At 37.3% G+C, this 72,089-nt stretch overlaps 1 protein-coding gene across 1 annotated transcript; it reads left to right on the top strand.

Moving 5' to 3' along the window:
- The first annotated feature begins 26,780 nt into the window (after window positions 1-26,780).
- On the top strand, window positions 26,781-57,627 carry LOC117990104 (zinc finger protein basonuclin-2-like). Its single transcript, XM_034977549.2, has 2 exons — window positions 26,781-26,937; window positions 51,940-57,627. Exons 1-2 carry the CDS (start codon window positions 26,929-26,931, stop codon window positions 55,114-55,116), a joined length of 3,186 nt encoding a protein of 1,061 aa, XP_034833440.1. The 5' UTR covers window positions 26,781-26,928; the 3' UTR covers window positions 55,117-57,627.
- The last annotated feature ends 14,462 nt before the right edge of the window (window positions 57,628-72,089 follow it).

The following is a 72,089-nucleotide window of genomic DNA, read 5'->3' as shown; positions in this document are numbered from 1 at the left end:
GCAAAAAAGTGACGCGTCCATTGCGCCTCCGATCGCACCGATAATTTTTCAACACACCATCTACTTATTACGATCATAGGCAGAGCATTAACTAACGCGTTGTCTTTCAATCTGGAAACCATGCTACACAAAAATCTACCCTACTTATAATACAAATAAAGTTGCAATTTTATCGGTGGCGTCAATAATTTCGTTGAGACGTGATTAAAGGAAATTGTAATCAGAGTTGAAGGTGGTAAGGTGTAATTTAGGTTGTTGGAACGCGGGAATGGAGCCTAGCATTTCAACTCGACATCGGTCAAAGAATCGTGACCGGCCCAACCCCGCCACCTGACGACCACTTGTTCGGTGTAACCTCGATGTAACTATACAGCAACCTTACGTTTGAGACTGTTTTAAATACAGGTTCCGACGACGTTCCCACTTGGACGTGACTTTCACGATAGAATTATGGATGGTGGCAGAGCATTAGCGCAAAGTCGTGTTTGATAAAATATTTAGGTACTAATATAGACGTCAACACATTTTTTGAAAATTGTAATAAGTACGATGATTTTTGTACCTACATGAGAAAATTTGGAGAAGAAAATTATGGAGAAAATTGTGTCTGCTGAAAATTTTAAAATTATGTTATATTTAAATTAAATTAACGATTTCTCTTGCACATTGCTACCATTATGTTTAAAAGAAAAAATATTATACCTACTTAGGTTGAAATACAGATGTGTGCCTTTTAGAAATACCTACCTATAACTTAATGTAAATTAATTTACGATAAAAAAAATAACGCACTCACTAAATCTGTACGTATTTCATGTAGCTAATCCCACTCGAAATTAAATAAATAAATTTAATCAGGCATCCGCTAAGAAATATTTTTTGCAAATACAACCTCTTAGGGGGTGAAATAGGGGTTTGAAATTTTTATAGTCCACGCGGACGAAGTCGCGGACATAAGCTAGTACAATAACTACAATATAAGTACCTAGGTATATTTTCTGGTTTATATCAGGTAGAGAATACAAAACGAACATAGTAGATACCTACGCAGTTCTCATGATTAGCCCGAATGTCTATCGGTTTTCCGAACTATGTGCCCTGACCATTGCCACTTCAGCTTCGGAACCCTATGCTATGCTATGCTATGCTAGCTATGCTGGTTACTTTAGTTCTCCACCGGATCTCCTCATTTCACATTTGATCACGTATAGAAACTCCAAGCATAGCTCTCTCCATCACTCTTAAATCCTAGTAGGCAATTATAGAATTACGTAATATTCAGAGAATGCAATACTTTCAGCCTATTTCCATCTGCAGCCCTAGTAATATGTAATTACAAAGCATACTAATTTCAAAACAATTTGTCCCGCACGGTCTCACGAACTAAACACCGATCGCACATCCATAATAGTCCACATGCAATTCATAATAGTCCACATGTTCTTCATAGCGCACGTCGCGTCGTCGTGACTGCCCTGACAGCTACTTTTTATGCTCCCCTAGTACTTAGATACCTTGCGTGCTCTCTTTGTCTACTCGCATTTACCTCCCGTCTGTTTCGCTTGCGATTATTGTTAAGACTAGTTAAAAGACAGATGTGTAGCAGCAGAACGTAATCGACCAAATACCTACTAGATGCTTACCTTTTTTCAATTTCCACCAAGTGTATTAGTATAGTCCAGAAGGTAATAACGCCCACCAGTCTGCATTCAACAAGCACGTCATGTCCCGTCGTTGTTTCTGAGTTCTGACACCTATTTTGTCTGCTCTCCTAATAACTAGACAAAAGCCATAAAGAAAGCACGCAAAGTATTTACGTAGACCTTGTCTGCGTTGTAGAAAATGCACGCAGAGTAATTAATGTTGACGCGCATTTTCGACTCTACTGTTTCGCGTCTGTTTAAATAATTGAAGATAGGCTATGCATAATATGCAAATATTCTAATTATTGTATGGATTACGTTTAATATACTAAGTGTATTATTTTTTCAACTAAAGGGCGTGCTAGTCGTGCAAGTGTTGTGTGCAGGCCGGTAAAGTTAGCTGCAGGTGGATCATCGCAAGAAAGCGATTTTATGAAGCTGAAACGCGCGTTGCGTCACACAAAATCGGGGTAAAGCTAGCGTATCAATCAAAACATTGACATCATAATTTTTTCATGCCTTCCCAAAGGCCAAAACAAATTAAAATTGTTTACTTACACAGTAAACCATCACACTAGAGTATTCTGGAACATGGTATAGGTATCTATTCCGTTTTCTTTTTCAATTTTCAATCTGATAGGAATTTCTAACATTTTTTATTCAGATACGTAAGTTAAGTTAGTCCAGTCCTTAACTGCAATCTCACCTGGTGGTAAGTGATGATGTCGTCAAAGATAGAATAGAATAGAATAGAATATAATGTTTTTTTTATTCATGTAAACTTTTTAAAAGTGCTTATGAATAGTCAGGTAGTTTTAATTTACCACATTACCAGTTTTTAGATAGAAGTGAAACCTGATGAGGACTGCATTAGCTAGGGTAAGTAATTAGGTACATCAGACAAATAAGTAAGTATTACTTCTGTTGCATACTTACTCTTTGTCAATAACAAGCTCTTGTCCCAGCTCTGCGGAATGCCATGGGAACGAGTAGCTGCAATAATGCGTATTATTGAGCTATTACCTATACACAACAGGGATTGTGGCGTATGACTGAAAATAACTTTTTAATGTGTTTAAATTACCTAATTTTTAAAAAAACCTTCTTCTTAGTTTAGACCTATTTTGTCCCGAGATTTATCTCCAAAATGCTATAACATGTGTTTTTCGTGCAATTCTAGACATACCTAATGCTTAATGTCCTTTTCAGAGGTGATAGCCTAGTGGCGTCGGCCTCCTAATCGAAGGTCGGGGGGTCGTAACTCGGCCATTCGGACGAGTTTCTTTCGGTCGAGATGTCACCCAAGTCTATCTCGAGCACGCACCTCGTTTATACCTAATCATTTGCTTTAAAACTGTGAAGGAAAATATCGCGAGGAAACCTGCATGCCTAAGAATTCTGCATAATGTTCTCAAAGGTGTGTGAAGTCTGTCAACCCATTGGCCAGCATGGTAGACTTCGGCTAAGCCCTTCTCATTCTGAGAGGAGATCCGTACTCAGTAGTTAATTGGCAATGGGTTGATGATGATGATGATGATGATGATGAATTATATTAATATACTGCAAGGCAGATCAAGATGAGCAGACAGTGAGGAAGTGCAGGTCGGATGGCACAAGGGACAGCGCACGTGAAAGTGATTAGTGCAACACAGAGATGCGTTGTCGCGGACAAGGGCCCCTTGTGCTGGGAGAGGAGGCGCGGGATAAATGGGACACAACAAAAATGTGCTGCGGGAAAAAATATTTTGTACGAGAAAGTAAAAGTTATATTTATATTTTAAAATATGTAACTGTAAGTCGTATTATTAAACTCATCATCATCAGTTAACAGACTTTATTTGCTGAACATAGGCCACTTAAATAGATATTTCCGCTCGCCACAGTCTTGCCCCGCCGCCGGCTGCCTGGATCCAGCGATGATCGCTCCCTGCGATGCAATCTAGTGGGGGGTCTGCCAACGCTGCACTTACCTGTGCAAAGTCGCTATACTATTACCATAGACTCCCAAAGTCTATCTGTTCCTCGAACTAAAGTAGCTTATAGCTACTTAAACTAACTAGTAGATTAATAGTAGACTAGGTGTAGTACAAATATATTACAAAACTCCAAATGGACAAAGCTTATAGATTCGTATTTTGCAAAGTAAAGACAAATTCATATGTTTGTGTGTGTAACACATATGCCTATGCGCATATTTCACCTACAGATTTCACCTACTTTCGCGATGTTACTTGTTGCAGTAGGTAAGCGTGCTTCAAAAAATTACGGATGGCCTGTTTCCACGTAGGTACCTATAAAAAATTAAAGGATAGCCCAATGTACATTTGGTCCCCTATCTCCCCAAGGCAGTGCGATGTCGCGTGCGATCGAATTTCACCACCTACAACGGCTCCTTTGTCTGTCCATAAAACCAACACAACCGACAGAGAACAAAAAGCGTAATGTGTTAGCGGCACTTCGCGATGCAATTCCATCGCACAACGCTAATTATGTGATACCCGTGATACCAAGATGTTTGTGGTTAATTGTAAGAATTAGTGTCTTGAGTCTTTTGTCTACACTTTGAGGTAGGTACCTATTGGTACCAGCTGCAGACTCACATTATACACTCACTAGACTCACAGTATACATCTGTGACTCATCTGTGACTCTCGATGATCGACCAATCAATGGACCCCAGCCCCCAGGATACTACAACAGACCAGTGTATACGTTTATACATCTTAACAGAGATCGCTATCTGTCGCACGACCATGCATGCTGCACCTGAACGTCCTGAAGTCTTGCAGTGCGGTCCAAGCATATTTTAAACATGTTTTTAATTTAATAAAACAGTTTCGAAGCTGTTTCTAATCTTGTTATATTTTTTAAACTGGTTTTTTCCAACCCTGGTGCAGCAATACAATATTTTGCCGCCACCGACATTTGCGTTGACAAAATATTGCGAGAAAGTGTTGTCATTGTCATACTGATTATGCTTAGGGTGCTGACTGCTGGTCAGACACAAGGTGCGACAATACACGACAAACGATTCTACCGTGCGTTATTGTGCGTTCCAAGCTTTATACGTCAAACGCGAGGTCACGCATAAAGACGGGTCTATACCGCCGGTCGTTGCGCAGTGCCAAATTTTGTAAAACCGTCGTAATTGCAAGACAAAGCGTTACGTCTCATGAGCACTTGACGCCATTGTCGGCATACAAGGAGGTCACAGTGTTACAGTCTTAGGATGTTAACATTGGATGTTAATCATTTGTTATGGAAATCGAGAGCGATTTCTTAACACGTGTTTGTGAAAACTTTGCTAATTTGTAGGCTCATTATCAAAAATGTGGATGTTACTAGTCTTGTAGTTTTTAGCTATTTACCAACTTCTCTGTAATGGAATGTAAAAAACTAGCTGATGCCTAAAAGCCTCAATAGCTCAACGGTTAACGGAGCGAACTGAAATCCAAAAGGTCGGTGCGCGGTTCTAATCCCACCCGTTGCACTATCGTCATACATACTCCTAGCACAAGCATTAGGTAGGTATATACGCTTAGTTGCAGGAGAATGGGGAGTATTAGTAATGATAAATATGGCTAAAAGTCTTAAAAAAAAGTAGGTATGTGTATGATAAATACTTACTAGTCCAATAGGCATAGACTTCGAATAGTAAGTAGGTAATAGACGGAAGAAGATTTATTCATGTTAGTTCATAAATTCATTAGATGTTATGTACTTACATATTATAAATGTTGACTTACAGTCTAGAGATCAGAAAATCGCCTAAAATAGACAAAAACAATAAATGGCACACACGAAAAAAAAGCTTTATGAAAGTTTATCTAATAGAAATTGATATAAAAATATTTTATTATTTTCATAAATAACCGCAAATTGAACTAATTGTGTTTATTATAATATTTTATAATACAGTGAAAAGATAATTATTTATAAGCAGTAGGTATCTACTCAATAACCCAACCAGTGTACAAAGACGGCTTTAAAAAGACAGCTAAGTAGGTAGCTACCTACCCTTACGAGTACAGCGAAAATAATTTTGAGTACAGGAAGCGTGCAATATTTATTAAAGCACTCGATAAACCATCGATATTGTAAGAGAGATAACTCGAAAATTCCGGCAATTTTCCAAACAACCCTCGAAAAAAACGGGCAAACAAAAATTTGGGACTACTCAAACTGAGCGTGAAATATGGAAAAAAATGCACTAACGCAAGTGAACAACGGCCCTTTTCAATGCCGTCATAAAAATATGATTGACATGTTTCTTAATATGACATCTTTTCGAGCGGTGATATTTTTTTGTCGCACGCCTGTACCAAGGGTTACTATTAGGAACTATTCACATTTTCTTACACTCTAAATTGATATCTATTTTTTGGGTAATAAAAGCGATTATCAAATTGTTCGTTGTAAATCATAAGGTCTAAAATTTTCAGCAAAAAATTATAGAAAAGATATATTAAGTGCTGTGTAATCCAATTTCATGTTCTTTGTCAAATTTCGGATGTGGATTATGTTTCCATTGAGCCACCATGTTTTCGCTGCGATATGTGACTATGTACAAAAGGGATGTCTGTGGGTCTTTTTGTCCCTTTGTATTGTATGTATCATCCATAGATTGTAATGACATGGTTGATGATACCGACAAAAGTTGGTAGGTAGGTAGGTACCTACGTAATATTTGTGCAATGATCGCACTCATTATAGGCACACGAGTAGATATTATATAGACCAGAGGGGAAGCTTCATACTAGAGGCTGGCTGTAGGTTCACTCACTCTAGCGCAGCTCACGCACACCACGACGTGTCACGACGCGCACAGAGCGTCCGTGGCACGTCGTGGTGTGCGTGAGCTAGTGTAAAGCTTCCCCTCTGGTTTATAATATCTACGTTTATAATATCTACTCGTGTGTTATAGGTACGTTATTTGTTATATTACTATCGCAAATTAGTTGATGTCCATGGCTTCATTTACTTACGTGGATTTAAGTTTTTTAAATATTCATTTATCTTAAAAACTCTTTTATTTTCCAAAATAAAAAGAATCCAATGTCCCTGTCATCAACTTTATGCCTCTCGTCAAGATCGGTTCGATGACAGACAGATAATAAATGTTCTAATTTTTTATATTCGTAGATATGGAAGTTTGTTTAGAAAGAAATTTTTTACAAGTAGGTACCTACCTACCACGCACTGGTTCAGAATACCTTTCCTATATTATGAGAAATTAGAAGTATTTCTAGGCGTACTTATCTAAATCATCTTAGAAAAGTAGAGAGGATTCGAATTAAAACAGTTTGTTTTTCTCAAGTAAAAGTCGTGCACTATTATAGCTATAGGTAGTAGGTATTTTGAAACCTAACATTTACTTTCAGTGCTCTAAAACACCGAGAATATGTTTACTTTTATAAAGTCCTTTATATAATAGGTATATCTTCCTATATCAATAACCATTTGCCTCATTTTGTAGTTTTAATGATTTAGTATTTTTCTAACTCGCAATGTATAGCGAGCAAAACTGGGGACAATGCCCCCACTACGACGCGGCATTGACTCCGAGTGACGTACAACAATCGTTGGTCGGTTCGCGATAGTCTTTGTAAAGTCTACCTATATTGTACGTATACATTTCTGCTTTGTAGAGCGTTGTCTCAACGACAGAGACAATGCTCTAAAAATCTCCTATCTCCTTCTAAAGGTCGATGTACATTACTTTCTGCCGCGTACTGTACCTACATACTGTACTATATTCTTACAATACCTACCTACTTGTTTACGAATTTTGGCCCAATGTCCATAACAGACCGACAAAAGACAAACTAATTGACAGATATGTGTCACATTACTTATTGCACATTATATCTAGTTCTGTGAAGTGGCAGCTTGATAATTTATCGGCAAAGATAAAGGACGTCGGTCCCTCGGGCCCGCAGTGTGTCTGTGGGTTAACATTTCTAGCTCACACCGACAGGGTTATCGGTTTATCACTATTTGTGTCATAGGCGACACTGTTACGCATGTTATTGCGAATTTATAACATTTTCATTGTATGTATCTGATATTACGAGCCTACCACCCTAGTCGAGAGATTCTGTTGCATACGATCATATCTACTATACTTGCGTACTAAATAATTTTATAATACTTAAACGATTAGAGGCCGATTCTCTTGAACTTAAATTAACATGTCTAAATCTAGTGCTATTCTTTTCCGCAAGCGACATTATGAAAGGGATAGCAACTGTGGCTAATTCGTTTGTACACAATCTCTAAATTAAACTAAAATGGCACGTCTAAATCTATTGCTATCCCTTTCATAGTGTTGCTCGCGGAAAAGGATAGCACTAGATTTAGACCTGTTAATTTAGTTTAGCTCAGACACACTGTACAAGAGAATCGGCCCCAATGTCTCTTATTTAATTTACACCGACTTAAATGCATTTATTTGTTGTTGGCGTCACAGATAAAGTAGCCTTTCCACGAATCTCCTCATACCCCGATTGCCACCTCGACCTCTCGCAAACTGTACTTACCTACATAGCTCGAAAAACCGGTAGACATTGAGGTCCCAAATTGCTTAAATGGCGACCTCTCACTGGAAAATCAAGACCCTCACTCCTCAAGAGAGGTCTAAAATCAAATCTAACATCGATAAAACAAGTAATCAATACTGTAATCAAACCTCAAACAAGTCAATCCGTTGGTAGTTGTAAATTACATTTAGTAATAAAGTTTATTACGTTAATTAAATCTTTTGGGGAATAAATTAAATGTCATTGGTACAACATCGAATGGCAATAACATAATAATTAGCTAATTGGTCACAGAGTAGTTTACGACTGGGAATGGTTGAAACCACGTTGAAACATAATAAAATACGTCAAGCGGGAGCGGTCTTTACCTTGCCAAGGTTCCGTAGATAGCACGTTTTCTACTTTGTGGTAGATAGAGTCAAATATTATGCTTAGGACGTAGTATTACTATATATTCTCTGGCTTAGGTAGGTATTTTTACAACGGATCGCCGTGATTTTTTGCATGAATGAATTTGGTTAAAGTCCTGGGAAGTGGGTGGCATTAGCTACTTTTTATTTCGGAAATTCAAAGAGTTTCAACGGGATTTTAAAAACCTAATTCCATGTGAACGAAGTCGCAGGCATCAGCTAGTAAAAATATTGATAAATATAGGTGTTTACGCGCCTTTGGGTAAAACAACACTTTCGACTTTCGAGCATGTTTCAAAACAAGTAGACCCGTTGGCCGTTACAGTCGTAGAAGTTGTTGATATCACAAAATAAAATTAAACAGAATCCAGATATACCTAGTGCGTGACAGGTCGAGATGGCAATCGGGGTATGAGATGGGGCATGCCTCGCACACCCGCACATCACCCGCGGTCCCCCGCACCGGGTTAACGCGAGGGCTAGCGGGGCGTCCCCACCCCGATTTCTATCTCGACCTTGTATATACATACAAGCAGACACTTAGGTAAATATCCTAACTCTAAATACAGAACTCTAATTATAATTAGTCATAAATCGGACCGTGGCGACCGTCGATCGAATCTCGATACCGCTTCTCGAGTATCGATTATTATTGATGCGAGTGTGTCTGTGTATGTGTGTTTGTGTGAGTGTACGAACAACAGATTTATTGTTAATGGTGTCCCGAACATAATTAAAATGGTTGATGTTTTGCCCGGCCCGCCGCGGCCAGCGTCCTCTTCCTTTGCACAGAGTAGATTCCTCACAGAGACTCTAGTTTAAGGTTAACTTTCAAGTTAACGTTAACTGTACATGGATCTGTCATGTAGTATGCGGGTGTCAAATCATGACGAGACCTTAGATAGAACTCTAAATATGACTTACATATTATATATTCAATGTGGCTTATTCTATAGTATAGGTACAATCTCTTAGGTCTTAAACTAGATGCAGCACTACCCTTTAGCTTTTAGCAGAAAAGAAACACACTAGATCTGGACCTGACAATTTAGTTTAGTTTAGAAATTGTGTACAACAGAACAATAATATGAATTCCTTGTATAGATCTCGATATAATAATTCATTCACCAATTTTGATTATTTAGTGAATTTTAGTGTATATCAATTGACAGCTTGATTTCTTCTCTTCTATATTTTGGGATAAATAATATTATTTTCTGGGTATTTTGAGTTATTTCTACATTTTGACAAGTTGCCGAAGGATCTTAAAGCTTATCCAGTCCACACATGCCACCGGCTTGTTCTATGATTTATATAGGATACGTAGATTACCTGTGGCTTAATCAGGTCAGTGAGAAACGGCGGGTGGACTTGCTGGCGGCTTTTTTGCCACGTGTAGGTAGATAAATGGATACACAGATGGGCAGTACCAATAAAGATTACAAATCGAGTTTTAGAAAGCAGTTTAAGTTATGCTCTGTTACTCATACGTACCTGTGACCTTTAGTCACTGATATGTCAGTCTCAACGACAGAGCCGACGCTCTACGAAACCGAAGCTACCGATTATCACTTTTGATTAAAGCTCGATGTGTAAGCGGACGACATCAGACGAGTCGCAGGGAGCCGGTGAATTCTGGCGGTGCAAGACCGTGGTGTGTGGAAGTCCATAGAAGAGACCTATGGGCGTCTATCGGTTGATGATGATGATGTGTAAACTTTATTGCCGGGTAGGCTCAGCTACACAAAATTCAAATCAAATCAAATCAAATCAAATATTCTTTATTGCACATGTGGGTATGTATATACAGATGTTACAGTTATTAAAGTTTCACCACAAATAGCCATATTATGGCATGCAAGAAAAAAAAAATCGAGTGAACTCTCTGTGTAACATCTGCTCTACGGCCATAGTGTTATAGATGATGAGCGATAAGCCTCGACTCTCTTCGTGCTGGAGATGGTCTCACCTCGTACAATATATTGAACGTGCAATATGGCGCCACGGGGCCACATATTGCACGATCGATAAAATATGTAATGGAAATTGGATTATCGAATTTAAAATTATATTCTTCTACTATCACTTCAGGCGGCGAAAGAGCGTGGCATGTGGAAATTGTTACAAGAGACCTATGTCCAGCTGTGGACATCTATCGGTTGTTGTTGATGACGATGATGATTGTGATAGTCATCATCATCATCATCATCATATCACAACCGTGATAGCCTAGTGAACAAGACGTCCACCTACTATTTGGGAGGTCGGGGGTTCGATCCCTGGTACATACATCTAATTTTTAGCGATAGGTATATAAGGAAAGCATCGTGAGGAAACATACATGCCTCAGAGTTCACCATAATGTAAGTAAAGGTGATGTTATCTATTATCTAGGTATAATTATGCCTACGGATGTCGCCTTAGAGCGTCAACCAAATGTGTTACAATATTTTTATCGGTTAAGGTCTAAAGTTGTACCTACAGTAGGTACGCGGCCGAAAGTAATGTACATCGACCTTTAGCAGGAGACCGACCTGTCGTTGAGACCGACAAAACGTCATATAGGTATGAGTGACAGAGACAACGCTCTACAGACTTCAAAGCCGAAATGTCAGTCTAAAAGTCGATGTACATTACTTTTGGCCGCGTACTCTAAGTAGTTTAGAAAGAGCATTTGTTTTGCCACATACGGTAACAAAAACTATGTCTAAGAAACTACATCATTATGTTTCAAACTACAAAGTTTCTGTGGCGTCATTCGAGGCTTATTTAGAGACTTTGTTGACTATTTGATTTCTACTCATTCTCAAGCAGTGGTACTAAACCGTTTGTTGATACGGTTATACCGGTAGAGCTTTATCAAAAGAAAAGAAACGAAAATCTAATAACGTTATTTCACAGCGCCATTAATCAAAACTAACCGAACCGAAGTTAATTATTAGACAGGAGTTTATTTAATTTATTTTCACGTGGAATATGTCGGGGGACGTCCCGATATATCGGTGTTACGCCCCGCCATTATAGCGGACGGGTCGCAAGGAATTAGGGCTGCCAAAAACGATTTATTTTTTATTAAAACTTTACATTGTGTGTCTGTAACTAGCATTTTCAATGCAATAGTGAACTCCAGAATCTATCGAGTTCAGTGATTTGAACTTATGAAGTACTAGAAAATGCCCGTGACTTCACGCGCGTGGATTGTGGTTTTTCAAAAATCCCATGGGAACTCTTTGGTTTGGTTAGGTTATTTATCGGGATAAAAAGTTGTCTATGTAAATTTCCGGCACGTAGGCTACCTCTGTACCAAATTTCATGTAAGTACATCGGTTAAACGGATAGGCCTATAAAAATCCCGTGGGAACTCTTTGGTTTTCCTGGATAAAAAGTAGCGTATGTCCGTCCCCGGGATGTAAGCTAACTTTGTAGCTATTTTCATCGAAATCAGTTAATCTGTTGGGCCGTGAAAAGCTAGCAGACAGACCGACAGACATACAGATAGACAGACAGACACACTTTCGCATTTATAATATTAGTATGGATTAGTATGGATGGATAATATCTACTTATTTTACAATGTCTAGGGATATTCATGAATTAGAACTCGGAAGGGCTTTAAAGTGTAAAGGCAATTTTAATGAAATCTCCAATTTGACAGCCCTATTCAGTCATACATCTTGTGGACAAAATTACTATTTCTCTACTATACCTCCGTCCTCCGTGTTCAAATTTAACAAAAGGTGAAGTTCAAAAATTTAATAATACGTAATAGGTAGGTAGGTGCCGATTTATAATAAACATACCTATAGGTATATACCTACTGTATCCTGAGTGTAAGTTTTCAAGAAAAAACGCGCGAAAAACCAAAAAATGTAGCTACTTAAGTATTTGCACTCGGTGCCTCGACTACATTGGGAGACTAGACCTTTCCTATCTACGAGAACAATGTTATACCTACACTTCGAATTAGGCAATAACAGTATAATGCACGTACGTACTTAGTACCTACCTTTTAAACTGCTGCCTCGCTTAGTTTCCACTTGAATCCAGGAATTTTTGATGAGATGATGTTGAATTTCGATAGAAAGATAGAAATGGTTTTCGCAGCTGCGTTCTTTTCCGACTGCTGATCAAGAAAAGCGTCCCACTGGAGCTATTTTATTCATGCATTCAAAATTGTAATAAGCTTTGTCAAATCCCGACGATTGTCTGATCATATTATAATGATAAGTATAATATAAATTAGTGATAATCACTTTCATAGCTTAAATATATCTGATGTTTGAGAAATAGGTCTGTGAGAGTTAAAACAATATTGTAAAATCAGATTAGTAACACAAAAATAATAATAAATCGTATGTTTCATCACATGTACCTACAAACATAGTAAACTCGTACATCCCAGGTGTAAAGGCTGCTTTTTATTCTCCCTATAGCACACTCCCTGACTGACCCTGTCTCTTGATATGAAAGTAGGTACCACTATGATAAATGATTGTAAAACAAATCGCATAATGAAACAAATGTTAATAGATACCGACCATTGACGGCTATCAACTAGCCATGTGTTCCGCCCAACCGGCGTTTTGTAACAGAAAGTAATCCAACAAATCGTACGATCACCATTTTTCAATCGGCGTTTTTATGAACAATTAATAATACGTAAAAATCATTAACGAGCGAGACAAGGGAACAAACGTCGCCGTCCTTTGTGGTCGGTATAAAAAAGGAAGGGGAGATAAAAAGGGATAAAAAAAGGGATAAAGGCTGTGCGCCCCGCGGGGCGGCGGAACATCGCCACTAAACCAACACAGGACGTCGAGGCTGCGCGTACGCATCAAAAGCTCAGTGCTCATGTATTGTGTGAACTGTAACCATCGAAATAAAAGTGTAGGTACTATGTTTTAGTGGAGCTTCTCTACGTGATCAAATCAGAAATGAGGGAACGCATAGGAGAACCAGAGTAACCGATGGTTCTTCTTCTCTCTGGGCTGGTTTCCGCACTTAAACGTTTCCGTCTGTTGTGCGTCCAAAGTAACCGACATAAACTAAACGGGTTGCGAAACTAAAGTGGCAATGGGAAGGGCACATAGTTCGAAAAAATTGTAGATATTGGAATCCCAAAGTGCTAGAATAGCGACCTCACGCCGGAAAAAGCAGAGTTGGAAGGTTCAACCCCTAAGGGCGTGAAATAGGGGTTCGAAATTTGTGTAGTCCAAGCCGACGAAGTCGCGAGCATAAGATAGTAATATGTATGTGAATGTGGATAATGTGTATACCTAATTAATAAACTTTTCGATGGGATCAAAATAATTTAAAAATAACACAATCTGCGTTAACAACTTGACAATCTGCTATCTATAATATTTATATCGACGAGTTACTTTGTTATTCGTTAAATAAGTTATGAAACTTGAAAAAACCAGCCAAGTGCGAGTCAGGCTCGCGCAATGAGGGTTCCGTACTACAGTCGTATTTTTTTTGCACGATAATTCAAAAATTATGATGCATTAAAAAAAATCTGTTTTAGAATGTACAGGTGAAGACCTTCCATAATGATACCCCACTTGATACAGTCTCTCACTTCGAAAGTTGAAAATACTAATTATTAGTTCATGACCACAATTTAATTTTTTTTGTGTGATCTAACCCTAAATTCACGGTTTTCAGATTTTTCCCCAAATGTCAGCTATAAGATCTACCTACCTGCCAAATTGCATGATTCTAGGTCAACGGGAAGTACCCTGTAGGTTTCTTGACAGACAGACAGACAGACAACAAAGTGATCCTATAAGGGTTCCGTTTTTCCTTTTGAGGTACGGAACCCTAAAAATATAAAAAATGTTGCTAAGCAGGTAGGGAACTTACTCATGAATTTGCACTATGTTACGTAGATGGTATGCCGTATGTGTATTGTGTACCCAGCTTTACATCGCTATTGCTATTGAAACGCAAACGTGTACCGATGATGTACGAAATCGTTTTATAAGTGCTCGTAACTGAAATGTAGGGTGTCGTTTTTGATATTAATGGTCGATATTTACAACGAACTGACGAAACGAGGGGTACAGTGATGTAGTGACGTCATAGTAGTCACTAGTCGCTTTATGAAGATGCAATATTATTATGAAGTCGCAAGTTTATTGAAAAACACCAACATATTATTGTGTCCCCTGTACACGATGGGCCAGCTTGATAAGTCTGCGTAGTCGCCAAGAATAGGAACGATTTTTACAATTGATGTAGGTATGTTTATTTTTTATGCTGCATTGCCAACCAACGGCAAAAATGTGAAAAGTGGCTCTCTACCTTGGTTAACAACATTTGGCCAAAATGTACTGTACTATACTTAATACTTCTTTATATCTAAACCTAGATCCTAGACAAAATGGCCTATAAATACTTCAAGATTCGAAATTTTCGACCATCCTGAATTTAGACCAATTTTAAGCATCTTGTACACATTGCCCAACGAGCTCGGCGAACATAAATTGCCTATACAGAGTCATTTGTTGTACTTATACCTATTTGCAGTGTATGGCCAGGGCTAGCAGGTTTGCCGACTGTCGTCAATTTCAGAGTAGGTACATCAAAAGACCTTGGTATATATCTACGATTCGTAAAAACGTTCGGAAGCTGCTTCGACGCACAGATCACTGATGGTGATATTATTTGCCTCGACGGCATTCGATGGGGCAAAGTGAACTGGAGACTTCACACCATTGAGCTACCTACTTACTTTATTATTAAGGCTTTCCTAAACAATAGCGTTTACAGCAATCAGAACAAAATTGTTATTTTAACGCAACATCTGTCAGATTTGACAGGAACAAATGCATTTACCACCACAATAAACTATCAGTCTATTATTACCACTTATTATTATCTTTATCTCTCTTAAACTAGAAGCTTTTAAAGCAATCAACACTTATTAAAAAAAGTGGTTATTTAATTGATACGTCAATTCAATTGTGCGGTTTATCTCAGCGTCAATTGTACAATAGCAATAAGCTTATCGATTCGGGGCCAGTCTAAAGTGAAACAGAGTTTAATGGGACGAAGACGTATTCTGTTGCTAATGGTAATAAATAGTTGGGCCTTGATAAACACTATAACTATTATTTAGATTCCATAGGCAGTAGGTACACGTTTGACCACAACCCCACCTGAGGGAAAGCGATGATGTGGTCTGAGATGGGACGCATTTGCGTAGAAGATGCCTTTTCACACTTCGAGTTGAACTGGTGTGAAACACTGATCGCCGTCTTAAGAGAATTCTAAACCATAGACATTAGGATAGTTTTGAATTTGTAAGCAAACGCAAAGGTTTCGCTTTTTCGCATAGACATTAGAATAGTTTTGAACTTGTAAGCAAACGCAAAGGTTTCGCTTGATGATGATGATGAATCTTGAATGCGAAGCTGGAAGAAATCTCTGTTTAGAGATAAGCATTTCCAATGTAACTTAATTTATTATTACTTTGTAACTACAATTTTGGTACATGAAAAATAAAAATAAATAAATAAATCAACCCATCGCCGGCTCACTACAGAGAACTGGTCTCCTTTCAACACCACGCTGGCCAAGTGTGGATAGGGAGGCTTCAGACACCTTTGAGAACATTATGAAGAACTCTCCATGCATTGCATTCCTGAGGTTTCGCTTACCTACGTGCAAGTAATCTAGTGTAACTATGTCACTCACTATGTTTTTGCTGAAAAGGATAGCATTATTAGTTCAGTTTAAAAAAATTGTTACCATCAGAATTAACCCCATTATCTCCTTATATTCATCTCATCACTACCCATTTTATAAAAGCGAAATTGTGTTTGTTTGTTGGTTTATTGGTTTGTCCTTTAGGTAAACATGCAACGAGAAACGGATCAACGTGATTTTATTGCACGGATATAGTGATATAAACTACTTTTTATCCCGGCAATTCAAAAAGTTCCCACGGGGGTTTTAAGCCCTAAATCCACGTGGACAATTAGCGGGCATCAGTTAGTAAAAATATAGATTAAAGTAGTTCGGTGTCCCACAAGGCGCGTCTCTTGGCCCGATAAGTTTGCTTATCCATAAAACCGGACGTGTACTTTATGACCTTTTGTCACGACACCAATTGGATGTCCCGATAATTTACTGTAACGTGACGACATTAATACCGGCCCGTGGGCACTCGATAATGTAAATAAACAACCTCTAAATAACCGAGCCGGGGAGCTTGCTGTGACAATATGGACACTGCTGTGATATACGGACGTAATTCGAGACTTAATTGACTGGGAGACCCGTTCAGTTTGCGGTATGATATAAAATTTATTATAAGTAGAACCTATCGCAAAATTTATAAACGGGATTCGCACACACCTTAATTAAAAACCACTATTATAAAAATAGATAGGTATAAGAATTAGGTAAGTAGGTAGATTATGGTTGAAGCTCGCGACTTAGTCCGTGTGGATTTAGGTATTTTCTTTAAAGCGATCGAAAGCAAAAAATTGACAAATTTGATGCAGCATCGGTGCAGTCGCGAAATTGCTTATGACCCTTTAATCAAATTCATACTTAATTTGCATACCGGGAACGGACATAGGCCACACGAGTAGATATTATAGACCAGAGGGGAAGCTTCGCACTAGCTCACGCACACCACGACGTGCCACGGACGCTCCGTGCGCCCAGTTTGGCGGCAAACGGAGCGTCCGTGACACGTCGTGGTGTGCGTGAGCTGCGCTAGAGTGAGTGAACCTACAGCCAGCCGCTAGTATGAAGCTTCCCCTCTGGTCTACATATCTACTCGTGTGCATAGGCTACCTATTTTCCGGGATAAATCCCGGAAAATTAAAGAGTTCACACGGGATTTTTAAAAAGCCTAAATCCACGCGGACGTAGTCGCGGGCATCATCTAGTAGTATAGTCCGCGACAGGTCTAAATGGCAATCGGGGTGTAAGGCGGGGGGACGCCCCGTACACCCGTACGTCACCCGCGCTATCCCGCACCGGGTTAGCGCGGGAGCTGTGTGGGTGTGCGAGGCGTCCCCACCCTGATTGTCATTTCAAGCTGTCGCGCACTATACCTACATAAGTCGCGACACGCAACTATAGTAAAGTAACGTATTTTAATTAACGTGATCCATTATGGGTCTGTAGCTCATATCCCGTCGCAGTGGTTGTCACCACGGCCGTGTACCACCGCGGGTGGTGGACCATTGATCGAGTTCAAATGACCGGCGCCGGCGCATATTGTGTCCGGAATCTTATTATTAAATGATAGCATTGAAATTAAAACTAAAATTATGTCTTATCATACCTAGATATTCGTATCCGTGATTTTTTGTCACTTCATTTAACATCCTATTAGACATAGCTAGACTAGACGTAGGTACACAAATACGAAAGTAATTAGGTATGGTTTTTCTTTACCGTTAAAGCAAGTGTTATTAAATAATTGCTTAAAACGCACGAATCTACCTAACTTCGAAAAGTTTGAGGTGTGTGCCTGGGATGCAACCTCGGACCCTTCGACCATGAGGCTGACGTCTTCACCACTAGGCTATCACAGTTTTTTATAAGACACACACTCTCAATAAAATCTCATCAAATCATGACCGTCTAGATATCGTTCCTACAAAACAAGTTCGCATTTAAATTTTCAAACAAATTCTTTTAATATGAGTAAAATGAATAAATTGAAACCCATCCGACTGTCACAGAATCATCCTCCATCACTTGTCATTTGTCATTCCGCCGCCAGAAGTTGGGAAAGCAGGAATGACGACAAAAAAACATTGAATTATATAATGCAAAAAAATGACTTTTTCGCTCCAAAGGACTTAGCCCATTTTTGTCACAATGCGGTAGCGCCACCGCAAAATCATCTAACAATGACGTGGTGACATTTTGCTTTATGCTGCAAAAAGGAATAAATGGCTAGAGGGTAGGTACAAATATAAAATCCACTTATTTTATTGTACTTTTGTTGTTCTGTTTTAGTTTTTGCGAGGCCACCTACGTCGAGAGTAGCGTGAAATGACAGTTGAGAGAAAAGAAAGAATGATACTTTGGATTAGTCGGAGTCGCTTGTCGGCATCCGATTACGTGCAAAATTATAATACGTACTTAAATGGATTTTGCGATGTAGTATTTCGACTTGAGACACTATTTATTATTGTATAAATATGCTAGTTTCTTCGTATGGATTTGCTCATGGACTAAGAGCCAAAGCGTGCCAGACATTCGTTATTTTATCGAAGCTGAAAATTTCGCTGCGTATTATTTCGCGATCAGCGACTATGAAGTTTGGATCATGGTGGCTTTGGAAGATAACAGGTAATAAAAATGTTAAAAACCTTACGTCAAAGTATAAAGTCTAATTTTTTTATATTTTCGCTTAAAGGAAAGGCTTTTGGAAGTAGAAAATTAGAAGGAAATTTCTCTCAGTGTTTTACAAATTGAATGTTTCACAAATACCTAGACCTAATTAAAATTTTGGTACCTAGGTACCTATTCCATGCTAACTTGGTTGCTCTATATCAATTATGATCATGACAGAACCGTAAATAAACGGAACAGAAAATAGAAAAATGTGTAAAAAAAATTACCTATTAGGTATGTCCAAGTAGGTAGGTACCTATGCACTCAAATTTTACAAATAGGTACCTATATAGTAATTTTAAGATATTAATTCATTGTTGTCATTAGGGTACCTTACATAAACATTCCCTCCTATTTTAAAATAGTCCAGTTCAAATGTCCATTCAAATTGTAGCGATTTTTAAATCCCCATATTATTATTGCGTTCACAATAAGTAATTCGAGCTAATGCGGTTTTAATGGCGGGCCATGGAGGCATGTTGGCAGGCGGACTCCGAACGTTTAGGGCAAGTTATTTATTATGGCGATCACCATTGTTTCGAGATTTTGACTGATGCCACTGATGGCCGTGTAAATAATCATCCGTTGTGTTATTTTTAGTTTTTTTAGGGTTCCGTACCTCAAAATGAAAAAATAACCTTTATAGGATCATTTAGTTGTCTGTCTGTCTGTCGTGTCTCTCAAGACTAGGGGAATCAAAACCTATAGGGTACTTTTCGTTGACGTAATCATAAATCACGAATAAATCATAAAATTTAGTAGCAATGTCTTATAGCACAAGTAGGTAGGTACTAGGTAGGTAGTAAAGGGAAAAATCCTAAATCCGTGAATTTGTGGTTACTTACAATTATTTCATTAAAAAGTGTTATTTCTTGTAGAATGGAACGGAACCCTGAGTGTTCAAATCTGACTCGCACTTGACCGGTTTTTTATATTCATTTAAGTTTCGTAATAATTTTGAGTTGTGCCATTGTTGCATGTTTAATAGTGGCATAAGTTAGATATGACATGTAATAAAATAAGTAAGTAAGTAGGTACCTACCAAATGAGATTTTTTACTTTTTAATTTTGTAACTATGTACATATTAATTTTAAATTTTGAAATTTTGTATTTAGATGATACGTATGGTTAGTTTATAAATGAATTGTTGTGGAATTGTTGTGTATTTTCGAAGAACTAAAAAGAATACTGAATTTAGCATAGCGCAGTTAGCATAGCATACCTACCTAAAGCGATGTAGGTATAAGTAGATATGTATTTAGGTTAAATTTTTTTTTTTTTTTTTTTTACTACGTTATTTTTTTTTTTTTTTTTTTTTTTTTTTTTTTAATACAATAAAACTTAAAGCTAGCCTTATCTAATTACTATATAAATCATGACCGCGTGGAATGGTGCCAAGAATACTGGCTGCATTTCCGCGCTGGACAGCCAGGCTGATCCGCTGCGCAAAAAATGAGCCAGCCCTTCTGTCACCAGTTGAGGCTATTAATCGCGGTGAAATGTCTCGTAAAAAATTTTTAGCACTAAGACTCCATGGCCCCAGGGTCTCCACGGCAAACGGCACAAAAATGTAACTCTCTATAAGAGAGGCATACTTGCGCCGCTTGCCGTTTTCAGCTGTTTCTGCTGCGGCTCCCGGTCTTGATGCTGTCTTCCTGATATGACACGGGGCCAATGTGTCAACGCAAGTTGCGTCCCACATTAGCGCCCGTCCCCGTTCCCAGGGAACCAACGTCAATCCATCAGGTCTCTTGCCATCATCCCGACTAATCCCTGCCGGCTCAATGAGCGCAGGAATATTTATGGTGGCAAGAGCTCTTTTAATTGTATCGTTAAGAGAGCCATGCCTAAACAGCCTACCGGAGCTCCTTTGGCAAGAGAGTCCGTGGATTCCAAATTTATCAACCTCTTTTCCACACGGACATCTGTGCTGATGGCACAGTGGTGTTCCCAATCTGAGACCTAGAGCCACACGAAAACTTTCGTTATCTAAAAGTGTGCCGAGATTTTTTGATGGCAAGGCATGCAGCCAATACCCAGATTCCTTTTCGGATAATGCTAGAAGCCTGGCACGATCTCTGTCACTTGTAAGATTTTGAACCAAATTCGTATGTGTCAGTTGAACCAATGGCAAATCCCAAAGTTTTTGTGTAGTACGTTCCTTCGGGATGTCGACATTGGGACATCTGACCTTCCAACTCTCTAGGGCCTCTGTGGCATAGGTCAATGATGAATTGGATTTGAGAATTTGAGAGCTAAGCTCTTTTATACTATGCACAGAGGACAGAAAAGCCGGAAGAGCTACACTGGAAATTTTCCTCACGCCGATGCCACCGTACTTGACCGGTAAAGTTGCTTGGTTCCAGGAGTGCTCATCAAAAGTTAAATTTAGAATTTGTTCTAGTGTACTTTTAAGGGTGGCATCCATGTTATCGAGTAGTCCATGAAATTTCCAAATTGGGCTCGCGCGGAGAATGTAAATTAATTTAGGTACAAAAAGGCAATATTTTAGGATTGAAAATGCAATGTGAGAATTTAGAGTGCCCAATTTGTCGGTATTAGCCGAAAATGTTCTGACTTTTTGATCCAAGAGTGGTTGTATGGATTCATTATAAAGAGGAGCACCGAGAAGGCAAAGTGAACGTTTATCAAGTATTTTAATATTAGGTGAAATTTCATTGAATAATTCAGAGGCCAATAGAATTCTTTCTTGCGACAGTTTTTCTGTAAAAAACAATTCGCATTTCGAAAAATTAAGTTCTAAACCAATTTTCCCAAACTGTTGCTTAATATGATTAAGATCTTTTAGAACGTCATCCACGTTGCCCCCAATGGTTCCATCATCAAGATACCATATGTTAAATTTAGATGTTAAATTTGAGATATGGTTATGGATCCCTAAGCTGAACAGGGCCGGACCTAAAGGATCCCCCTGCTGAACGCCTACAGAAGACTTAATATCGCTATCTCCAAAGAATAATTTAGAAGCAGAGCTGTAACATTGCCAAACATATGGGTAAATTTCAGGAAGTTGCGTTGAGACTTCTGTCAGCAAAGTTGCCCTGTCCAAAGAATTAAAAGCATTCTTTACATCTACTTTCAGCAGTACCTCAACCTCGCCATTCGTTAAGAAAGTACGAGCCGAATGAACTGCTGCTTCACAACCTCCTTTACTGCCGAATCCAACTTGAATAGGTTGGAATTTATCCTTTAGGGTAGAGACTATGTGACTACACGCTAATTTTGACGCCAAACGGCGAAAAGTACAGCCAACAGCGATGGGACGGATGCCACCATCTTCTTATTGAAAGCACAAAGCCTCGCGCCATAAAGGAATGGTAGAAAGGATGAATTTACCTCGCCAGATAACATGAAATTACATAGTCTGGTAATGTCGCTCAGTAGCGCCTTGCCGGCGTCCCCAGCAGTAACTCCCACAAGATCCTTAAGATGTTGTGGCGTTATGCCGTCCATGCCACCAGCAGAGCCACTAGAAAACGACATTATCGCAGCGTAAGTTTCTTCATCCTTTATCTGTAAATAAGAAGTGTTAGAAGGTGGATCTGGCAGCACAGAATCGGTATTTGGTAAGGGATGCTTGTCACGTAAGGCTTCCAGCGTTATATCATTGAATGGAGCCAGTGTATCACTAGAAAACAAAATGCGGGCGGCGTTTTTAAGATCCCATCCATAACCTTGTTTTCCACAATTTTCTTCAAATTGTAATTTTGTGTTCGAAATGAGCAGTCAGGGATTGGAAAAACGCGATCAGCCAAACTATTTTTTTTTAATTTTGTACATAGCGACCCGATTTCTGACTTATTAACATAGAAATGTCTATATGCAAAAAAAAAGAGGTGTTGCCAATCTAAAAGTGAATTTGATAGCACATTTTGGATTGTATGTGATAAGGATCTAGCTAACGATATCCTAGCTCCTCGCGGAATGCGTTTTATTAATGGAATATTTTGACTGTATTTGGATAATAAAATTTCAAATGGTACCTGGTTATCGCTTCCTGATTGGGTTTGATCGCACATCAAATTTGGGCAAGTAAGAGGCCGTGTAGGCGGTCCGTGACAACGTGCGATGTGAATATTAAGGCCTTTGCGACCCTTAAACTGCCTGCCATCGCTACAGTGGGGGCATTCTAGGTATTCACCTTGAGAAGCACTGGGGTTAGGTTAAATGCCTACCTACCTTATTAGGTATATGCATATTTTTGTACTTACATAAATGTATTTATTTATACATCATTATTAATGATCATAGGATGTTATTATTACAATCGTAATATCTAATATATCACCTACATACCTAATAAGGTAGGTAATAGGTATGTAAGGAAATTGAAATCAAATGATTAATGCATCGCTTATTAAAAAGTTCAACATTTTTTTTTCAAAATTACTTAAGTGAACTAAAAATTCAAAAGAAACCTAAAGTTCTCATAATAAAACGTGCAGCACAACAATATTTCTTATCGCGCCATCTGTGCTCAAAACTAAAACCCAGCTAATTGGCCCGCTATCAGATCGCACGATAGGGCCTAGCTGACACGCAATAAAATGTATAACGATTCTGTCCGGACCGACCCGCCATTGTGTTCTCGAAAAACAGAAAAAAATTAAAAAAACATCGTCACCTGTCGTGTCATTTGGTCCCAATAAACATGCCGCCAAAGAAAACACGAAATTAGGAAAAAAATTGGAATCGCCGAAAAGTGACCCAACTTGTCTTATGACAGTATTCGTCTACGAACTTTTATGCCAACTGCATTATACATGCCAAATATAGCTTTATTTTAAAGACGATAGAGTTTAATTTTGAGTGATTGGTGGTTTATTGTTTTAGGCTTAACACAGAGGAACGATTTTTTGTAGGTATAGTGTATCGATGACTGGCAAAACTAGGTCCCTACCAGCTGAAATCCCCATGTTATATACGTTTGCTATGTTGAGTATGTTTGCTAGAGTTGATAGATTTTATGTAGAGGTGGCTAAAGCCTGCAATTATAACATTTTTGAAACTCACATTTGACATCCCAGGTGGATATAGAATGCAACTTAGCAAAAACATGTTATTGGGCCTCCAATGTGATGTAAAATCAACAGACACATATACTTAAGTACAATACATACATACATACTTTATAATAAAAGAGTAAAGAAAATCTTCAAATAACACTCACAAACTGATAAATGATTAAAAAATCTGAAATCTAAAGAAATTCTCATTACATTTTTATAAAGTTAGAACTCAATCAACGTACCTAGTAACATCAATTATTTCTTATTCAATACTAGCTTATGTCTACGTTTCCATCCGTGAGGACTACACAAATTTCAAACCCCTATTTTACCCCCTTAAGGCGTTGAGTTTTCAAAAATCCTTTCCCAGCGAATGTTTACGACGTAACTCTTATGAGCTATCTGCATTCTGCATGTCCAGCCCGATCCCTCCAGTAGTTTGAGATTAGACAGAGTGAACTAGATTGAGGGAACTCTGGATATGTCAAATATTAGGCTATGGTGACGTGAAATTAAAAAAAAGGGGTTCATTAACCCAAATCGTCAAAGTACATTTGACACCTGCTATAGTAACGTCGAAGCTTCAACTTTTGTTTAAATATCCCTAACTGTCGTGTACTGTTGCTGTTGCGTTTGTAAATCAGTCAGTCACCTTTTCCTCTTATATATTTACCTATATTTTCAGTAATACGTACCTTCAGTCTTACTGAAACCTTTTGTCATCTGAAAAAGTTGTAATAATTTGGAAGGGACATTTTTTTGGCCTAATCGTTTTGACTGACGGAAATTTACGACGTGATACATTACTAAGGGCGAAATAAAACGTTGGCCGGACTTCATTAGGCCCGTTTTTGTTCGACGGTTTCGCACTGTGAAGTAATAATGGCTTTTTAGACTTGTCCTCCTTTGACTTTGATGATGCCTTCCGAATTTCATAGTTTACGAAATCGTCATGGGGTTTTAGCATCGGTTAAAATTAATAGTAGGTACTGATTCTGATGACAGCTAAACTTTAGTTAGAGTATTGACAACTTTTCTTACCAATGTAGGTACCTACCTACTTAATCCATATCCATACTTCCAAGTTCCATAAATGCGAAAGTGTGTCTGTTTGTCTGTCTGCTAGCTTTTCACGCCTCAACCGTTCAATCGATTTTGACAAAATTTGGTAAAATTTGGTACAAACATAGCTTACATCCCGAGGAAGGACATAGGCTACTTTTAATCCCGGAAAATCAAAGAGTTCCCACGGGATTTTTAAAAACCCAATTCCACGCGGACGAAGTCGCGGGCATCAGCTAGTAATATTATAAATGCTAAAGTGTATCTATCTGTCTGCTAGCCTTTCACGGCTCATCCGTTCAACTGATTTTGACGAAATTTGGTACAGATATAGCTTGCATCCCGGGGAAGGACATAGGCTACTTTTTATCCCGGAAAATCAAAGAGTTCCCACAGGACTCTTAAAAACCTAAATCCATGCAGACGAAGTCGCGGACATCATCTAGTAACTAATAAGAAAACTTAATTTAATTTAAAACTGTCAAACCTTGTGACTTTAGGTAGGTAGGTAAGTAGGTAGGTAGGTAGGTACCTACTTACATTACATACCAGTCTAGACTTCTTGAGAATAGTATTTAAAATAGCTCTAAAATTTAATCACTAATTTAAAATTCAATTTCCATCCTTTTTAAACAATATTAAAAAAGTGCAGTCACCCATCCAGCTACCCACTTGAGTTAACGTTGCTTAACCATCGCAATCGATTAAAATGCATTCACTAGGTTATACCCTAAACGCCCCTGCATGCATGTAGTCTGCAAAAATATTAATTTATTTTAAACTAACCTAACCTAAGAATGTTTATTTTTAGACAAAAATACCTGAATCAACCAAATATATCCAAACGGAAAAATTAAAAACAATAAAGAAGCACAACTACAAACTTTTGATTTCAGGTAGGTAAAGCTAAAACATTCCAGTGATAAATACCTAGGTATCTAAAAGATCTAAAACATTAGTAGGAGCTATTAAAATGTTGAATAGGTTAAACCTATCTACCTAAATTAAATAATAATAGGTACTAATATTAAAAACCAATGAATAAAAGTGAAAGAAAATAAAACGTTATTCTGAGATTTGAAAGCTCTAATGGCGTTCAGGTGCGCCTAAAACAGGTGCCAATAAAAGAGCAAAACTGAAATTTCAGGATAATCCAAACCCGCCCGGGCACGATTCCAACGCGTTATCTAAAACATTCGCATTAGTAATACCGCGTCGCAGCTCGCGAAATCCTCATACCCCGCGCCTCTATCTCCCTAAAAAGCTCTGTGACACCTCCCTCCCACCCCACTGCACCCGTCCCGCTCACACCTACACACGCTAGCGACACAATGCGACACATAACCAACAGGCAAGAACGTTACAACTTACAGTTAAAAACACTGCAAAATCGACTTTACTGCTCTAGTTTTAAAGCTAATGCTCTAAATTGTGCGACACATTAGAGGACACCTATATTACAAATATATAACGACCTAACTATTAATTCATGCAACGTAATTTCAACCTTATGCTTTATTAAAATACGATTAAAATTTTGTGTGTTGTATATGGGAAACGTAAAGACACAGTTTTTAAATGTCACGCAGTGTAGTCGTCTCTTTTCTTCGGGATCCTGTCGCATCTGCCCAGCTCCTTTGGCATCCTTGGGCTTGCATGTACCCCCGCACATCTTTCATCCCGCTCTCAACACTACAGCCCAGTGTCCGGTCTCTCAGACTGTCAGCCGGTCGTGTGTTCTCCGTGTGTTATATGTAATTCCGATTATATTTGTATCACGTATTATATTAGGACGAGTACATGTAGTGAAGGATTAGGTGTGAAATGCACTGTGCAGTGAACTGTGTTTGGTGTATTTGAAAAGAAGCATTCATGATTCAGGTTAGTTTCTCCAAACATACAAGTTTTTCACTAAAATATTCTAATAAATTTAGTTTGTAAAATTCATGTATCACGAATAGGTACGAAACTGGAAATCAAAGTGATTTGGGTCAGTAATGTACCTAAGCTCTTTCGGACTTACAGAAAGCTTCTTGAAAAACGCTCTAAATAATTCCAATTGGCGTAGGTAAAATACTTAATGTCATAAAACAAAATAATATTTAGGTAAGGTGCCCCAAAAAGCAACTTTTTAGTGTTGTGTTGTTTTTGTTCAAAATGAATATTCTATTAACACAAATGAGTTGTTTATACCTAGGTACTAACAGAATTTGTAAATTTTAATTACATACGTAGGTATAGGTAATTAAGTCGCAAAGTAGTAGGTACTTAAATAAGTAGGAAAACAGTATTCGAAAATTAAATAATTATCACTCCTACTTACCTACTAACTTTAAGCCTTTGTTTGCTAATAGTTTGATCCACTTTTGGCGTATTGTCAAGCTAATCTATTGAGGCGGCTCTTTTGTTATTGCACAGTGGCTTTTAAAACTAAGTCTTATTTTCCAACAAAATGTAAAGTTTGCAAAATAGGTAAACAATACCTATAAGCAGTGGCGTGCAGTTCATAGAGGCATTAAATCATTGCTTACCCTACTTATAATGCATTAATGCTTATTTTCCTTTAGGACCTGCTCGTAAATAATTTACTATAATCTAAATATATAAAAGGAAAAGGTGACTGACTGACTGACTGACTGACTGACTGACTGACTGACTGATCTATCAACGCACAGCTCAAACTACTGGACGGATTGGGCTGAAATTTGGCATGCAGATAGCTATTATGACGTAGGCATCCGCTAAGAAAGGATTTTTGAAAATTCAACTCCTAAGGGGGTGAAATAGGGGTTTGAAATTTGTCTAGTCCACGCGGACGAAGTCGCGAGCATAAGCTAGTATAAGTATAATACATAAACCCCACTGGGTATAAGTAGGTATAAGGCTTCCGATTTTTGAAGTAGGTAAAATGTCTTTAGGTGCGACATGAAAGTTAAACTTGTTTTGGTAAAACATTCTGAAAACGTTATTTCCTTCCGTGGCTATTTACAATGGCCGCCATACAAAACATCTGTTTTGAGGTGACAACCCTCAAAACAGCTGTTATTAGGTTAGTTAGGCCATAGATTAAATGCTCTATATAAGTAGGTAGGTATGTTACGCGTAGGTGTGTTATGTTACGTAGGTAGAGATGGCAAACGGGGTGGAGACGCCCCGCACACCCGCACAACCCCCGCGCTAACCCGGTGCAGGATGGCGCGGGTGGCGTGCGAGTGTGCGCGGCGTCCCCCGCCTCATACCTCGATTGCCATCTCGACCTATCGCGTACTATAAGTAAGTACGTCATGATAGCCGATAGGATAGGTACCTATATATAAAAAACCTTTTGCTGACTCGTTTCAAAAAAAGTAGAGTTCCGCACGCAATTTAAAAATGGCCCATTGTTGTTAAAAATATTCATCAGCAGTAAATTAATTGCTCAATGTAAATTATTAGGTAGATAAGCTACGTAGGTACCTAAATATAATGTGTACTTACTAAATACTAACACAATATGACTTAAGTAATATTTACCTAGGTAGGTCTAGGTAGGTAGGTACTTATTTATTAGAGTTCCGTACCCGAAGGGTGCCAACGGGACCCTATTACTATAAAAGCCTCCGCCCGTCCGTCCGTCTGTCTATCAGCGCCCAGCGGGCTGTACCTAGTTCGTGAACCGTAATAGGTAGAGAGTTAAAATTTCACAGATTGTGTACCTATTTCTATTGCCGCTTTACAACTAAATAATAAAAAAATCGAAATGGCCGCGACGTAAATTAAAAAAAAATAGAAACAACTTACATAATCTTGTACGGAACCCTTCGTGTGCGATTCCAACTCGCACTTGCCTGGTTTTTTCTTTCTATAGAGAATTCTCAATTTAGAATCGCCTAAAAGTAGGCATAGAGCGTTTTCCTACACTATAATTGCTCTTTTCGTGGAGTTGTAGGTACCTACCTAGGCTACCTAGATGCCTTTTAAGGTTTTTCTTTGAAATGTTGAGTTCGGAGAGTAAAGATAAGGGTTAGGGATACTTGAATCTTGTTTTATATTTCTGACGAAGTCCGATAGGTACCTACCTACGTAGGTCCTTGGTGTCTGGTCCATAGAAATAGAACCTTCGAGGCGAGTAGGTACTTAAGTATTACCAATTTGTCATATTGTAGGTAGGTACGTAGGTACTTTATAGGTTGGGTTATAGAGTTGGGACTAAAACAAACTATAGCCTAAATCCTTCTTATTCTAAAAAGAGACCATGCTCAGCTGTTGTGGGCCGGCGATGTGTTGATACTATGATGAGGTAAATTAGTGTTTTTGATGTTTTAAATATATTAGGTACATAGGTAGGCATACACTTATCTAAGTCTTATTTTAACCCTCCAATAGTTGTTGTACCTAATAGGTATTAATTTTAGACATTGGTTCTCATAAAGATAAAATACAGGTAGGTACAGTGTGACAAGGCTCTTTAGGCGCGCGGCGAAAATCGGAACTAACGTTGCCCTCAAGTGTCCCCTTTGTTCTTGATTGAATAGTCTAAGTCTTGTTCTACAATAGCACCCTCCTGTCAATGTCATTCAAGTGCCAAAAGAGTCTTGTCGCACTGTAAGTAGGTACCTACTTACCACGTGAAGCTAGGCGCCACCTAAATGAAGCCTTCTCTACCTTCTACCTATAGCTACTTAAATATTTACTAATTATATTATTATTATTCAGCCTAACGACGTAGGTACAGTCAGCAACAAAGCTAAGGTATGCACTCGTCCATAGTCGCTTGTACTGGCAGGTGTAAAGCTAGCTTTGTTGCTGACCCTACCTATCAAATGCGTAGGTGTTAATCGAAATAGGCAGGAAGGTAGGTATTCCGTATTAGGTATCTAACCAGTACTATACCAATACCAAATACCTACTTACTTTATCAATAGTTTAACAATAAATTGATGAATGAGTTCATTAACAATCGTGAACATTGCAAAAGTAATTAGGTATTTAATTGCATTAATTGTTTTTATACCTAGTGTTGTGTAAATACTGTAGGTGTGCACTAGGCACCTACTTATTAGGTGCGTAAAATTTTAATTGCATAGCCTACTTACCTGTTCATTTTGTTATTATAAACCACCAATACCTTCACGGCCTGCCTGGCGCAGTGGTAAGCGCTGTAAGTCTTATTAGTGGGAGGTCCCGGGTTCGATTCCCGGCAGGGTTTTAGAATTTTATAATTTCTAAATTTCTGGCCTGGTCTGGTAGGAGGCTTTGGCCGTGGCTAGTTACCACCCTACCGGCAAAGCCGTGCCGGTAGGGTGGTGCCAAGCGGTTTAGCGTTCCGGTCAACTGTCATGTCAAAATTTTTTTACAAAAAAAATAAAAACCGACTTCGTTACACAAACACTAAAAATTGAAAAATAATTTAATTTATTACCGAATATATTATGTATACAAGAGTTAATATAGTTCCATAATAATACTTTTTGGTGCCGGTGCCAATTAGCTTTAGCTGCGCGAATCGTCTAGACTTCATATTTTTATGGGACTCCACAATGGCACCTCATTGGCACCGACCCCAAAAAATATTATTATGGAACTATATTAACTCTTGTATACATAATATATTCGGTAATAAATTAAATTATTTTTCAATTTTTAGTGTTTGTGTAACGAAGTCGGTTTTTATTTCTTTTGTAAAAAAAATTTATTTCACAATTTTTAGTGGCCCCATGGAATTATGCTATGACTGGTTAAAAATCTACTGTTTACTAAGCTATTACACTGATCGCGAGCAATTTACTCTTATTCGTTGAGGAGTTCCAGTATCTATCTTCGAAGATGTTCATCAGATCTTCACCAAATTGAAATGGGACCAACTTTGAAGTATACCCTTTCAAACAAAAAAAAGAATTTTCAAAATCGGTCCAGGCGTTTTCGAGTAATCGGGGAACATACATTAAAAAAAAAAAAAAGATTCCGACGAATTGAGAACCTCCTTTTTTTGAAGTCGGTTAAAAAGCATGGTTCACCTTTAAAATAAGGACTAAAATCGTTTTTTTTTTTTTAATTCATTATAGGTGTACGCTTGACCACAATCACACCTGATGGGAAGTGATGATGTGGCCTAAGATGGGACGCGTTTACCTAGAAGATGCCTATTCACTCTTGTTTTAAAGATACCCGGGTTGTAATTGGTAGGAAACACATATCGCGGAAGAGTATTCCAAACCTTAGCCATACGTATGAGGAATGATGATGCAAAACGTTTCGTGCGTGTAGATGGAATGATCTTTTGACATGAAATTCGACACATAAAGTTAAAATGCCGCGTGAGGAGTTAATTTTACGCGTTATACCTATATTCCTTGCGAAAAAGGACAACACTATAGGTGCTTTTATACCTATCAGTTTGTTATGAGTTCAACAGAAATTGCGATAAAAAAACCGAAGATTTAAACAACCAAATAACCTGACAAAATCGAGTCTGAAATGAACCAGATCATGTCGAATAGCGATTGAGATGTAAGTTTGTAAAAGTCGTAAACAAGGTGTTCGGGATAAATTCCTTGGAGCCATCGTCGTAACTCGTAGATCAGTTCTTGATGGCGATGGATTTAGACGATGCTGTGGTTTATTGGACAGGGTATTTTTGGAAGTACCGTGTTGTAACGCCTCTGAGGCTGGATACACGAGTTTGTGCACAGATTTATAGAATCATTTATTTTAGCGTTGTCTAAACGAAAAAGTGCTATAAATAACGATAACTGAGTCTGACTTGCTGATTCAGATAGATCAGTACCAGTAGGTACATATCTACCATGTATCTACCTATCAGAATTTCTAAAAAATAATGTGGGAAACTCTACCATTAGATATACTCTATCGAGATATTTGGAACGATTTGTGAACCCACCCCATTATTCTCAACAAAACTTATAAGTTTTATAGATTGTCACTGAATTAGTTTTTGGACCCTTTGTAAAGTAGGTAGGTATCAGTGGCGTGCAGGTCATAGAGGCATAAATGCACTGCTTACCCTAGTTGTAATGGCTCAATGCATATTTTTGATTATGACCTGCCAGTGAACAGGTTCCTAATAACTAATGCCTACCCTGGCTTCAAACACTGTGCACGCCACTGGTAGGTATGTAGGTAGTCTTTTTGGATACTATAGCGCCAGCATCAGCATCATAATATAATATTATACACTAAATGATGCCCGCGACTTCATCCGCGTTGATTTACGTTTTTAAAAATCTGGTGGGAACTCTTTGATTTTCCGGGATAAAAATTGGCCTATATCCTTTCTCAAGGATGCAAGGTTGGCTAGCCCGGAGTGCCTTTAATCCGTTTAGATCACGGTGCCTTCACTGCTAATGCAATTTAAAAAAAATGATTTTTGTATGAGTAGTCATTAGTTACCAAAACAGATAAAAAAATCGGCCAAGTGCGAGTCAGACTCGCGCACTGAGGGTTCCGTATTACAATCGTATTTTATCGACATTTTTCATGATAAATCAAAAACTATTATACCTAAAAATAAATAAAAATCTGTTTTAGAGTGTACAGGTGAAGACCTTTCATATGATACCCCACTTGATATAGTCACTCACTTCGAAAGTTGAAAATACTAATTATTAGTTCATGACCACAATTTAATTTTTTTGTGTGATCTAACCCTAAATTCACGGTTTTCAGATTTTTCCCCAAATGTCAGCTATAAGATCCACCTACCTGCCAAATTTCATGATTCTAGGTCAACGGGAAGTACCCTGTAGGTTTCTTGACAGACAGACAGACAACAAAGTGATCCTATAAGGGTTCCGTTTTTCCTTTTGAGGTACGGAACCCTAAAAACGAGACAGCAGATAGTTTTACAAGTTAGCAGTAAGCAGAATAGAAGCAGATGCGCACGAGCGTGACGTTAGGTTTCATGTACCGCCGCTGGCGATTACTACTATAGATACCAGTAGTACTATCTACCTTAGATATAGACTCACCCTATCCAACCTATCTACTAAAGCTGAAGTTAGGCGTAACTGAGCTAACCACAAAGATTTTCATTAATAACTAGAACATAACAAAAACTTAATTTGGTCAAGGCACGAGCCACGCCTAAGCAGGCAGCTTATAGGATCCTTTGAGCAATAGCATGCATAATGTTTGCAGTTAGTAGTTTGCAGTTTGTAGGTATGCGGTTTCTAGCTAGTAGGTATCTACTAATAAAAATAAGCACTTAGCTTTTCAACTACTGTGTGATTGTCGTGTATTATTACAAGGAAATATCCCCCTGTGCGATATTGGCAGACTTCACACACTTTTGCGTACACTATGGATAACTCTCAGGCATGCAGGTTTCCTCAATATGTTTTCCTCCAACGTTAAAGTAAGTGATATATTAATTTGTAATGTATCGATGAGTCCCGGACCTCTCAAATAGTGCGAGGTGATTCGCTAACTCAGTGTCTAATCATCATCATCATGATCCCATCGCCAGCTCACTACAGAGCACGGGTCTACTCTCAGAGTGGGAAGGGTTGTTAATAATCATAATGTTCTCAAAGGTGTGTGAAGTCTACCAATCCGCACATGGCCAGAGTGGTAGACCAAAACGCACCTACTTAGTAGGTAGGTACATAGCACAGTTTTACGATAAAAACTGTGGTATAATAGGAACTAAGTATTTTCTCAGTATCTAATTTGTTTTAAAGCGACTAGCACAGAACAGACGGAACCCTCAAGGCAAAAGCTCAGCACGTAAGGTAGGTATCTAATATAATAAAAAGCTAGGATATACCGCGGTGGCTGAACCGCATCGAAGTGCTGGTATTACCGTGGTTTATTGAAACAAATCGCCAGTGATCAGCGAAATGCATAGTTTGCGCGAGGCTCCATTAGGCAAATTATTTTTCCCGTTGAAGGTGAGACCGAGTTTCTATTTACTTAACTTAATAAATCGCGGATTTTTTGCTCTATATTTACCTAGATTTATTTTATTTTCTCTTAAACTTCAGGTTTATTGATATCTGAAATAAGTAGCCGTACGTCGATTTCGTGGCTCACTGATGATCATCAAAACCTCTAGGGTACTTCCTGATGTCCTAAGAGACTGAAATTTGGTATGTAGACTAGGAATTGCATATAAATAACGGAAAAAATAAGAAATCTGAAACTTTCCCCCTCCATTCCCTGGTAGGTGTACAGGGGATGCATACCTGCAGGTACAGTTTGTAACTGTGTGTATCTACATAAAGAGATTAATATGATTCGTGAAGTTCTAGAACACTGAAATATGTATGTAAGCTAAGAATTGCATAGGTACTTGCACAATAAGTATAGCATATATATTATATATAAAATAAGTCAATTTTATAAACAAAATTTCAGCGAGACACAAAAATATTTATGAGGGGCCCTAGCTCCATATAGCATTGCTCATTCTCCTTTCCCCTTCTGATGATCTCTCATTACATTTACCAACTGTAGAGTTTGTAGAGTCAGGGCTTATAAGTAGAGTTATTTGTTATTTATTGTTATAAATTTGGTAAAGTCAAGAGCACTTAAGAGCTACTTTGCACTGGGACAGGCCCCAAGGGCAGCAAAAATCGAAGCTCAGCTAGGGACTTTATTGGCTCTACTAGAGATCGCATAGCTTTTTAACAGTGAATTTGTGAGTCTTGACAACCAAATTTACATGAAATGATTTTGGTAAGCGTGGTAAATGACTAGGTATATGCAGAACACAACTCACTGGCAGTGGCACCTATATTTCCGCAGATTACAGTTGAACTTTAAGTAACAATAAAATATAAATTTTAACAGCATTCAAATATTTCACATTGGTCAGCCAGATTGCCATAATTGTAAATTACACGTATTTATAGTTCTATAAATACAAGAACTACAATAATTACGTGTTCAAACAGTTTAGTGTACGCAAGCAGGTTAACCTACCTACTAACTCGTAACAATAAATCAACACTAGATCTGTATAACGATACAAAGTTAACCGTTCTACTAGCTTGGTATAAAATGTTACTGGCAATCTGTATACTCTGGTATTGTATAGAATACTTAAGCATTCCATAGCATACCTAAAACAAACAGGCAATGTATAAAATATTTTTTATTTCATACCTAGGCATTCTATACAATTCCCAAACAGCAATAGGAAAGATATGAAATTTGAGATGGGAAATGTCTCCAGGTATAAATATTCGTATAGGTACAAGTGCGAATATGTTTGTATGTCTGTCATCTAGTAATACATAAGGTTCAAAATATGTGGCGCAGAACGAAATATTGAGGATTTCGTGTCTTAGTATTAATAGGTACGACAAAAAAATTGTATGTAAAATCAAGCTTTTTTTATTATTGTCATAAATCTTGTTGTCAAGCGGCACTGCCGCCTGCGGGAGCGACCGACAGTTGACTCGCCTGCGCTCGGCCACGCTCGTTTGCGAAATGTGAAAAGCCTAACAAAAGCCGGACAAGCCGGACACCGTTTATTTTGACCGGACACGCAATCAAAAAGCCTACCTATGTCCCGCTTTATCCGGACGACTGGCAACCCTAGTCTTACCCCTAGCAAATTCGTAAAGCGCGAAGCGAGTCCTCTGACATAGCCCATTTGAAAAATTTGATCTTCACCATCATCATCGCCACCATCATTATCATCACCATAATCATGATAATCCTCGTCATGAAAAATAAAACAGATAAACTAAAAACCATGGTAATCGTGGTTATGGTGATCATTATCATCTTGATCACCATCATTATTCTCAGTTTAGCAGGGTTTTTTAAGGTTCCGTACCTCAAAAGGAAAAACGGAACCCTTATAGGATCACTTTGTTGTCTGTCTGTCTGTCTGTCTGTCTATCTGTCTGTCTGTCTGTCTGTCTGTCAAGAAACCTACAGGGTACTTCCCGTTGACCTAGAATCATGAAATTTGGCAGGTAGGTTGATCTTATAGCTAACATTTGGGAAAAATTTTAAAACCGTGAATTCAGGGTTAGATCACACAAAAAAAAATTAAATTGTGGTCATGAACTAATAATTAGTATTTTCAACTTTCGAAGTGAGTGACTATATCAAGTGGGGTATCATATGAAAGGTCTTCACCTGTACATTCTAAAACAGATTTTTATTTGTTGCACAGAAGCAGGCGTTACTTTGCGGAAGTCCATGATATACAATGAACCAAAAGCTTAATTTGCTGTAATCCGCTGAAACAGGTCGAATCTGTATGGTGCAACATGCAGCATGCGAAATGCACCGCCCGCCCTCCCACTGCTAAACATGCAGGAAGAAGCAGCCACCAGGCAAGCAATACGCACCACCACCACACAACTCCCAAACACAATAGACGCACGTTTCGCCCCGACTCGTTGCAAATCAATTTATGGTCATTGCAATTGTCTTTGTACAATAAGTACTTACATTGCAAAGGCCTGCTTTATAGGTACTTAGTTACGTACTAACTCATACCTACCAATAAATCAACACCTCACAAAATCTAACACCGGCCGCAAAATGACCATAAATCGTTTATAGTTCTAGTGACATTCACACCGCCTACTGATTTTATCCGGATTTCTGTACTTCGTGTTTTCATAACAAAGCTGACGGGACAGCTACAGCTATAATAAATTACTAGCTGATGCCCGCGACTTCGTCTGCGTGGATTTAGGTTTTTAAAAATCCCGTGGGAACTCTTTGATTTTCCGGGACCAAAAGTAGCCTATGTCCTTCACCGGGATGCAATGCTATCTATATGTAAGTATCTACTAAAGGAGACCGACCAGTTTACGGCCCATGCAGTCTTGGGCACAGCCATGTTGCAGATTTTTTTTTTGGAAAAATCTTTTATTTTATGATAAACCAAAATCACAAAAAATAATTTGAATTCACAGTTGTTAAATATAGAAAAATATTAACGGAAATGTCTGTGTTTTTGTCGAGATTGTTACTGTAATTGGATAGCAAAAATATTTTCAAATAACACATTATCTAATACTGCCTAACCTTGGATTTGAGCCCATATATTTTGATTATGCAATTGTCACTCAAAGTTTTGAGGCTCTGAACTGAGGAACTGAAACTAAAGTAGTCCAAAGGAAATATTTTTATCTAACAAATCACACCAATTTGGAACTTGTAACGGTTCGTCAATTTCTAGACCCAACGATGTATCCGGGAGATGGTCGGTCTCCTTTCGTCAAGAGCGGTTAAACGCATGGGCCGTAAAAGCTAGCAGACAGACAGACACATTTTCGCATTTATTATATTAATAGGTATTATGATTATATTAATAGGTATTATGGATATCACTTGGAACGAGCAGCTGCTGAGTTTCTTGCTGGTAGGAACGTCATTCCGAACCAGTGGTAAATTAAACTAATTAGTTGACGATTCACAAGCACTTGTAAAAGTACTTACTTGAATAAAAATATATTATATTCTATTCTATTCTATGGATTGCCATTCGTCATTAACACTGCCCATATTATTTATAATAATATTTATATTTATAATAACACTAGCTGATGCCCGCAACTTCGTACGCGTGGAATTAGATTTTTTAAAAATCCCGTGGGAACTCTTTGATTTTCCGGGATAATAAGTAGCCTATGTCACTCTCCAGGGCTTTATCTATACCCATGCGTATATAAATCGTCTATAAAAATCACGTCAATCCGTTGCACCGTTGCGACGTGATTGAAGGACAAACCAACAAACAAACACACTTTCGCATTTATATAAGGGCACGGGTATAGTAACAATATGGGTAGTTAATAGTGATGATGATGAGTGATAAAGAACACTCTTTCTAAAGTTTGATATGTAATCTTTCCTGTAAAGCTATACCTACTTAGCTAGCTAAATAATCCCCTAGGTGGAGTGAACAAGGTTTCAGTTTCGCTCATCACTTAGGCTGTCCGAAGCATCAGATATGGCTGCCCGGAGCTCGCCCGCGGCCCGCGACTTCGCACCTAATCATTTCGCAAGCAATTATAATTTCGACGCACGTTTGCGATCTCGCACGGTTGACTGTTACGGGCCAAAGCATTTTGCTAGCTATTTTATAATTTCTTCTTATATTATCTTTAATCGCAGTAACGTAAGTCTGTACTTGGATATTTTTATACTTATCGATAGGTTCCCTTGCCATGATGAATACTCCCAATAGATATAGGTACCTATAACTAAGCAATAGGTAAAAGTTTTAATTGAAGCAATCTACAGAATATAGTGTACCTAATAGCTACGAGTAATAGAATAGAATATAATGTTTTTTTATTCATGTAAACTTTTTACAAGTGCTTATGAATAGTCAGGTAGTTTTAGTTTACCACTGGTTCGGAATGCCGTTCCTACCGAGAAGAACCAGCGAGAAACTCGGCGGTTGCTCTTTTTAATTTTTCAATTTACAATGTTATTATACCGTACTATACAAGCCATTGCAGCAGCACGGGTGCATTGCTGGAGCGAGTCAAATCCAAGCTTTTTTATCGTTTACATAGTCTGCGACTGTATAATATGCTTTTTTTAGGAGCATACTTTTAACACGTTTTTTAAACTTGTGTAAAGGCAAGTCTAAAATTGCTTGTGGAGTTTTATTATAAAATATTACACTCATTCCCACAAATGACTTTCCCACCTTCCAGAGGCGGAGCGCAGGAGTAGCTAGCTTATATTTTTTGTTTCTAGTTTGCCTATCATGGAGATCACTGATTTTTTTTTTAGTAACTGTGAATGTTTTGTCGTACAAAAATTATATTATTGTAAATATATTGGGAAGCTACTGTAAGAATACCTATTTCCTTAAATATCTCTCGTAGGGAATCGCGCGGTTTTAAATTATAAATTGCACGTATTGCCCTTTTTTATATAATAACACCTAGGGAATTTTTAGGGCATAAAATTCCCTCATTCGAGGTATTGTTTACATCAGTAGGGTACATAAACAGCTCAAAAATGGTAGTAGTATATGAATCTAAGTGCTTATCCATATCCATACTTCCATACTAATATTATAAATCCAAAAGTGTGTCCGTCTGCCTGTCTATCTGTCTTCTAGCTTTTCACGACACATCCGTTTAACAGATTTTGACGTTTGGTACAGATAGGTAAGTAGGTGCTACCTACATATAGCTTGCACCCTGGGGAAAGACATGGCTACTTTTTATCCCGGAAAATCCAAAATCTACGTGACGAAGTCGCGGGCATCATCTAATTAGTTAGGTATATATTATTGTTTTTGGATTTAAGAGGCCTTGTGTAAACTAAGTTTCGGTACATAGGAAATAATAGTAGGTAATTAGGTAGGCTACTAAGCACTAGGTACTTTCTTAGAACCTACATAATAATAATATAGCCTTGTCAACTAGCTCTTTGTTCTATTTTGCAGTATTAAAAAAAACAGCCAAGTGCGAGTCAGACTCGCGCACCGAGGGTTCCATATTCGGGTATTATTTTCGTCATTTTGCACGATAAATCAAAAACTATTATACATACATAAAAATATAAATAAAAATCTGTTTCAAAATATAGATACAAGTAAAGCCCTTTCACATGATACCCCACTTGATATATTATGTAGTTATCTCACTTTGAAAATTGAAAATACTCTTTTAATTTTTTTATGATGTAGTAACCATATTCACGGTTTTCGGATTTATTCCTTTACTTGTGCTATAAGACCTGCCAAATTTCATGATAAGTACTAGGTCAACGGAAAGAACCCTAGGTATAGGTTTTCTTGACAGACACGACAGACGGACAGATAGACAGACAGACAACGAAGCGTTCCTATAAGGGTTCCTTTTTCCTTTTGAGGTACGGAACCCTAAAAAGACAGCAATAAGCATATTATACGAGTACATAGTCGACATTTGCAAAAATTACAATTTGGCAAGGGTCATTGTTCCTTATCAGTCAACCTTAAGTGAGGTAAACTGCCCTATTGTCGGCACAGTGCCATGCTTTGTTATCTATGTGGTTCACATACGTTTAATTTGAAAGGGGAGGCCTTTTCTTAAAAACCAACGCTATTGTCTTTAAAATTTCGCTCATAACCATGTCCATTGTTTCATCTATTTGTTTTGACGTAAGCCCCCTTAGCATGAAAGTTGTAACTGTCATAATCACATTACCGCATTGTCAATTGATGTAATTCGCTGAATTTATGGATTCTTGGTGCATCTATGTGTTTTAGCCAATAGCGAAGGAGTGTTAACTATACAACCAAAGGTAATTGAGGTCGTTACATTGTAAATAGACAGACAGACACACTTTTGTATTTGTAGTTATGTATTTTGATTTTTGAGATATGGATAAGCCTTCCTAGGTAATATTATTTTTAGATATATCCAAAAAAAAAAAAGTGAGTTGTCTGGTGGGAGTCGTCGACCGTGGCTAGTTACCACTAGAGGTGTCAAATACAGGTTCATGTGTGTATCACAATATTATCACGTATTACAGACAAATATTTAATAATTATTAACGTTACATTATTTTGTTACAAAAAAAAATTGCTTGAACCGTGAGGCGCAAGCAGAAAAATGGGTGCAAGCGATTTTCGACCTTATTGACATACGTCAGAAAACAGCATTTTAGCAATCTATGAATTATACTGAGCAAGAATATGACAAAAAACAACTTTCTCATAACCGTCAATAAGGTCGAGATTTGCTTGCACCGATTTCACCATGAGGCGCAAGCAGATTAATGGGTGCAAGCGATTTCCGACCTTATTGACATAGGGAACAACATTTTAACAATCTATGAATGATACCTACTGAACAAGAATATGACAAAAAACAACTTTCTCATAACCGTCAATAAGTTCGAGAACTAGGGTATAGCTTGTATTTAACTCGATTGATTTAAATTTTAAATTTTACTCTTAATAGGTACCCAATCCATACCTTCGCGACAGGTCGAAATGGCAATCGGGGAGGGAATGCCCCGCACACCCGCACGGCCCTTGTGCTAACCCAGTGCGGGCGAGCGAGGGTGACGTGCGGGTGTGCGGGGTGTCACCCCCGCCTCATACCCCGATTGCCATCTCAACCTGTCGCGGACTACAGTACCTAGTACCTACCTATGTATGTAAAAATAAAAACAAGTAGAACGATAAAGCAATGTCAAGTAGATACCTACAATACAATAGGTAGGTAAGTTTACCTAGTTACCCAATGATATTAGAAGAAAAATAGGTAGATAGGTTACTTATATCAAATTCGATGTTTAGTAATGGCACGCTGCGTCAGCGCCGAAAGACTCAACACACATAAACGCATAGATAGTATTTTAACCTCACACAACAGAGAGTAAAGGACGGTGAACTAATAACCTCAGCTTCAGTTGCGCACGAAAAAGAGACGGTTATATTTTGCACTACCTCGTCCTGCACAGAAGAGTGGAAGAAGGACGGATATATGCCTAATAATGCGAGCGTAAAAGAGACGGGACGAGACGGTAAACTAGAAACTCCAAAGAAAAAAAAAACAGTAAAGTCTATTCGGCTAATGCCGATTTATGCCTACACTGTAGTTGTATAGTAAAATAAAAACCTTATACTGTGGTATTTAATATATTACGAACTAGCTTTTTCCCGCGGTTCCGCTCGTTTTTAGGGTTCCGTGCCCAAGGGGTGCCAACGGGACCCTATTACTAAGCCTCCGCTGTCTGTACGTCCATCTGTCAGCGGGCTGTATCTCGTAAGCCGTAATAGGTAGACAGTTGAAATTTTCACAGAATGTATTTCTATTGCCGCTATAATAAAAATAATAAAAATTAAATTAAATTAAATAAAGGGGGCTCCCATACATGGAAAAGAAGTCGAAATAAAATTACTAAATTTTACGCGGACGAAGCCGCGGGAAGGTAGGTAAAGGAATAAAATGTGAAATGAAAATATTTTTTATTTTTGAAAATATTTACTATTACACAATCTACATACTCATAGCCAAAATTCCCTCATTGTATGAAGAGACCCAGCAGTGGACCGTAAAAAGATGTTAGACCATAGTTAATTTATCCTTCCCTAAAACAGGAAATATGCACACTATTTGAATTGTCAATACTCAGAAGAGACCTATCTGTTTATTTTATATTCTTTGATCGGAAACTTTAAAATACGTACAACGATAACTTGATACGTACTTATGGCATGTGACATAAGGTACAAATTGCAATGAGTTGCATTTTACACGAACGTGCACGAGTTTGTTATTGTTAAATAAGTGAAAAATACGAATTATATAAAAGAAATAGTTTTACTTACGAATGAAATGTGATTCCTTGACTTTTGGAAACCTTGCTTGTGTAGTTTGTGCAGAATCTCATCACACACGACGGCATTTTCGGTTGTTTTGGGAGACGAAAACAAAATACACATTACTATCAACGACGTCATCGATAGCGCGACGACAGCGGGCGACTGAGCTCAGGTTTGCTAATTAGCTTAGTTTTAACGTGCCACTTGCGGTCCGCGTATAACGTATCTACCTATTTTCTTCTAATATCATTGTAGTTACCTATAAAAAAAACTTTTTAGTAGGTAACTACTATATTTATTATCATACATTTCTACATATTTATTATCATACGAATTATAAAATGATGATGATGATTTCTAAAAAGAACAATACCACTTCACGTACCTAACCTATTACCTATAATACTTAAATGTATGATAATACCTACACTTTGAAAAACATTTTCTCATACGATTTATAAAATGACGCAAGTATTTCCAAAAAGAACAAATCTACTATAATAGGTATTATTAACGCGCGACACAAATCTATCACAACACAAAAATGTACCTAATCTACATTATTTTGCCTAATCTACATTACAATTATTCGCATTAAATATTTATCGACACTCAAGTTCACAAATAAATAAAACTGCATTCAAAATTTATTACGAAACAAACAAAATGATAAAAATACTAGCCGCATACTCGTATCATCACAGTCAACATGTAACAGGCCAATACGAAAATTCGATGTAATAATTATTCACCGTCGAATCGCGACGATATTTGTATTCAGCTGTACCTACCTAATATATTTTAATCTAATATCGTCGCTCGGTCGCGCCGCGCGCGGCGTATCAAAGATCGAACGCCTGAGTTATTTTTTAGGAAGGATTTTCTCAAATTTTCACTACTTATTATATATTGTATTCAATTTTGTTTTAATCTAAAAACGAATATCTTGAATACATTTATATATTTAATAACTGCATCGTCACTTAGGTACCACCAGGTGAGATTGCAGTCAAAGGCTAACTTGTATCTGCATAAAATAAAAAAGGTACCTACCTACATGGCATTTAGCTTTTAAGACACCTGAAAAGTTACTTAATAGTGAGGTAAAGTGTTCTATTGTCAGCCTTGTACCATACTTTGTATCAATGTGTCTCACATACGGCCACCTTGAAAGGGAAACACCTTTTCTAAAAACCGACTCTATTGTCTACTTGTCATAAATTCGCAAACTTCAAACGTAAAATTTAAAGACATTGCATTTAAGTAAATGTTATCTAGCTCACGTTCATGGAAGAGTCTTTTGTAATATTGTAACTAAAAACGTATTTGGATCGGTCTATTTGCACCTATTTTGCGTAGGGAAAACCCGAAGCTGATAAAAAATTCGTGTGTGTTCTTTTTGACTTAACCTAATAATATTCCTCACTCATCTCAAACTGAGCTTTATGTCAAAGCAGTACATATGTTTACAGAAATGCTTGTATACAATTATTCTCAATTGAAAATTAATTCAATAAGTAGGTAGGTACCATGTTATAAGAATTAAATAAAATGTCAGAACAATCAAATAATAATTATGTACCTACTTAAATTAAAGCAAGAGTAGAATCGTGAAATATGTAAATTTAATCTGAGGAATTTTAGATTTACAATAAATATTTATCACAAATTTTATTTCACCACTTTGTCGGCGTGATTAATATTTTTATACCCATGCCAAATTATAGATTTCTAGCACTAATAGTCTCTGAGATTAACCGAGGACGGACGGACGGACGGGAAGACGGACAGACGGACGGACATGGCGAAACTATAAGGGTTCCTTGTTTACTACGGAACCCTAAAAATGAAGGAATTTCATAAATTATTCATTATGACTTCATTATTCATTCGACCGAGAGTCCAGCGAGACCTATATTGGCGCCAATAATAATGACCTGCTTTATTATAGCCTAAGAGTCAGTGTGTGCCAGACCTTCCTTATTTTATAAAAGCTGAACGTTTCTCTGCTTATTGTCCCCAACTCTGGGAGGAATGTTTATTTGGATGTCTGTTGTTTGAATGAGTGTCTGGCAATGCATGACATGATATCTTATACTACTCCGAAGAAAAAAAAATGACTTTATACTTTGACGTAAGATTTTTTACACCTTTATTACCTGTTATATCCCAAAGCTAGCATGATCCAAACAAACGTTCCTCCCAGTGTTGGTGAAACTTTCAGCTTTTATAAAGTAAGGAAGGTCCGGCACGCGCTGGCTCTTTCTTTATTTTATCTATTATCTATTCGTAAATCTTTCTTAGTTCTAACAAATATTTTTTGTGTTCTAAAATTTTGCTTCGCGAAAGTTTCTTTTTGCACGTTTATTACCTACCTCTTTCGTGACTGAAACCCCATAACAACCTACATTCTCACGGACTTCAGGTAGGAAGCCATTGTTATCGTTATCAGTAAAACAAGTCAAGGGTCAACCACCCCCACCCGTAGTTCCTTCGGTGTCTTCTTTGATCCTCAGTGTCACAGCAATGGTCATGTCATAGTCGGTGAGGTTTTTGATGTGATCGCACATGCCTTCTAAAATCGCGAAGAAGTCCCAAAAGTTGTTGTCAGTTACACAAGTCAACGAAAGTTTGAGAGTGCCTAACTATGTTGCTCAATTTTTGCATTTTATCATCCCAAAATTTTTGGCTGGAATCTCCAAACAGTTTAGTGACGTTATAGTTATGATATCCGACAAGATAGCATAGATATTCGTGTTGTCAAATGTATTTGTAGGTCCTGAAGATATACTTGGATGATTGAAGTGATTTGTGTTTTTAAATCATACAAAATCCTAAAAATGAGTGAGGATTTAGACGATAGTTTGTGTAAACTGACACAGTTCGTGAAACGTTGGTGGGAAGACGGTTACCAAAAGGTTTGTAGGATAAGTTATTTTGAGCTCTTAGTATTTAGATACTTAGTTACCTGGAACGTGTTTGTATTTATCTTTCATAATTAACGTGGGCGTATTACATTTCGTTTCGGCTTTTGATCTTTAGGTAGGTATGTACCTATTTGAAGTGACAAGGCCACGTATAAAGACTACTATTAGTGTGTGTAAATTGGATAATATAAAGTATAATTCACATCTATAATAAGTATATTCTATAGTATAGGTGTATCTTGCATCTTGGGATTGTCTTGACTCTTGAGCCAAGCCAAATCGATATTTGACCTCTGCCCGTAATCCAATTATTATTAATACATAACGCCATGAGGTGCCTTAAGCCGAGATTAAGATAAGCGGCTCATACTTGTCCACGGTGTATCATTACAGATATTAAGTTAAACGACCAGAGCGGATAATTTCATGTGGAATCTAAATTATATCAAAACTCATAATGGGCTCGCGGACAGATTATAGTGTCTTTGTAATGATAGAGACCATGCCTCGGCGTATAATGCTCGTATACGCCATCTTGGCATTAAATGTTGGGTGATTATTAATAATTATAATGGGGATTTGACCATTGCAATTATTAATAATTACATCGCATCGGATAAAATTAATTTAGTTGAGACTGCTAGTGCTATTCTTGCTTTAAATGAGGATTTGATATCTGTAGAAAAATACGTGCCTATAAGTAGTTAGTAAAAAACCTGGGTAAGTACGAAAATTAAGCAAATACTGAAGTTAGAAATCAAAAGCCTCTTTATTAAAATTCGCACTAGATAACACCCGTCACTTTCGTCTGTGTGGATTTAGGTTTTATTAAAAATCTCGTGGAAACTTTGATTTTCCAGAATAAAAAAAAGACTATGTCAGTAGGGCACGGCTCTGGGATGCAGACTACCTTTGAACCAAATTTTGGCTGTGATAATCTAAATACGCTGCAACCTTACTTTATTCCTAGCTAGCATACTTTCTAGGATCCTAACTTGCGAAATGCGATAACACTTTCCTACATCCTACCTAGGACGTCTAATTTCAGGTAGGTGTAATAAGCCTTTGAAAGACAGAAAACGTATAATATTAATACTTAGTAGGTAGGTATGGATTATAATGGAATATGATGACCTTTTAATTTATCAAAAACTAGCGCCGCTAAACTTTTTTTCTCACTATGACTGTACCTGTGAGATGCCGTACCTACCTAACTAACTTAATAATAAGTTCGAAAGTTACGATTTCTCACTCTCCCATATCAGAACACTGATTCATAATGATAGCAACGTTAATTAAATTAATCCTAGCACACAAAATGGCCACCCACGCTGCAGTGACGCCATTGTTGTAACAGCGACAAATATTGATACTCGCTGTTTGATGTAACATTGTGATTCGGACACGATTGTGCATATAATTCGTTGGAACAATAATAGATGCCGCAACCTGACCTTTACAATGGTTTTTATGGGATGATGGATGATACGCGAAGTCGACATGTCGACAGTTGGCTCATTTACCCTACGCGACGCGACGGTTTAATTAATGTTTTCGTGGACTGAGTTTTTTATACGACGCTCGCTTTGAGATGTATTTTTGCTGTCCGTAAATGTTTATTATCATTTTTAGAGTTCCGTAATAAAATAAGGGACCTTTATGGTTTCGTCCAATCGGTCTGCCCATCTGCGTCTATCTGTGTGCAGACATTTTAAAAGTAAACCAGCCCCCCGATTTTGTAAGAAAAACGTATCCATCGTTATCGTAATCGTTTACAAATTCTGCCCTTTGATTGGCTGTGAAAAAATGTAAACAGCGAATCAACCAATCAAAGGGCAGAATTTTTTGACGATTACGAGAACGATGAATACGTTTTTCTTACACAATCGGGGGTCTGATCGCTAGAGCAAGTAATCGAATGTGATTGCCATCTAGGTACACATTTTAGCTAGGTATCCAATTTTGGTGCTAGGCCTTTACTTCCTTTACATTGGAACAATAATTTTCGGCATTAGGTAATGATAAGTACTTATCTAATGAATAATGGTTGAATTATCGAAGGGTGTTCCGTATAGTATTTATCTTGTTATACTTGTACTAATTATAAAGGTTGTACGTTAGGCATTACTTACTCAGTACCTTATCTTAGTAGGTAATTACTTACTTCAATTGTAAGGGGTGTATAAATCTATAAGAAGATCGATTAATAACATAGCTTTATGTGGTTCTATATAAGACTATTGGTTCTACCAAGGTTCAAGCATTTCGTAGAGTTCAGTAGAGAACAAACGACGAAAAGTATTTCGTAGAGTTCCGTAGTGTACCTACTTATAAACGACGAAGACCAAATTACAGTCTACTAATAATAATTTTCCAAACTTGGATTTCTAAGGGCCGGTTTACACAGAAGCTTTGCACAGGCACAGCACAGGGTTGGTTTTCATATTTAAAACTGATTTTTTTTAAACCTTTTTTAAACAATATGTTTAAAATTGTTTATTTTTATTTTAAACATATTTTACACAACAACACATATTTTTACAATATGTTTCAAATTACAAAAAAAAGTTTTATACTATTAAATGTTTTTAATCCTGTTTGAAACAAAAATGATTTTGTAATAAGCTGTTTTTTCTAAACCTGCTTAGGATAATGAATCCTTGGCCTCTAAAGAAAAAAAAACCGGCCAAGTGTGAGTCAGTCAGACAACAAAGTGATCCTATAAGGGTTCCGTTTTTCCTTTTGAGGTACGGAAGTCGGAACCCCAAAACAGTTAAATTAATCATATTACACCTACTTGTAGATTTTACCTAGGTATATCATCATCCTAATTATTAAAATATGCAGATGCTAGCAAAATTTCCTACCAAAAAAATCCTTGCCTTGGAAGCCGTCATTACGCAAAGCTGCTCAGCATCCAAACCAGTTTACTCCATATATCCATGCACTGAACAATATGGCTTGTCACGATACTGAGCCAAAAACGAACATCGCGAAATGGGCATTTTGGAAAAAACACAACAAAACCACCCAGCGCAAATTAAACCTTATTTTCATTTACTCTAAAGTATAAATCAGTTTGTTATGAAATCTGAAAAAACGTATTGAAATATGTCCGCTTGTCCGGTAGGCGTGGGTCATACGGAGCAAATTTAAATTGCACTCTTGTAGTTTAAAAATAGTACTTATTCAGTAGTAGGTAAGGTTTAAATATAGTGTGTTTATTTGACCGGTCAATAACCTTTTAGTGTTGCGTACTTTTTGTGTCTTTATTTCGTTTTCCACGTGGGAACTTCTTCGAATACAAGAATGCACATAATATACCCACCTACATTTCAAACATAATTTCTACCTACGACGACCTAGTACGGTTTTCTCCTAAAAGATATCAGATAGGTAGTCAGTAGTCTCTCTCTCTCTCCGGTCGTTCCTTCATTGCTGAAGATCGTGGTCCTGGCAACCTGCCCTCGAATGGATTATCTGTTTCCATCGGCTTCTGTCGGTGGCCATTTTCGCAATGTGATAAAATCTACACCTGCTGGACTCCTTTAGCTGGTCTGACCACCTAGTTGGTGAGCGGCCTCTCGGTCTTTTGCCCTCAGTGTTGCCCGTCACTATGAGCTTTTCTAAGCTGTCATCCCCCCGCCGTATGATGTGGCCGAAATATGAGAGCAATCGTTGGTAACATATGGAGGAGAGTCGAGCAGTGATTCCGAGTTGCGAAAGGATAGACACGTTTGTGCGCTTGGCAGTCCACGGAATCCGTAGCATCCGCCTCCAGCACCACATTTCGAACGCATCTATTCTCTTTGCCTTTCTCTTGCTTTGATAGTCCATGTCTCTACTCCATACATAAAAATTGGGAAAATTAAGGCACGAACGTGCCGGGTCTTGGTGGTCAGTAGTACCACATCGTAAAACTGTGGTAGTACAGTAGACAGTATTATATCTACTAATCTATTTCCTACCGAAATAAGGTACAGAGACAGTACATAATATAAAACGAATTCCTATTTCAAATAAAAAAACTAACTACAAAAAATAACCCCATTCAACCCATTAATGTTCATGTTACTGAACGACATTAAAATAATCTTATGATTCTTATAAAAACGTCAACATTTGAAAAAATAACTCAAAACATTTACCTACACAAATCGTGAAATTATTCTACCAATTTATTCGTATAACGAAACGTATACTTTACTTAAACGACACTTTATTATCGTGCATTTATCCATTTTGTGGCATTAGAAAAGAATTTAAACTGAAGCTTTCTGTTTTTTTGTTTGAATTATGAAATTGCCGCCGACGCCGGTGCGGGCGGCAAACGACAATTTAATTTTCCCCAGAAACGTATAATGATATGGCAGCCATCGCTTACACGGGTTACACGGCATAATCGAGTGACAAACGATTTAAACATCAAGTATCACGCCATGGAGACGACATAGTACGGCCACAGTGTAAAGAGAGACACAGTAGCCAAAGGCTTCGATCTAGTGGTAAATGACCACCACGACGGCGCGGCCCTTCAACATAGGGCCTAACTACATGTTAGGCCAGTTCGGGTCGCTCCTTCGTCTCGCACTTACCGTACTATTGCTCTGTCTAGACAGCTTCGAACGGCGTTGAAGCTCTGTATGTAATTTATAATATCCTTACTCTGTGGTACAGTACCTGGCAAGAAAGATTACTTCGAAATTTTGAAAGAGACTTCAACTTCGTAGAGCATCGTTTCTGTCAGTCATTAATGTATAATAGATATATCTATTAGATTGCGCTACTAATAACTGTCTTACTGGTTCTTCTCGATGGGAAGGGCAATCCGAAACAGTGGTTAATTCATTTGGCAATCCAAAGTATTTTGTAAAATTTGCATGAATAAAAAGGTCCTATTATAGTGTACTTATTTTATTTCTAAGAAACTGGCACTTAATGAAAATCATTTCTTATAAATTAGCTAGGTATCAGTCTGGTCTGTCGCAACATGTAAGCCAGAGCTATTCAGAGCGTTATAACTTATATCTCAAAGTAAATAAACCACCCATAAATTAAGTTCCGATGCTCTCATAGTGTGAGGTGTGGGTCAGCACGAAACCACTTTGCATTTTAGTCTAACTATTTACTAAATAATTATATGCAATTCCACAGCTTTTCTATCTTAGGCATACAGTTTAATGACAAATACGTGACCTAATGGTCCAGTACTTTGGCAGAGAAGTAGGTTCGTTTCCTATAGCTTCTCCTATTCGATGAAGGTTACCTTTTGAATTAAAAAGACGATCACGCGTCTGTTTGAGAAGACCCGTAACACCGTGCCTGTTAAACTTAGATTAACTGGAAATTTACAGTTAATATTTCGTTGCAGTACCCATTATAGAAAATTTGTGAGCTTAGTGCCAATAAAGATGATTAATGCTGTATAAAAATAAATAACCTAAAGGTTTTTTGATAATAATTAAGTAATTTGTTCTGGCAAAAAATGTTTCATTTTGTATATATAGACAAAATCTAGACTGCTAATGTATTTAAGTTATAACAAATATTTATAATACACGTGTATATCCATCCATATTAAAAAATAATTAATAATTATGCCGACGGACATACCTACCTATTATGGGAGGTCGATTTCTTTGTAAAATTCACGATTAGGTTTTTCGATTTACAAATCGGTCTGTAATCGGAAAGGAATGTTTATTCCATTGCACATAGATTTCTACATATAAATTACCATAATACCTTTAATTAATTTTCATATTTGAAATTATCAGTATACACTAGGTAAAATCCCATTATTTTGAAGCACTTACCGTTCAATTATAACAATAATAGCAGCATTAACTTGAGCTTAAGGAGTGGCCGAATTAACAGAAACTTAAGTTTGACAATGTGAACCCGGCCCCGAATACTTACCAAATGAATAGTAATTTAGTTTTCGGATTAAATCGTTTGAAACACGCGACAGAAACCACTTTTCTATTCTTGAGTCGACTCGAAACCGTCATTTTACACAATTTTACCCAATTGCTCTCCGTTCTCGGAATTAATTCGATATTAGCCTTTGAAAACGCAAGGTGTGGTTTTGTGTCGACCCGATAGTTAGTTTGAGGAGGCATTAGACCAACCTGTCTTTAAAATTGCTATAGTTCGAATCTTTATACGAATAGGCGGATACATTCAAATTAATTTAATCGAATCAAGGTTGTGAATATTTATGGGTCCATGATTTTCGTGATCTAATATTAAATGGTGGGATTTCGAATGGAGTGTCGTGATTTATAAAAATTATGTTTTGACATGATGGTTGCATAAATCGGTCACTAAGAATGAAAAAGAACATAACTTTTATGAATGGATAATAATCTGTTTAGCGCCCACTTGTAAAAACACAGTTAAACGGATTTAGTTAAACCAATTAAACTTTATATTGCTGTCACTTTTTGGCGACTGTATCCAGTCTGTTTTTGTGTCTGTGTCTGTTTTTGGTGACTCTTGCCGAAAACTAAATCAGTATAACTGTCCTTGTGCAAGTGGGTCTTACAAATAGAATAAGTATGCGGCGAAATTTAAATATGATAAAAGGTATCAAAAAGTACCTACTTGTGTAATTCAGCCTATTATAAGTTTTCAGTATCTTCTGGAGATTATTTTTCCTGTTTATTCTCACAAATTTATAAATTCTTGTTATTGTTACAGGAATCGCAATCAAGCAGCGCAGAAAGATGGAGTGGATGTGGGCCAGAACACAACCTGGCTCTCCAACAAATTCTCAAGCTCCAAGAAGCCAGAGCGCTCCATAAAACCTCTCTTCTACCAATATACAAGAAAAATGGTCTGCCATCACCCCCAGGGCCGAGACAGGAATATGAACAAATGAAAGAAAAGAACATGGACAACCATGACGAACTTAGGGCCTTTGAGCATTTAAAACTCGAGGCAGAATTCAGACGACTTATGGAAAGATCAGCGAAAGAAATACGAAATGATGAATCTCTTAAATACTTTCAACATGTGATGGAAGCAAAACAAAATTTTGATTATTTGAAAACTATGCAAGAAACTCGAACTAACAGCTCGGACAAAGATGTGGAAGTTAAGAAAGAAAAGACGTCACCAAATTGCAATCGATATACACCCGACCAAACCCATTCACCTCAAAGAACTTCGTCTGCAGAAGCCTCTCCTAATCGCAGTGTCCACTTATCTACCTCGTCAAGTCCCCTCTCAAACACTAGTCCTGTTAATTCTTCTCCTTTAAATCATCTACAGGACATGCAACCATTTGATTTTAGAAAGCATAAGGTTAGTGAAAATAAAGAAGAAAACAGAAAAAGTAATTACGATATGACCTCAACAGAAAAAGCAGCAATGGATGTAATGAGAAGTCAGTTTTTCAACTTTCAACTACCAAATAATTTGCCCATGCCACCAATTTCGATGCCTTCAACGTTTTCTCATCCTGCAGCGATGGTAGCTGCTCTGAGCCAAAACCCGATGGGATTGGCATCTCTGCAAGCACTTTTACCACAAATATCGGGGAAACTGGCAGAACATTCTGAAAGCAGAATTCATAACTCTACTGGTAAAATGAGATCAGATAGTTTAAGAACAGATGAAGAGAATGTTCTGAACCTAAGTAAGGATGCCTATGTAGAAGCAGCGCAGAAAACGAGAGACATGATGTTAGGAAAATGTATTAGTCCACCAAAAAGACAATGGGGCGCTTCTCAAATGCCCCTGAATTTAGGTACCCATTTTATTAACCCTACCACTGGTAAAAAGCGAGTACAGTGCAATGTGTGCCTTAAAACCTTTTGTGATAAGGGCGCCCTAAAAATTCATTTTTCGGCGGTCCATTTACGTGAAATGCATAAATGCACAGTTGAAGGATGTAGCATGATGTTCAGTTCAAGAAGGTCTAGAAATAGGCACAGTGCTAATCCAAATCCAAAACTACATTCTCCTCATTTAAGACGGAAAATCTCACCACATGATGGAAGAAGTGCTCAATCTCATTCTGTTTTAATCCCTCCGCCTGGCGCTGGCTTAAGTATGCCACCAGGAATAAACCCAATGCATCCATTTGGATCGTACCCACTGCTCAATCCATCGCAAAATATGAGACGATATACCTCAAACATGCCACTTGATTACAAAAATAACTTAAATTTCTCACCTTCAATGGATATTCCTCATCATATGCGTCGTGAATCAAGCTCTGTTGAAAACAAAGATCATGACGGCAACGGAGAATCTGACGATGATGACGGAATTGTGGTAGTGGCTGGCGATGACGATGACGATGAAAATGATCACGTAGATACAAGTGACTATTATTCGAATCTTAATAAATCGATAGGATCAATAGAGGATTCTGAAACGGAATATGACCAAAGAAGTGTAAGTGACAATAACGAAAACTCGGATAATATAAAAGATACTATAAGTCCAGAAGTTATGAAGAGGAAAAGAAAGAATTTTAACCCAACTAGACTTAAAAATAACTATGTAAATGAAAACACTGATCAGGAAAGTAAAAATGAGGAGCAATGCAATGATACAGACAGAGTGTTAAATCTGAAAAGAGTTAAATGTGAAGAAAGTGATACTGGCATTACTAACTATTCAGTTCCGAATGATAAAGTAGAAAACCTTAAAATAAAACAAGAACCTCCTTCAGTTACTCCAATTGAAACAACTGAAATCAATTGCAGTGCCCAAGACTTACGAGTGAAGGAAGAGCCTGTGGATAAAAGTGAGTCATCTAAATCTCATGAACCATATCATCAACATAACGATCAATATTCATCTGAGAATTCATTAAAAAGGCTAGAAAGATTATCGAAAGGAGATTTCCCTAATATTACAAAAAAAATTGAGACACATAGTCCTCTAGGACCTTACAGTTTAAGTGTAAATGATAATATCGATTTCTCTGACAGATCTCCTTCATCATCTGTATCGAGCTACGACTATGGGTCAGATGATGTTCAAGGACAAATCTACGGTCATTTTGATAATGGTTTCTTTGTAACAACTACTGATGTCCCAATAGACGTAGATAACCCGCTTAAATGTAGAGTTTGTGATAAAATGTTCCAAAATATTTACATACTAAAAACGCATTATCAAAACGCTCATTTAAAAGTGATGTATAAATGTAATAACGAAAGATGTAGAGCAGCTTTTAACAATAGGCGCAGTAGAGATCGTCATAGCTCAAATATGAATCTTCACAGAAGAATTCTAGCTGATGACCTAAGGATATTTGATGAATCACGGATCCTAGACAGAATTAAAGAGCAAATGGAACTCTTGGTCAAATTGAACGATGAAGAACGCGCTTGTCCGTATATTGAATCTCAGAAATATTATCATGCTAGAGAAACAGAAAAACCGAAAAGTCATTTAGGACACATGCATTTTAGTGCACCCTATCCACCGCTTCCATTACCGGAATCCTACTTAAATGGCCGTGACATGTTTAACCAACATCCTTTCCTATTTACGCCGTTTGGAATGCTTCCAAATTTTCCTCCTTTGCCATTTGGTTTCTTGCCACCTAGTCTGAATGCGTTCGGTTGCCAAAATCCAAGTTATTCACCCCCAATGGCACAAAAACTCAACTATTGTGTCGAGGATGAGGCGCCTCGACCGAATAAGGATGGTTTTCCGTGCCGCGGCTGCAGAGAGTGTTTCAAAGACTTGTCAAGCTTGAAGCTACATTGTGAAAGTGTTCATGTACAGCTATTACATCGGTGTTCAGTGAGTGGGTGCAACGCTGCGTTCTTCTCAAGGACTAAGAGAAACATTCACAGCGAGGCGCACGCCAATCGTCGGCAGAATGGTAGGGCCCAGCCTACTTCCTCGTGACCCGATTACGCGAAATCCGTGTTTATGGGCTGTTAACCACGGCCAAATATCCAGTGCATTTGTGATGTTAATTAGACTTACCAAATAGCTTAGTTAGATTAGATCATGTACATGTCCAGTACCTTTGAATTCTCAATAAATCCATGTTGTAAAAATGGCGAGAAACTGATTGTAACTATACTTTATATTTTACAAACGAATAAAACATGGTTTGTGATTTATTTTTAAGAGCTTTGTAAATATTTAGTTTATTAATAATTATCGTAGAAGATTTAAGTGATAATTTAAGAATGTTTTAAATAGCTTTCCTAATATTCTATAACATGTTTTATAAACACTTCAACATTCCATAGTAATATTGTGCAATATAACTGTATATAATATAGTAGATACTAATAGATATAATGATGTACAAATTTGTGGCTGAAATTTCTTATAGATATTTCCATTTGGAACTAAATAATATAGAAAGTTACTATTTAAAGTCAAAAATTAGGAAGACTGGCGCACTCCAAAATAAACTTAGTTTGGTTCTCACTTGAATACTAACCAATCAAACTAAATTAAATTTTGTCGACACGTTCTAAAAACAAATCTGTGTCTGTGGTTACCCAGATTTCTGTAAAAATGTCTGGTTTTAAAATTATAGAACTCAAAAATTTACTTGTACAAATTTTTGGGCCGCTGCTGCAACTTTGAAACTACACATTTTTACGTAAATCTGACATAAATAATTGTTTTTTGAACGTGTCTATGAAATTGATTGGTTTCTTCAAATAAGAACCAAAGTCTTGTATGGAGAACGTCAGGGAGCCTGCTAGGGTTACTTCTCTTAAAATGTTATAGGCCTGCTGGAATTTCTATCATTTACCTACAGGAAGTTTTTTCTGATACTGTAAGTTTAATTTGAAAGCATTATTTTGCCGTTTGCCTATTTTTGGCTAACATTTTTGCAAAATTCGATATTCGGCTTAATAATATTCATCATATCTACGCATAATATTTATATTCGTCCACTACAGTACATATATTATTTACATATTGGTCGATTTATAAATAATGGTAAGTACGTTACCTACTTATGTTTATATATTGATTTGATTAATAATATCTAGGTACTTACTTTATTTAAAATGTTACGTACTACCTACCTACAAATTCTTTTTAAGGCTTGAGTTACATACAGAAATACTTACCTACCAGTGAAAATAAATAATAACATATTTATATTTTATTGAAATAAGCGAAGGCCCATAGAAGAAAATATGTTAATTGAAAGAATATAATTAATTGAGGAGTTGGCGAAAAAAACGGTGTAATTTATTGCAATTCAGATCAAATTTTTTTTTATTTGATATGAACTAATTTATAAGCAAAACGGCCTAAAACTAAACTAAAATTGAATCCACTGTCCAAAGTTCGTGATTTCGAACAAAACCGTGCAATTTCTTAATGAATATAATCTACATTTTATTTCCGTAATTCCAAAAATAACCCTAAAATACATTATTATTTCTGTTCTTTTTTTATTCTCTTTCAATTTATATAAAAATGTGTGCCTCCATATTTGATATTGGTTTTCCGTCAAATAACATTTGCACTAACGAGTGTCTGCTAGTTTGGCGCTAGTGCATTTATATTTCACCTTTTTATGAATAATATGTTTCAAAATATTCTTAAAGCATTGTAATATTATGGTGATTTATTGCTTAATACTAATAAACGTAGTCCGACGTATTGTGATTCAAAATCTCTCAAAATGTAATTTTTTCGTACTCCTGGTTTGCATTTTTTTTTGTTCTAGACAAATGTTTAAAACAGGTGTTTTAAACATGTTTTCATTAAAAATCGATTTGTTTTTTTTTTACTTTTTTCTAACCCTAGGATACATCTACCTACTATCCTTATTTTAGTAGGTATATTAAATTATTATTACAATAATAATATAAAAAAGCTCTTTGTATCTCTTACACGTATTGTCATTTTTAATTTGATCTTTCTACTTAGGATCTCTCCCAATTTAGATTTCACGAGTGCCAAACTAGCCACATTATAAATTATTATGCTTAATGTAGGATATCAAGTGAAAATCCATTTTAGGTCTATTCTAGCTATTTTGGTGCTAAACAACAAAATTATGATTTCACTATCGTAAAAAATGTAAACTAGGTAGGTACTTCAAAATCTTTTAATGACCCAGACTAATTGAAAAAGATAGACGGAGTCCATGCCAAAAAAGTTAATATTGATTATAGGAAGCCAGTTTCACCCGCGACAGTTTTTTTTAAATAAGACAGCCTCGCGATTGGCTACTTTTAATGCAACCACTTTATATCATGGCACCCCGTTCATCTTTTTCCTTTAATGTGTGTTTTAGTGTGAAAATTTTGTTACATAATTTAAAATAATATGTAAGAACCAAAAAGTATTATGTATTTAAGACGGGTGTAGATGCAGCTACACTTTGAAGCATGTTATTCTTCCTTTTGCCAAACATTACTAAATATAAAAATAAAATGTTTAAAACAATTAAGCGTACCTTCTTTTATTTATGCTACCTAAAGTATTTAAGAATAAACTCTTTAAAAACACTTTAATTTTTCTACTTTAACTTTGTCTTTAATAATAACAGACGAAAAGATAATGTAAGTAGGTACCTATATTTCTTATTGTATTCATATCAAGGTTTCGATACACTGGAGTTTTAAATATAATAGGTACTTAAAATGTGCCTGAATTCGGTTTTACTAAAACCAGTATTCAGTAATCATTCAGTTCTGTAGAACTGAATGATTACGGAATTAGGAAACCGAGCTAATTATTAAATTGGCATAACACACAAGCTTATCAACATCAACGTCATCAACTGATAGACGTCCACTGCTGGATACAGGTCTCTTGTAGGGCCTTCTACACGCCACATACCGGACATAGCTCAACCGGTTGTGAAGCTGAAATGGCAAAGGGCAGGGCACATAGTTTGGAAAACCGATATACGTTGGGGTCTCAAGGTGCTGGAATGGTGACCTTGCAGGCCGGAAGGCGCACAAGCTTATAGCGTTAGGAAATTAATCAATTTAGTCAATGGGCTACTTGACACTTTTTTAAAGTTGGTCTTAAATGGTTAATATTTGTCCTATTATATCAAAAAAATTAACACTATATTTTTTTGCGCCCTAAAAACCATAAAACTTTAATTTAAAAATATATTTTTCTTAGACAGGTGAAAACACTGTCGGTCATGTTTGGCCGATAGATTATCTGTGCTCTGACGTCATGCATTTGTAAACAACAGCATAACCTCCCAAAGTTAATAAACATGACTTCTATTATACTAGTTTACATGAAAAATATAGTAATTATCGTTATTGTATCATCCGAGAATGTAAAAAACGCATCGATAAAGACCACAGGAAAGTTGTGGATTAGAGTGCCCAGTGAAATAAATATACGTAACACGCGAAGACTTGCTTAAAGGGATCCTATATGACTAACGACTTCAACACAAATTAATTTTTGCAAAGATCACTTTGTTGTAAGTCTTACTTAATAACTTATTCAATTTATAAAGAGAAAACGATAATTTTTTACGTTTACTATGAGTTTTTAGAAATATATAAAAACTAGCTTATGCTCGTGACTTCGCCCGCGTGGACTTCATAAATTTCAAACCTCCATTTAACCCACTCAGAGGTGGAATTTCAAAAAATCCTTTCCTAGTGGATACCTTCTCTTTACCTACAAAGAACACACCCACCAAATTTCATGTATCTAGGATCAGCTGTTTAGATGTTTAGGCTGTGCGTTGATATATAAGTTAGTCACGACTCTAAATTTTATATATATGGATACTACGTTAGTCCCTGCGTCACATCGGGATGACATTTCTTTGTTTACATATTTAATGACGTCACATCATGGCTGACAGCGTTTTCTGCGTTTCAAATAAAAATAAAAACTGTATTTTTTTAAATTGGATTTATATGTCCATCCTGCGTTTTTAATAATTGTTATTGATATATTTCGTTGTCTTAAGCAAAATACTATAATAAATAATTATTTATTGGACGAAATTAGATATGAGTCAAGTAGCCTATTACAAGAATTCGAAGATGATTGACTACGAAAAAAAAGCGATACAACTCTGGATGCTTACGTGATGGGACATGCAATCGGTTTCTATGGCATGTGAGGTAAATATCATATTCTCTATGGAAAACTGTAACCTATGGTAACCTCTCTTTCGCATGATCGTTAAAAATAGTTCGAATGAACACTAAAGTATATACCTACGTTAGCATTTTTTGCCTGTGGGTTTAGGTTCAAGCTCTTTTAACGGCCGTTAACAAAGCTTTCGTGTGTACAAGGCTTTAAACACCATAGTTTATTTTGTCGTCATTAAAACGACAATAGGGGCGGTCAGTTTACCGAGAAGGAACGAAATCAATTTACCGACATTGTCGTTCAATAATGGAGTATTGAATAATTAACGATCGCGACATCACGCGACGTCAGGGACCGGCGTGACAGTGACGTGTCGTGTGACGGAAATGTCACGGTTTATACAGGCGACTATAATCTATAATGCATTGGCAATCGATTACGTGGTTTTTGGTAGGTAGGTACTCAATAATAGTCATGACGTAAGAGTGGGTTTTTTTAAGAAAGAAAGTTCGGAGTCACTCAGCGGGTGATAGAAAGAGTTATGCTTGGTGTTTCTCTATGGGATCATGAAATGAGGAGATCTGTCACTGTAGGAGAATCAGAGTAACTTACATATCTCAGCGGGACATAGGTCATCGTCAACCAATAAAACCGCCACCTGAATCCAGCGGCAGCGGCTTCCTGCGACTCGTTTAAATTAGTCGTCTGTCGAGTGTCGACCTAGCGGGAGTTTTCCGACGCTATGTTTTCCGATGCGAGGTCGGCATTCCAGCACTTTGGGACCCCAACGGTAGGATCTTACATTTCAAAAAACTTGAATTACCGAGAAAAAGAAAAGATTCTAATATTTTAAAAATAAGTACCCACTTACATAATTATTTAGGTTGGATAGATATTTACAGAGCCGCAACTAATTAGCATCATTTTGATATTTACATACCAACCTACAGTATCTAGCTACAGTATCTAGGTATGCCTACATACCAAAATCAGAAATAAAATATCCTAACAATATCGGAAGCCCAATACAATTTATCGCAGCGTCATAAAGCTGGATCGCCATTTACATAATCAACTCTGATCAAATTATACCACCTACATTTGCATTGGAAACGTATGCAAAATGTTTATTCATATTATTATTGCAACTAATCTAAACTGATAAGTAACTGTACACAGGTATGTCCTCTGAGTGTACCTCGAGCATTCCACTGTAGCACAAATAAACGCTTTTAGGGGTCCATCTACTTTTTTTTCTATAGTCTATGCTATCGGGATAAGTTGCGGTTGGCGCATTCAAAATAAGAGCCGAACGTCTCGCTTGTCAGCAATTTGTTTTGAAAAGAGAACACTTCTAATTCGCAAAAGAAACGATCCTATGTTTAAAAAGTATCGTCACGCGAACTAAAGTCGTGGGCATACTGGTGCGAGCTTAGGATATTTTTTAAGAATCCATAGATACTTAATATTCTAAATGGGAAAATGTATGTGTCTATCTGTCTGCCTGTCTACTAGTTTTTCACAGCCCATCCGGTTAACCGATTTTGATGAGAAATAGCTTGCATACCGAGCACAGATTTTGAGATACCGGATATGAACGTATAGGTTATTTTTTAGGGTTCCGTACCTCAAAAGGAAAAACGGTACCCTTATAGGATTACTTTGTTGTCTCTCTGTCTGTCTGTCTGTCAAGAAACCTACAGGGTACTTCCTGTTGACCTAGAATCATGAAATTTGGCAGGTAGGTAGATCTTATAGCTCATTTGGGGAAAAATCTGAAAACCGTGAATTTAGGGTTAGATCACACAAAAAAAAAATTGTGGTCATGAACTAATAATTAGTATTTTCAACTTTCGAAGTGAGTGACTATATCAAGTGGGGTATCATATGAAAGGTTTTCACCTGTACATTCTAAAACAGATTTTTATTTATTTTTATGCATCATAGTTTTTGAATTATCGTGAAAAATGTCGAAAAAATACGACTGTAGTACGGAACCCTCAGTGTGCGAGCCTGACTCGCACTGGGCCGGTTTTTATACCGGAAAATCAAAGATTTACCACGGTATTTTTAGAAAACCTAAATCCACACGGATAAGGTGCAGGGATCATCTTCTTAGTAGCGACTAAATAACGTTGTGCTAAATTCCCCTTTTTCTCTACTTACTTGATGTGTCAAACTATGTACCTACAGTATAGTATATTTAAGTAGTAGTTCCTAGGATATAAGTCAAACGGATGTGATTTGAATCTACCACAGAACAGACCATCTAATCTACCGACTTTCAGATTAATGACGTAGGTACTCTCCCGAAATTGTGAAACAAAAATAAACTTGACTGGAAAGTTCAGGACTTCATAGAATAACTGTGATTATAAGACATGTCGTAGGTTCCAAGTACAAAATACATTCCCCTAATGTGAACACGTCTTTACGAATTCGAAATTTGAATATGAAAAGTATAAAACGGTGCCTTTCTAGACGGTTTTATACTTTTTTTCTGCTAATGAGTGTGGCTTCTTAGGGAGCTGGTTATTTCCATAGATAATTTGGTTTGAAAATTTTTGTAGAAACACCCATAATGTTAGCTTTGGTGTCTTACTAATGAACAGGTTTGAGGTTACCATGACGAATTATCTTTAAATCGTATTGATAAATAATTATTACGTAAGTAGTACCTATAAGCTCAGAATACAATTCAATTCAACCTCTAGGTGGTGGTCTGTGGCAGAATATTATCACTTACAGTACGACAAGTCTCTCTTGGCACTTGAATGAAATTGACAGGGGGGCGCTGTTGGAGAACAAATGCTTAGACTATTCAAACAAGAACAAAGGGGACACTGGACGGCAACGTTAGTTCAGATTTTCGCCACGCGCCAAGGTACCTATAGCCTTGAAGCACTGTAGTAAGGTATTTTTAAAAGTGAAGACGAATTCGTAGGTAAGTAGGTAGGTAGGTACCTAGTAGGTAATCTTCGTTGCGTGGCACAATAATTAAGTATTATCTACCCAGATAAGTACGCGTAACACCTTAAGTAGATTAGATATAGGTACATAGATTTAAGTATTATAAGTTAAGTTTAAGTCATATTTTAAGTTGTTAATTTTTGTAAGTATGTTTATGTTAGTTTGTACTCGTATTTTAATTAGTGTAATTGGCTTTATGGCCGTTCTAATTAAATAATAAATAAATAATAATAATAATAATAATAATAGATATTGGCGCGGGGTTTACAGTTTACACACCTTTTGACACCTTCGAGTGTGCGTCAAAAAATGGCGGCCCATTATCAGGGTTACTTACAAAATAACCTTAAATGTTTTACTCGACATACCTACCTACCTAGTACGCGACAGGTCGAGGTGGCAAACGGGGTGTGTAGCGGGGGGACGCCTTGCATGCCACCCGCGCTATTTGACATCCAATCGCCATCTCGACCTGTCGCGTACTATACCTACCTATACCTGCCTAATATTTTGCAAAAAAAATCAAGACAATGCAAAAGCGACATCAACAAAAACCTCGAACCATAAAGCACGATATAATATTTTTAAAGTATTGTTTCTGAACGATCACGCGAGCGCTGGCCGCAGGGAAGGCGTGGAACAATCGAATTCGGACAATACAAAATTTTGAATTTGGAAGCATCGCCGCGAGCGCAATTTCGTCATCCTATAGCACGCGACGCCATGACAGCTGCCAAATTCAGAAGGTTAGCTATATGTAAGTAGGTAAGTACCTACCTAAATCCTCATATTTTTAGGGTACCTGATTCAAAAAGAAACAAGTCGTAATTAAAAAAATTAAAAAAACACGACTGCCTGCCAAAAAAAGAACTAAGTACAAAGTAAAATTTCCACATTTAAAAACGGCCTCCATATATTTTTTTTTTCAAAAAATTAATAGCCAATGTCACTCGGGTAGGTAGGTACCTACGGATTCTAACGACACCCAATACATCTAGGTACTTATAAAATCTTCAGACTTCAGGCATTTAGAAGCTATGGCGCTAAAGAAACTCACACAAAACTGCATTTTCAATAGTTGCCACAGATACCTATATATTTTGTTCTGAGAGCTATAATCTATTATTTTACATGAACCCGGAAATAATTAAATACTCTTTTTTTGGGCAGTCGCGTTGTCCATCTATCTTTCTGTCCAAGACAAAGGTATTTATAAAGAAAATAGTCTAATGATTAATACCAACATACATAGATAATAGATATATTACGGTATTTGACCACTAGTCAAATCAGTAACTTTTTATCAAACGTCAAAACCAGGTCAAAACGTGCGCTTAGTATGCGAGCTTCTATATATAAATATTGGTAACTAGGTATGTGCCGTCACAATCATTTGACGTGATATTTTAGTTTTATTGATAACAATTTAAAATAGCTATCAGTTATCACACATAAAACTATAAAAACTAACAAAGGACGTGTATTTTACGTATTTTGGATGAGCCTCTACATAGTAATTACCTAACCTACTGAGACATTAATAATTTATTTATTTTTGACATAGGCAAGATCCGTATTGAAATAATGTGGGTAGGTACTAGCCCGACTATTTACTTAGGTATTCTCCAAACATATTTTGAAGAATTTTAAATTCCGAATAATTACTTAGGTACAAATCTGTGGGAACAAACAAGCGTGTCTTGTCTTGAAGCTATTTAAAGAATTCGATTTTCAAAATTGCGTTTCAGTAGGCATTCCTACCGAATTTTAAATAATTTAAATATTTTATTCAAACAACTTTTAGCTAAAGGCGAAGATCAAATTAATATTCAGACACATTACCAAACTGTCACTTAGCTATGAAAGACCTTACAAAGAGATTTACCAAAAGGTTAGACCGACTATTAGGGAGATCGAACAACAATTTTAATTCAATAGGCACCTACCTACACCTACCCATTATGCTTTGGCACGAATGTCTGGATAGCTAGGGAAGTAGGTAGTAACCTGAATTAAAACAACTTTTCACTAGAGTTATGCTCCATAATTTCAGCAGATAAACGCCAACTTCCAAAAAAAGAATACAATACAAACGTGTTTATTAAAAAAATCAGTAGGAAAGAGGAAAAAACGTGAAGAGCAGCCAGTAGCTATTAGCCGTAGCACAGAATATGTAATAACTAATATGGCCGTAGGTTGAGAGAGCTTTAGCGGCTTTATCCTTTCTGCACTTATATTACCTACGTTAAATATCTCTGATTTTTCATGATCGCTTGCATCCGAAATCGAAAAGCACCAGTAAAGATATTCAGTAGCGTGGTAGCGCTTCCAGCTACAATTTCGTAAAATCACCAAAAATTCAAAATTCGAACGATTCGAATGAAAATATTCAAATTCCTTGCATAAGTAGGAGATAGGTGGGTACGTTTGACGTTTGACAGCTCGTGAGAATGTTGTGACGTGTTTCGATATTCAAATTGTTGACGAATAACTCAAATATCGACATTCTTTTGAGTCTACGTGTCTTCGGAATTTTGTTCTCAATTTGAATGCGTCGCAATTTAGATTTTTTAACTCATTGTTTATTTTATCGACAGTAAAATTTTGTAAAACACTGGAGATATCTACGTAATGGGTAGGTAGGTACTTAATAATCTCCTGGCAATAATACCTACCTACCTACCTATAGATTTTTATTACCTAGAGTCTAGGTAATAAAAATCTAGGACGAGTTTGGCTAGATAATGTGTCTAGGTTCTAGACACATTATCTAGCCAAACTCGTCCTAGCTACACTACCAACCTGTAGTTGGTATCTGACTGCTAGGTAGGTATCTACAAAAGGTCTTTGGTATCTACCAAAGATTAATAAGAAGCCTATGATGCATACCTATCTTCTAAAACCCTCGTTATTATGGTACTCATATCGGGGAGGGAACGCCCCGCACACGCGCCCCCCTATCTCATACCCCGATTGCCTTCTCAACGTATCGCGGTCTATATCTACCTAATTAATACCTAAAAAGCTTAATATGATGCATCTATAAGTACCTATACTATACCTAACATCTTATATCTCACAGCTGTGTTATGGATATCTTCTTGAACCTTAATCTCGTTATTATGGTACCTATAGGTACTTTATATTAGGTAGATACCTATACCTACTTGTTATCTGAATACCTAATATTTTAATCAAGATTATCCCATTAAATTATCATTAAAACAGCAGACGGCAGCTCTAATCAGCCGAGACACGCAAAAATTCCTACACGGAAGCCCAAATAAATGGATAGTTAGGTGAAATTCGGATAAATTCGAGCTAATTTCACATCACTTCGAGCGCGATCAGAAGCTCGTGCCGAGATAGCTGAATTGATCTCAATTTGTTAAATTTCCTGCACGCTTCTTGATGTTCCACGCAATTTATTATATTCGACACATTTTATTTTATTTTTAGAAGCTATAAAAATTTAACTACTTACTTACGAGTAAAAAGTTAGGTAGCGGGAAGTGGGTGGTTGAGGAAGGCAGAGGAACGTGGGTGGTGACTGGTGGCGCGCTCTTGGCTTGGGAAGGCCATCAATGTCCAGGAGTGGACGCAAACAGGCTGATTGATTGATTGATTGATTGATTGATTGATTGAAAAAGTTAGGTAGGTAGGTACCTAAGTAGGTATTAGCAGACTTCGCTCACCTTTGAGAACATTCTGGAGAACTGTCAGGCACGCAGATTTTCTCACAATGTTTTCCTTCACTGTTTTAAAGCAATTGATACCTATCTGTTGCTTAAAACTCACAACTCCGAAGAGTTAGAGGTGCGTGCCTAATATCGAGCTCCTGGCATCCCGAAGAGGAGGCCGACATCTGAACCACTGGCTATCACCACTCTTGGCCAACGTGGAGGACTATGGATAAATCCTTCTGAATCTGAGAGGAGACCCGCTGTAGTACCTAAGCCGGCGATGGGTTGATCATGATGACGAGTAGGTAAACTCAACAAAGAACTTCTTTACTGTACAAGGCATACCTACCTAGATACTTACCTAGGTATCTAACCTACCTACTAAGAGATCTTAAAACACTAGGTAGGTAAGTACTTATCAAACTAAACGACATTGGAAACCATTTATTAAAAAGGTTTCAGCATAACACTTTCTAATAAAACAACAAGGAACTTTCCGAACGTTTTCAACTTTTCAGACCCGTTTTCATTAATAATTTCGTCCTGTTCGAAATTTTGATTAGGTACATCTCCTTAGTCCTTACCTATGAGTAGGTATGTAGGACCTACCTATTAGATAAAAACCTTAAAATAAAACTAAACGGCATTCAGAAAATCTTCATAGTAATCAAATTTCAGCAAACCGCTCCTGAAATATACCTACACCTGAAAGTGTCCGAACATTGAATTCATAAATGCTATTCTAATTCAAACATCGTGGGCGGCGGTCATTGGTCCGCTAGAAATGTCACCGCCGACTTTCCGCGCGCTCTCATTGGTTGGAAGTGTCACCGTGTCGCAGTGCGTGACATTCCCGATTGGACCGGGCACGCCCACACGCGTGTTCTAATTTTAAATTTAAAGCTCTTATCAGTCATTGGAAACTGCGGTGGCACTTTAATGAAAGCTGATTAATACAATTTGAATAGGTAGAATATAGTAATTTGAATAGGTTGAAGCGATTCAAATACTTACCTATTCCTTAAGGAAGCGTAGATGGATAAATCAAAAAAGTTCAAACGTGATTTTGAGCCATGTCTATAGCCTGATGGTACACCTACTTAGATAAACCCTTGTACTTACCTACCTACTTGTTGTAGAAAAGAGGTTGAAATTAGACCCTATCAATTCTACTTAAGATACCTACCTACTTACTTACCTAAAAAAATATTAGATACCTAAGTACCTACTTAGAATATTTCATATTTAGATAGATATTTACCCACCTAAAGCGTTTTAAAAACAAACAAAGACAATATAAAGATAGTAATCGACAGTTGTCGAGCTACTTAGTCTTGAAAGATTTTCTCACAAATTGAATGTCTTCCCCAGAATATTTCACATTTATTTACCCACCTAAAGATTTTTAAAACAAACAAAGACAAAATAAAGATAGTTAGGTAGGTATAGCTACTCTAAAATTATATTTTCATAACATGATTTTACCTATAAACGTCGCAAAATTAAGATTTAGATAAACTGGACAGTTGGCTATCTAAGCCGAGGTTTTCCAGTCGGTGTCGCAGGGCGGGCGGGCGGCGTGCGCGGAACTATTGATCGGCACACGCCCGGTGACAAATGCCGCTAATTCCTGATACTGCTACTTGCCACCGCTGTAGATAGATAGGTACCTAGGTAGATAAAACTAGACAGATATAAAATGATATTGCTACACAAACAAGAGAATAAAAAAATTACAAACAAATAGATATGAAATGCTTAAGTAGGTAAGTAATTGCCACAACTGCAGATAGATTAGGTATGTACCTAGACTAGATCTAGGTAAAACTAGACAGACAGATAGATAGGTAATATTAAATGATTGTTACACAAACAAGAGAAATAAAGAAAAAAAAACCGGCCAAGTGCGAGTCAGGCTCGCGCACCGAGGGTTCCGTACTACTGTAGTACGGAACCCTCGTTGCGTGAACCTGATACGCACTTGGCCGGTTTTCTTTTTTTTTTACACCGTAGCACGTAGATATACGAGTACCTATACCTAGGTACTTAGGTAGGTATACCTAGCTCATTTTTTAGTCAGATTCAGAATAATCGCGGCTCTCTTCAAACTTTAAATATTGGTGCAAACTTTTCGTTGGCTCGGATTTTCGAATTCATTCCCAAGTTAATTTTGTTAGCTAATTGGAGAGTTTCCTCGAGTTATGACGATTCGTGGGCCTCTATTTTATAAGTGGGGCCTAACAGCAACCTACATATAAGAACACAGCATATAAGAACATATAAGAACAAGTATCATGAAACAACAGGTGAATTACTACAATCCCATACTAATATTATAAATGCGAAAGTGTGTCTGACTGTCCCCTCGCTTCATTTAGAATCTAAGCAGTTAATTATTGAACGAATTAATTATAGGTAAGTACATTGATCACCGCACAAGCAATCATTGTTCCAATATTAGAATTGGAGAGAGATAACTACGCCAGGGCAGTCAACAGTCAGACACAGAAGACCTGGGCCCAGGGTGTTATGCTGCAGCTGGCGCAAAGGGTAAGTGCTCGGTATATCATTCCCTATTGAACATATTTTTTGGTAGAGGTAGAGGTATAGGCAGGTACCTACCTATACTGAGTTTAAGTTGGGATAAAAAAAACGTCGGTCGGATTACGCCTCGGTTTACAGCCTGCCGTTAGCTTTTATAGCGGTGGTGATTGACCTTATGATACCTACCTGCTCACTTACTTGACTCCGTGCTGAGAATGGGGAACTGCGTAAAAGCGTAGGTATGGGTACCTAGGTAAGTAGCAGGTAGGTAGGTACCTATACCTAGAGGTATAAGTACATGCCTAACTTATTTAGGTGAGTGTAATTTTATTTAGGTTCAATCTTTGATTGTCTGAAGTCTGAATCGACGATTATTATCAGCGACTGGCTGAGCGAAATACTTAACTTGTGCTTTCTACATAAAATATTACGAAATAAAGTTAAATGTAGTAACCTTCTCATTCGAATATCCTTATCTGTTCCACATAGACACTTCCGTAGTTTTATATCCCCAAAAATCTTCCATATACCTTTCACCAAATCTCATCTAGGAAATCAAGCCCCAATTATGCGTATTTGTGCAAAATTTAACGAAATATCAAAAAAGATACCTGGCATCGACATATTTCATGACTCAGCTACTTACTGCATTCAAAAAAAAGCTCTTATCATTTTACGGTGGGTGCATCTCCTAAGTAACTTAGTTATTTGTTTAGTTAAGTAGTTACTTAGTTAAGTTCTTTTTATTTGTCAAGATATTTTGCAAATGCTGTGTACAAATTTTATAGATACATTTATCAGCCTGTGTTTGTTTATAAGTGTCGTAGTTTGTGTTAAATTAATGTATTGTGTGTGTGTTCCTAATAAATAAAATAAATAAATAAAATAAATTATGTCAAATATTAGGCTACTAGCTGCTGATGCCCGCGACTTTATCCGCGTGGATTTAGGTTTTTAAAAATCCTGCGGTAGCTCCGATTTTCCGGGATAAAAGTAGCCTCTGTCACTCTCCACGTCTTTAATTATATCTACCCATGCAAAAAAGTTTCGTCAATCCGTTACTCAGTTGCGACGTGATTGAAGGACAAACCAATAAACCGATAAACCAACGAAAAAACACACTTTCGCATTTATAATATTATGGGTAGAGATGGGTGACGTGAAATCAAAGAACAATAGAGAAGTAATAGGCTATCCAGGTCGTAGGAGGAACATTTGACGCTACGACCTGGGTATCGCGCATCTCAGTGTGTGTGTGTCTCAGTGTGCAGGGCATTTCTCCCCGATTGCCATTTCAACCTGTCGCGTACTATACCTAAATACCTACCTATATAGTATAATAATTCCTCAGTTTGAAAAGCAAAGTCTGATTCGCAGCGGGAAGTAACTAAATCGGATAGGTACGCAACGGAACCGACGGACGAGCAAATTGGGTTCCAGAGAGCTAGATTAACATGTCTCGTGTTCAGGATAAGTATGAACTGGACTTTAATAATTGCCTACATAGTTTCTAGGTTACCTGTAAATACTTACCTAACAAGGTATCAAATAGGTAGATAGGTATTACCGAAGCCAATCTACAAAATTTGTTTAATAAAGATCTATCTGATTTCATAACGCTGTAATAGCTGAAATTTTCAGTTGGTAAGTATTTTATTATTAAAAATGCGGAGGATATCCGCAGAAAGAGTCGCCCGCATCAGTTGCATTGATGAAATACGGACGAAGGCAGTCGTTGAATAAGACTGTGCGCATCAGCCCCCCGATTGTGTAAGAAAAACGTATTCATCGATGTCAACTGCGATGCGAATCAACCAATCAAAGGGCAGAATTTTTCTCCATAAAAACTTAAAGTAGCGCTAACATTGCAAATTTGTTTGCCAATTTGCACTGGGCCAGCGTGGCAGACTATGACCTTTCTCATTCTTCCCTTCTTGTTATTATGATGATGAGGTATTTTAATATTTAACTCATAGGACGCGAGGTCTTTTTTGGGGCGGACTACTTGTTATATGCCACAGATTGCCACCAGTCACTAGGTACCTATATTCTTAAATCCTAGCTAAATAGGTACCTACTTAGGTATAGACTTTCGATCTCAAATATTTTCGTAAGGAAATAGGCTCGTTAATAAACTTAAAAGAAGAGCTATTAACATTATAGATAAACCTGCAATTTATTCCAAGGGAAATCTTTATTTTCTTTATTCGCCACTTCTAACACTCAAGCCATTATCCCGAACTCATAAACCCAAAAAACAAACTGCGCAACCCTTGAAGTTAACCCTCGGCATAATAAAAATAAAACGACAATAAAACGGGGTATAAAAGTGTCCGGGTCGAAATGAAATGGAATGCAAATGTGAGTGAAATAAACAAGCGGGGTAAGGTGAAGTGGCTAGTTATGGAGAGTGGGAACACGGAGGAAGGGTGCTCAAGATTTGTAGCTCGAGGACACGGAAATCGTGTTTTTATTTATGGGTTAAAATGGGTGGAAAGTTTTGTAAAGTCAAGCGGCGAAGAAAACTTTCAAAAGGGAAAAAGTCTTTACAGTAGGTAGGTACTGTACTTTTCTTTTTCAGAAGGAACATAAAGTTTTATCTTTATCTAAACTTTTTGTTTCCAGAGAAAAGCTGCACTAAGACTGTATAGCCTCAGGGTTTCCACGTTTTTACTTTTAGGCTTTACAATACAAGGTTCGATATATTAATACTAGTCTAGTGACGATAGACTTGGGTGAAGACACAAACGTGTGTTCTACACGGGTCCTAGAACTCCTAAAAGATAAGATTTCTGAAAGAAAATTAACTTCTTCTCGGTAGGAAAGGCATTCCGAACAAGATTCTTCGAATGTACCTACGTCTTGTAAAAATTAATTTTAATAAGAAACTATTCTATTCTATTTCATTCTATTCCATTGTATTCTAAAATACCTAACTACTGTATAAAGGCATTCACACCACGGAGGCTGAGTGGAAGCCACGTTAGTGCTGTACCAGGTGGACATACCTATGTCTCTTGTATAGGAATTTTCACACTCTACAATCTAAGCTTTTTCTTTAAATTCTGATTCGACATGCCAAGGCAAAGGAAATCCAGTCATTCGGCCGTGCAAATCTGTAAGTCACTGCCAGGTTTGCGCGGGAACGCTTCCATAAACAATGCCATTAACGCGAGCGTTACGCGGCAGATTTTAAATTTGGAACGTTCCGCGGCCATTCGTCATGTCGCCGCCAACCCGCGACACTGTGCCGCCAATGCCACAGGGTATACAGTGCCTAAACAGTTTTGAAATTTTCGCAACAATAACCTAAATAAAAAACATCAATTGAAGATGTTTTTTATTGTGATAAAAGTTATCCCTTGACTGCAATCTCACCTGGTGGTAAGTTATGATGCAGTCTAAGATGGTAGTGGGCTTATCTGGATGTGCTGAACTTGATATCATACCATGTATTCCCGTTTAACGTCATTGACAATCAGGCTGAAGACAGGCTGACAAAATTGACAGAGGTAATGTTACTGAAATTCTTAATTTGCACTTCTAGATATCGTTCAGAAATAGAATAATTAGGTACTACACAATGTAGGAGCTTTAAAATTTTAATATTGC

The sequence above is a fragment of the Maniola hyperantus genome, chromosome 17, assembly GCF_902806685.2.
Source record: "Maniola hyperantus chromosome 17, iAphHyp1.2, whole genome shotgun sequence".
Taxonomy (NCBI): Eukaryota; Metazoa; Arthropoda; class Insecta; order Lepidoptera; family Nymphalidae; genus Maniola; species Maniola hyperantus.
This window is presented reverse-complemented; position numbering and strand designations above follow the sequence as displayed.